The sequence below is a fragment of the Prorops nasuta genome, unplaced genomic scaffold, assembly GCF_024137725.1.
Source record: "Prorops nasuta isolate Cenicafe-Biocafe unplaced genomic scaffold, Cenicafe_Pnas_1.2 PNAS00001, whole genome shotgun sequence".
NCBI classification, from domain to species: domain Eukaryota; kingdom Metazoa; phylum Arthropoda; class Insecta; order Hymenoptera; family Bethylidae; genus Prorops; species Prorops nasuta.
The window spans coordinates 13,776,294-13,848,382 of record NW_027116798.1 but is presented as its reverse complement, the minus strand read 5'-3'; the positions used below and the strand labels follow the sequence as shown (position 1 = coordinate 13,848,382).

Here is a 72,089-nt window from a genome sequence, read left to right as displayed (position 1 = left end):
TTAATAGTAGCGTAAGAAATTTGTACGCGAACGAAGAAATTCTATCACGCACGGTGAATAGTGTGCTTACGCAGCAAGCGGAAAAAGAAACCTTGTACAATGTAGATTTTGCCGCGGAACAGTTAATGATAGATACCGATCATCTCCTAAATTTTGCAATACAGGCAACAGATGGAATAATCAATCCAAAGGTTATCCCACATTCAAAAATTTTACAATATTTAAAAGATGCGGTACAACACATTCCATCGGGTACGCAATTCCCAATAACATTAGACAATTTAAACATACACTTAATAGCAAAATTAATGAAACCGACAATTTGGTCTAAAACCAATAAACTAATAGTAATATTAAGTATACCATTAGTTACACCAAAAGAGTATGAGCTTATACACTTATATCCTATTCCGATTCCAACAAACTTTTCAAAAACACTCTTTACAATAATAAACCTGAAAAGAGAATACCTAGCAATAGATAGTACAACAGAAAGATACACGGAATATGACCTAAAAGAATTAGAAAAGTGTAATATAATTAACGACCAATATTTTTGCCCGTTAGAAAAACCGATGATAAAGATAAAAAGCGTAAACCCGTGTGAAATTGCTTTATATTTAAAAGCGATAGAAACAGATACATGCGAACATAAAGCAATACACCTGGTTCAGCCAATGCTGATACCAATGAACAATCCATCATCATGGATATTTACGACTCCGCATAAAGAAATAATAGAGATAATTTGTAAAAATAAACCGAAATTTAGCGTAGATTTAATGGGCTCCGGGACAATTCACCTACACAATAATTGTTTGCTAACAACTACTGATTTTGTATTGGAAACCGTACAAACCTATAGAATAAGCAAGCGAAGGAATTACATTCCAAACTATAACTTTTCTTTAAATACAATTGATCCCAAAAACAGCATAAATACAGCGGACACCAACAAGATACCTCGACTTCACAATGTGTTAAGCAAAGTGAACGAACTTAACACCCTCAGCGTTCAACTAAAGGACCTTGAGAAGGATCTAGAAAAAAAGGGTCAAGGGACGGGTCACTACCTGTTTCACCATACAGTATCTTCTTACTCAGCCTTGGTTTTACTTCTACTTGGAATAGGACTCTACGCATTATGGCGCCATTGTCAACGTAGGCCCACACCCAAGCCAAGGACCAGAGTAATAAAAAAAGATGCTATGGAGATGCAAGAGGATGCTAACTCTCAAAACTCCGATCATATGTCCGTGCTGTAAACAATTAAGAGTCCCTTGTGGTACTCTTCCCCCAGGGGGGGGGGGGGAGGGGTGTTATATTCACATAACTACTTCTATTACTTTCTCTATTAACCTAGAACCTAGCCAATAACTAGCCTATAACTAGTATTAAAATATTTAATTAATTAAAATTAGTTAAATTCAAAAAGGCTCCGGTTGCATTCTTCCAAGCGCCGTGTGGCGTCATTCGTATGCAACCTGAACCTCTTTCTTAGGCAACAGCACTTCTTTGTTGCCAGGGCCTCAGAGCGCGCGTGGCCAAAAGTCTTAGTCAGCTATTAGAACAATCGACTTATTGACGTACGACTTAGTAACCGTTGACGCACGATCGATTCCCTATAACCATACCATATATGGTCATGAGAATCGATGCATTTTTGAGGCAACGACTTGACTGCTCGGTTCCTGACCGATCAGTCCAGGCCCAGCAGTAACTAGAACAAGTCATCCGACTTTATCCGAGCATTAGCTCTCTAGTTACCCTAAATTCATTCTAACTTCAATTAGATAACCATTTAATCAAAAACCTCTAAAAACTTGTATAACTATTAATTTATTTTATAAACGAACATTGTAAAATAATTCTACAAGGACTGAATAAATTTAGTTGTACCAAAAGTACTTGAATTAGTTTGTCGCGGTGTGAACCCATAACAATATATATATATATCCCAGGGTTCCTCAGCAGTTCCTTCGGGGGTCGTTTGGCAGTATCGTCTTTTAAGGGTTCGAGTTGATTGTTCCAGTTAGACTAACCGTGGAATAAAGGGAGGTTGAATAATCTCTAGAATAATTGCTAGCGAACAGTGATCATTTCTATGGGTCGCTCAGTAAATGCTAATAATGCTGCAGGAGTCGTTCTATAAAGAGAAAGTCGTACATGTATTAGATTTCGTGGTTAGTAGAGGTGGGTGTAGAGGAAGGTTTTAATTTGTCCAAATGTTTAGTGATGGGAATTCCAGAGTCAGTGATGAGAATAGCGTTGTGCTTATCGTTGATCGACTCTATGGTACATGGCCCGATATACTGGGAGTCTAGTTTATGTTTTCTAGGTTCTCGTAGGACATAGGCTAAATCTCCAGGGGAATAGGAAACAAAGGCTGCGTTCCGATCGTAATATTCCTTAGATTTTTCTTTAGCTTGGATTTCGCGTTCTCGGGCTAAAGCGTGAAGCCGGGTTAACTGCTGAGCCAGCTCCTGTGCGTATGAGTCGTAGGTTAATAACTCCTCGATCGCATAGGCGGAGACGGGGGACTGAGCCTTGCGCCCATAAACTAATTCATAGGGCGTAAACCCTGTAGCTTCGTGCACAGAAGTATTATAGGAGAACATGGCGAAGGGGATGAATAAATCCCAGTCCGAATACTGTTTGATATTATGTTTTAGGTATTCGGTGAGCACTAGATGACTTCTCTCTAGAGATCCATTGGTCTGGGGTCGATAACCGGAGGTGGTCAAGTGCTTGATTTTAAAAAGAGAGTTTACGCTTTTGAGTAATTTCCCTAAAAAGCTGGTGCCTCGATCCGTGAGAATGTCACGCGGAAGTCCGAATTGCGCAACGAAATGCCTCGCAAATGCGTCAGCGATGGTAGCGGCGCGAATGTTAGGTATTGCGACAGCAATGCAAAATTTAGTCAAATTACACTGCATGGTTAGGACATGTAAATTTCCGGAGGGAGTAATAGGAAAAGGGCCTACAGTATCTAGTGCTACCTTATCAAAGGGGGCACAGGGGGTGTCGGTTATGAGCATAGGCAGTTTAGGTTTTACGCGAACCAGTTTCTGCCGTTGGCAACTATCGCAGGAACGTATAATGCTCTGGACGTCCTTATGGAGACCGGGCCAATTATAATGTTCCCTAATCCTATGATAGGTCTTGGTCACTCCCTTATGACCTCCAACTAAGCCTGCATGATACTCCAGGATGATGTGTCTTCTCATCTGAACTGGGGGAGTCACTACTTCTCCAGTGCAGATAGTGATTTCGACATCGTCATCGTGGAATGCACGGGAAAAGACGGAGCTCAAATAACGCGACGTCAGCCGGGTGGTTCCGAGTTTATACGGACCGATGCTGAACTTGGTAACGTTATTCTCATGGACAAATTCCTTTAACTTTTTTAGAGAATTAAGAATTTCTTCGTCGCTGGCGGCGATTAATTCGCTAGGATGAGTAATGACTAGGATGATCTTGGTGGTTTCGTAGGAAAAGTCCTGGATGGACCCATGAGGAAAATGATGATGCTTTATGGTTTTCAGGTCGAGCTTTCCAGTTTCTATGAGCATTTGGCTAATGGGATCTTGAAAGGAACAGTCAGATGCGATCAGATGGACAATGTTGTTAGGACGATGGCATAGAACATAATCAGAGGTTTCTATGTTACATCGCATAGGGTTAGGGGGAGAGCTAGACGGGAATTTTTCTGAGATAGGATTGGGTTCGATACGGATGAGACCAGGATCTAGGGATGGATCGTATTGAGTAGGTGGCATGGTTTGGTTTGGGTGGTATCCACTACAGTGATATCTAATTCGGCGTCGGAGCCAGAAAGGTCATCTTCAGGTTTTTCGAAATAACTAGGTATCCACGTGGATCGGCCTATGGGTTTTATTTTATCAGGAGATGGGAGAGTAAAGTTTAGAGGTTCGGATGTTGCGGTGGGTGTGATGCACGAGTCGGAGTCGGTATCATCGTCCGATGATTGTTTGTTGTGGAGGGACGTCAAGAGGTTATGAATTTCTTCTTGGCTAGAGCTCAAGTTGCTAATAATAGAACATTGTTCGGTGGTCAGAGGGGTACATTCGGCCTCGAACGAATCTCCGAGCACACTGGGTTCCTCAGAGACGTCTTCTATAGAGTTTTCCGGGTTGATGTCGTCAGGGAGAGTCGTTTCTTCCACCAGGGTTGGTAGCATGCTTGTATAGGGCCTGGAGTTGATATTGCCTGAGGGGTGAACTTCCGAGGAGGTCTCGAGCTCGGCAGAAGAGTCTAATTCGGCATAATTAATAGGAGGAGCGGCTTCCTCGCGGCGACGACTTCTCAGACGGGCACCAATCGACTGTGGGTCCACCGGAAGTTGTTTTTGATGGGGAAGGTAACTGGTGTCATCACGGAACACAGGCAGAGCAATCGGCACCGGATTCCGTGATAGAGCGCCAGCATTGCAGTTAGTTGCTCCTTTCTTATAAATGATTTCATAGTCGAACTCCTCTAAACAGAGTTTCCATCTTTGGATACGATTAGTAGGGTCGGTTGCCTTGCTGAGCCACACAAGAGGTTGGTGGTCGGTGACGAGAGTGAATTTTCTTCCATATACGTAATGACGGAACTGTTTGATAGCATAGACAGCAGCCAGTCCTTCTTTCTCGGAAGTAGAATATCGAGTTTTAGGGTCGGTAAGCGTACGAGATGCGTATGCTATGGGTCGATCGTGTCCAAGCTTTCCTTGACTAAGGATTGCTCCTATGGCAAATTCCGAGGCGTCGCAGGTGATGATAAAAGGAATTTGGAAATCTGGATAGGCCAGAACTGGAGCTTCGCACAGGCAGGCTCGTAAGTCTTCAAAGCTAGCTTGGGCTTCCTCGTTCCAAGTAAAGGCAATACCTTTCTTGAGCAGTTGCGTCAGGGGTTTGGCTCTTTGAGCAAAATTTGGAATAAAACGTCGGTAATAACCGGCTAATCCTAAAAACTGTTTGATGTTTTTGGGGTTGGTAGGTACGGGAAATTTTCGTACAGCCTCCACCTTAGAGGGAAGGGGCTGGACACCATTCGGGTTGATAAGGTGGCCTAAATAAGTGATTTGTTGTCTTAGGAAGGCACATTTTTCCGATTGTAGCTTGAGACCGTATTGTCGAATTCTGCTGAATAAGCGCTTGCATTTTTCGATGTGTTCAGGGAGTGTGACAGAAAATACAATAATATCATCGAGATATACAAAAAGTTCCTGTCCTTGGAGTCCTTGTAAGACTCGATCCATGAGGCGCTGGAAGGTGGCGGGCGCATTTTTGAGTCCAAAGGGCATCCGGGTATACTCGTAATGTCCGAAGGGAGTAGAGAATGCCGTTTTATGCCTATCCTTTGGATGGAGGTGAATTTGGTGGAATCCACTGGCCAGATCGAAAATAGAAAACTACTTAGATCCTCCTAGTTTGTCCAGGATGTCCACGATGATAGGCAGAGGGTAGGAATCTCCTACGGTTTGTTCGTTCAGTCGACGGAAATCGGTAACTAGGCGCCACCGTTTCTTTCCTTGAGAGTCGGGCGCCTTTGGTACAATCCACAGCGGAGAATTGTAGGGCGACGAGGAAGGGACCACTATGCCATTCTCTAAAAGTACATTGACCTGGCTCTGTACCTCGGAATGTAATGTTTCTTCAATTCGGTATTGTCGGATCTTGAAGGCGGCTCCTCCGGGGGTATCGATTTCGTGGTAAAGATCAGCCTTGTTCTCAGTGTCGGGTCGATCTCCCGTCAAATAGAATATGTCAGAATACACATGAATTAATGACTTAATCACGGTTTGAGCTTCCGGATCTTTCGGAGGTGGTTCGAGGAATAGGGCTTCCAAGGCTGTAATTCTTTCCCGAGATTTTAAAGGTTCGATTCCGGGTCCAGTGTCTTCGTAGGGCAACTCTCGTCTAGGGTCTTCGCCTAGGTAGGGAAGAGTAATTGGAGAGTCTTCCTCCGGAGGTGAGGTTGCCGGAAGGCTTATGGTAACATTAAGGGACTGAGGAGGGTGATGAGAGGCGTTGGCCTTAGTACACCCTTCTCTAATACTTAGGAGTTCGTCACTATTTTTGAAGGGTAGAGGCCTCACTGGTTTACTGGAGGTAACTAAGGTCCGATGTAACAGGGAGATCTGTGCTTCGGTTTGGTTGAGGAAGGGCATCCCCAAAACTCCGGTGTAAGGGAGGTCAAAGTCCTCTATGACTTGGAATCTATGAGGTTCCTCATCGATGGTAAAGATGACAGATCCTATTACGTCCAGTTGTCCTCTGAGACCTCGTAGGGCCGGGAAATCGGGGTATTCGAGGCCAATATCCTCTCCAAGGTCATTATACAATATGATGTTAATGTGTGAGCCTGTATCCACCAAAAATTCTCCGTCCAAGTAGCTCAGTTGGGGAACCTTTTTGAGAACCAAAGTCGCGTGAGGCGAATAGCTCAAAATGGCGGGTACAGGTGGCGGGTTTTTTCTCTTTTCCTGGGGTGGAGTTAAAGTTTGAACGGACGCGGTCTCTATGATGGGTTCGTCGACGCGTCGTTCGGGCGAACCTGATCGTAGTTTAAATCACCGGTCTCGTCGACAGCCTCCATTACTGCAGTAGTGGGAACATGGGTATTGGAAGGATAGGCAGGTGAAGCTCTACAGCTGGATGCTCTATGCCCAATCCTTCGACACCGTCCACAGGTGAGCTCTGGATCGTAGGGTTCTGACTGTGGAGGTCTAGGGGGTCGAGATCGATAGTGTTGATCAGAAGGAGGTGGATAACCATTAGGTCCGGGTGCAGGAGGAGGTTGAGGATAGCGAGGGAACGGATGGTATTGGGAATGATTTGGAGCAGGATAGGAGGAATGGTACGGGGAATGTTGACTAGCACTTGGTGTCTGGGAATAAGGAGGATAATTGGAGTGATCGAAGGCTTCTCTTCTCTCTATACCGAACTCCCGTAAGCGCGCGTAGTCGCAAGCCTCTTGTAGATTTCGGGGGTTACTAGAATACGCAGGAGTGTAATATTCTGGAGCCAATCCGTCCATGAATACTTCCAGAAACTCCCGATCATTGGGCTCCTGTATCAGGACGAGCGATTCTGACCCGTCTTTGTTTTCATAAGCGGCGTCAAGGTCGGCTTTCAGGCGTTCAACTCGGTCTATATACGAACCTAAGGCTTCATTAGGACGCATGGCTAATTTTCCACATTGGGTGACCAAATCTATAAAAGTCCGGGGAGGTTGAAATTTTCGTCGTAAGTGAGCGATCAAATCCTTGACAGTAGGGAATCGTTTACCAGTAACGCTCACACGAGCAGAACCGACTAATTTGGCCAATACCAAAGGATCGAATTCCTGACGAGCGGCGTCCGACAAGGTAGAATAAATATTCTCTATATTTTCTATAAAAGGTCCCAGATCGTCGCGGGATCCATTATAGGATGGTACTGTTTGGAGTTGGATTAATACCTCTCCTCCGGGAGAGCAAATTCCGTTGGAAACATTTAAATAACCGGACGCATTTCCGCGGTGGCTACCGTTAGCGGGTGGAAGAGGTGGAGGTCCGGGTGGTGATCGTGTAGGGGTAAAAGGCATTTCATATCGGAAGTTAGTAGAGAATTTTGAATAAAACTGTGTCAAAAAAGCTGTTCACACCCTGAGGAAATTCTATGGAACGGAATTTCCTGCGAAATCCCACCGCTGTCACCAGGTTTGTTACGTACTGGGTAGTCGTGGCCGCCTTTCGGTCGAGTTTCGCGCTGACTCGACACTCTAGTCTGGGTCAGTAGAAACGTCGATTGAGCTTTTCGACTATCAGTACAGTGAACTATAGTATTACACTCCGAGCGGTAAGAATGTAATGAATTGGCAAGATTCGGGGTGAATGATAGTATGTATAAACATACGTTGGAACAGCAGTTTTGACACAAGACTATGTATTTTCAGGTATTACAATTATACTTACTGTAATCGCTAATAATGCTGGATCAGCATTCGCATGATTATTTACTAATTGTCACAACTATTGGAGAGACTAGACTCTCCGATGGTTGTGGATTTCTCGCACTTAATTAATTATGATCAGTTCGTAGTAGTTGTGCTTGTCTTCCAGAACGGTATGTGTTAGGCACGACTGAAAGATGTACACTCGCGACAATTTCCACACGACGTATTTCGGATTGAATTATACTAGACTTAACTACCAGTACACGGCGACTGGGCAAGAGATTTGTTAGAATACGGTGGAGTACTCTACTCCCGTGGAACGAACACTAGAATTACGACCTTGGAACGCGGATGATGCGGCAGCGGCTAAGCTTGCACAGAATAAGACTCGACTTGAGGGTCGCGGAACTCGCATATATGTAGGAGGCTTAATAGGTCATGTGTCGTCAGTAACGCCATGATCTTTCGACACATAACGACCAAAAAGTCTCCACATCCACGGCCGATGCCCAAGGTTTGACGCATTTCCGGAAAAGAATTCCGGGTGTCAGCAATGTGCAATACCACCGGTATTGCACACGGACGTGTGCGATCTACTTTGGTCCGGCGAGGTGGCTGACCCCTACGTTACATATGACAATTGGGGTCATTATAGTGACGCGATCGTTCGATAAGACTAAGATTACGCATGGGTACGATAGTCCCCAGCTTCTCGCTCGCGATGCGCGCAATCACCTCGAGCTCGCGTACGAACCATTCGATGCAGTCGACACCCCGATGAGCATCGTATCTCGAGAGTGACGCATCGCGAGCACTTTTTAAATAATAGCCTACACTTAAAGGTTCATGTTTCTGATAAATATTACTACTACTACTGTTCGATTGTTCAACTTTTGATAATATGCACTCGAGATCCGCGTATACGACGAATGGCACTCGCTCCCCATTTTTGATGTTCTTGAAGGAAACCCAGCGATCCTCGGACCCTCTCGGTAGCATCAATCGGAGATTATCGTTGAGCCGGGCGCAATCCTGCTCATGCGACTCCAGCTTCTCCACTGTGCAAAAGTAGTGGAGACATCTACAAAAAAAAAAAATAGAAAACATATGCAGTTATACCTGTATCATTATTAATACATACCGATCGCATATATAATGCGCATTTTTTTTCTTGGTGAATTGACTTCGTACCAATCTCGAGAGATTCCTTATGCACATAAAATGTGCTGCTCCCTGTTCATCGTTAACGAGAAGAAGATTAGCATGCCTCGATCTCTTCTTCTTCGTCACCTGAAGAGGTACGATTTTTGCGTCGATATCTTGCTCTTCATTCTCCAAGGTAAAGATGTTAACCGACACGTCATTATCCGTCTCGAATTTCGGGATCTGTTTTAGCGTATTCGGAAAGGTTATGCTACCGACGTCTAAAACCGTCCGAAAATGTGGATAAGAGGACGTACGATTTGGATGAGCCGTAGATTTTGCCGGATAGAGTGGCGCCGTCACGGACCACGCGAAACATGCATTATCGCTGGTTTCTAAATTTATCAGAGCTTTCCTACTTGTGATAGCAGATGGCAGATTAATTCTATAACCCGCGTGCAACGGGTTAAAACGATTAATGTTAACCAGTAAATAATGGATTTTTTGTAAAGGCCATTCACTATCTCTCTCTTGAAATTCACTTAATTTTTTCATAACAACGTCTAAAATATTTTTCCTATACCAATCACCAAAATTATCAGTTTTATACAATATTGCGTTAGTCGTACTAATGTTTTTTTTATCACTATTGTCCTTGGAGACGAATTGTCCGTTGAATACACAACCTTAACACTATTTGCACTAACAAATACCTTATCTGTACGCACACGCACTAATACTTCCGCGTCTACTAAAAAATCCTTCGGCTCTATATAATTACTATTAACTACCATACCACTGCATATTCGACTTCGAAATGCCGAATCAAGCTCCTCCCAGACAAGTCCTTGTACGTCATTGCTACAACCAGCACCTGATTTAGTATGATTCAGTTCTCTCTGCGCTCGTAGCAATAGACACTTTATAGATGCGATTTCGGCGAAATTCTATTGACGCGTTCCAACGAGCAAAGCTCGATCTGCGTTGCTCGATCGTCGAATATGCTCGCGACATTCTCGTACCCATGCATCGTATTTGTTCGCGCTATTAATTGTAAAAAATATTCTTCGCAATTCAGTAGACATTTTGTGTTTCTTAAAGAAAATTTTATGACTCTGTCATACGGTAGACAACAATAAATTAATAATTATGAATGCGTCTTTCGCGAAGAGTAACGCTTATATATATATATATATATATCAAACAAATCATCTGGAAGTCATATATTTAAATTTAAGAAGGATATTGTAATAATAATGTAGGGTATATGTATAATAATTTTATTAATTTCGTTGGTTAACAAATTAATGCTATTTTCGTGTATCTTTCTACGCTAAAATAAAAATATTTTCTTAAATTATAAAATTATCTAATGTAGATCTGTTTTACCCTATTCGAAGCTCTGCCATGTTGCTTCACATCAGTTTCGATAGATGGCGCGAGGGCATAATCATCTGGAAGCTAAGCGATGGGATCGAAGCGCCGCCTACCGGCAAGGATTGTTTCGGGACACGGCATGAGCAATCTCCCGTTTCATCTCTGTCAGTATCCATATATAAAATTTTAGCGCAATCATTAAAGCTCGTTTTCATATAATTATAGTGAAAATCATATAAACAAATTTTTAAAATATCTAATATTGACATACCAACGTAAATGGGTTTATTAATCGTTACACATAATCTATTCATTTTAATCGCCATTAAGTTTTCATTAAAAATAACTCTACTATGAAAATTAGGTTTTGAAATATATGAATCCCACAAAAAACAGACTTCGCCTGTAAAAAAAGGCGGCAAGTACATAAACAATCTAGCATAAATAATATAGTAAAATTATCCAATTAAAAAAAGTAGTGAAATCCAAATATTAGGCAAGTGTAATTTTTCACCTTAGCAAAAGTTAAATTTTTGAAAAAAAAAAAGGAACAAAAAGTTACTTGCCGGGCCCGTGATGTCCATGCATAGTGGGAAATTGAATCGTGTGTGAGATTCAGCTATAATGTAGTACAGCAAATTTCATGTTAAATACAGAGTGAAGTTAGCCGAACCACAGACGATTCTATTTCTCACTGTGCATGGATATTTCGGGCCCGGCAAGTAACTTTTTGTTCCTTTTTTTTTTCAAAAATTTAACTTTTGCTAAGGTGAAAAAATACACTTGCCTAATATTTGGATTTCACTACTTTTTTTAATTGGATAATTTTACTATATTATTTATGCTAGATGGTTTATGTACTTGCCGCCTTTTTTTACAGGCGAAGTCTATTTTTTGTGGGATTTCATAACGTTTTGTAAGAGTATAATATTTAAAAAATTAAATAATTCTTTTAATTTTTCTACAGAATCTAAAGAAAATTTCCACACTTCTCATTCTTTGAAAAAGCAGCGCTTAACTAATAAAATAATATATATTAATGTTGAAAAAATATCACAGTCAACACATTGAATTTATTGACATTTGTAATGCATTCTGCATAACTGAACTTCATAATTAATGCCCCGGCTACTTGTTTAATGTTTTCAGTTTCACTATAATAAAGGTTTGATTAAATTTTTCATAATCAATAAACATACTTTCAACATAAAAATAATTAAGTAAAATGTATGTCTTAATTAATTTACATTTTCTGTTTATCAACATTTGACTTTTTACCACCATCTGACCTTGCCAGACTTCACTAGTTTCATCAACTACTTGAGTTGATACTGGGGCAAGACTGGACAAGCAATTCGCAAAGCTTTGAATAAGCTACGATCAATCATATATTCAAAGCTGACATTGTCGTTTTGCAACCACGTTTCTTTTTAGCACCAATTACTCTCACATTTATGCTGCTAATTCTTGACAAAGGTGACATAGGGGATACATTGGTGAGTCGTCCTTATAACATTTCATGTGCCAGAGTCCTCAAATGTTCGTTTCGCTAATTTCTATACACTGTTCAAACTGGTAGGGTTTCTGGTGCTGCAAAATGGAGTGGAAACCATTAATTTTTGGACTGAGTTTCAATTGAGAATAAACGTGCATTTTTTCATCCATACCAATGACCAGTATACTGCTTTTGGCCTAGAGTACTAGCATAGGTAACGGAGGAAAACAATCAGCAGTTACTAACTCAATTTTACAGAATTTCATCTAATGAATTTCATCCTTAAATTATGGCTGAGCAATGGGCGACGTTTTTCTAGAAATTGACTTATTCTTACTTTGCCAATCTTTCAATGCTTTCATCTTTGCCTGTTTCAAGTACCAGAATGCAGGAGTGAAAAGCCCAATGTTTGAGTCAACTCCAATAGTCAGTTTGTGAGCGAACCTTCTTCCTTGGTTTTCTAATTCAATTGTACCAAATGTATTTAAGTCAAAGCACAAGTATTACTATTTGCTATCATACACTTGCACAGTGACTGTACAATACTAAATGATAACACTATGAGTAAGTCTGAAATCAAAATTTTACCATATGATAATGTACATAATTAATAAATTCAATAATATCATTGAGTATACTAGTTTTCCTTAATCTTTTCAGATATTCAATTATTTACCATCTTCTCTTAATAATGTAGCCGTTAGACATAAATTACATTAGGGTTAGACAATTGTTAATACTCGATGGAACATTTTTACAGGAAATTATATGCACTTCAACCAAAACCATAATACCCCAATGCTGTTCCTGCAACCATTCCACTGTTTCTTCAGCCTCCCAAGAAAGTTTTTGTGTATGTGTCATCATGGAATATGTTGTATCTAAAAAACTATAGCCCATTGGCTTCCCTTTTCCTTTACTAGTAAACAGATATAACATCCAGTCATCAGCAGTTGACCACATTTGAAATTGCTGCTTCCATTGCTCAACCAAAACTCTATAATTGAATAAAACCAAAACTCTGTTTTCCAGCACTACTTGGTAACACTTTCTTCTTTACCTATCTTATTATAAAAAGTAGTAATATTTTCTGGAACTGTAACTGATTCCTCTGTAACTTCAGTAGAACCTTTTGGTGCTTACATTTTTCCAAGAATTGTTATAGCATTTGGCACTGGTATGACTTCAAATCAGAGCTGCATACAAGGAATATATTTTTTTATAACCTGAAATAAAATCCCACAAAGTACCACTGAACATTAAAGCTTAATATATTTTTCATTACAGTGTTACGTACTGGGTAGTCGTGGCCGCCTATCGGTCGTGTTTCACGCTGACTCGACACTACAGTCTGGGTCAGTAGAAACGCCGATTGGGCTTAGCGACACACAGTACAATGAACTAAAGTATTACACTCCGAGCGGTAAGAATGTAATGAATTGGCAGGATTCGGGGTGAATGATAGTGTGTATAAACACACGTTGGAACAGCAGATTTGACACAATGCTATGTATTTTCAGATATTACAAATGTACTTACAGTAAACACTAAATATGCTGTATCAGCATTCGCAGGATTATTTACTAGTCGTCACAACTATTGGAGAGACTAGACTCTCCTATGGTTGTGGATTACTCGCACTTAATTAATTATGATCAGTTCGTAGTAGTTGTTGGTATCTTTCAGAACGGTACGTGTTAGGCACGACTGAAAGATGAACACTCGCGACAATTTCTACACGACTTGTTTCGGATTGAATTATACTAAACTTAACTACCAGTACACGGCGACTGGGCAAGAGATTTTGTTAAAATACGGTGGAGTACTCTGCTCCCGTGGAACGAACACTAGAGTTACGACCTTGGAACGCGGATGATGCGGCAGCGGCTAAGCTTGCACAGAATAAGACTCCACTTGGGGGTCGCGGAACTCGCATATATGTAGGAGGCTTAATAGGTCATGTGTCGTCAGTAGCGCCATGATCTTTCGATACATGACGACCAAAAAGTCTCCACATCCACGGCCGACGCCTAAGGATTTACGCATTTCCGGAAAGGAATTCCGGGCGTCAGCAATGTGCAATACTACCGGTATTGCACACGGACGCGTGCGATCTACTTTGGTTCGGCGAGGTGGCTGACCCCTACGTTACAACAGTATTAATTATCTGATAATCTTGCTTACTCCTTCATGTTTCTCCCTTAAATTATCAGTAGTTCTGATTATATTACACTATCATCACAACCGATTGATTGTTATAAAAATGTTACGGTTATGCCGGTAAACCTTACAATTCAATTGACAGTTAACAGAATCGCCATATTAGTTATAGATTATATCGATTATTTAGTCGTCGAGTTAGTAAAAATGACGTAATTTTCTTTAGCGGTGAACTTCAGCCCGAGACATACATTCTGGCTGGAGAAGATGACGAAGAAGAATCTTAATTTTTTATATATATTGTTATGTACATAGAATAAACATACATAACCCATTGCTACAATAAGCATTATATAATTAATATAATTGATATGATTAATATTATTTTCATTTGAAAACATAATTAATAAATCTAAATTTATCATAGTTATACTAAAATACCAATAGCCTCATTGTAAAGGAGAAATACTCCTAATAGCGACAAATTCCTGAGTGTAATACGAAGCGCCAGACGCAGCTCGTTCACACTGTCGCCAAGGCTAAGTCCCGACACGTGGCAAATGCACTTCGACGTCAGTCAAATGTTCTAGAACAATGACGCATTTGACCATTGGGACCCGCAAATGTTACCATATAAGGTAATGTTTGACGCTGCACTTTGAGGGTAAGAGCCCGAAACGTGCAGCCCCAAAAATCAGTTCGAGTCAAAAGCTAGAAGGAACAAGTCGAGGCTCCTAGGACCTTCAGTCCTCTTATCTCTTAATTTTATCCAGGCAATCCTTTGTCTCTTAAAACTATAATTATCTAGCTCATAGCTCTGGTTATCAACTTGTATAAAGAAGAGACATTGTAAATCAAAAATCAATAAACCTTATTATACAAAAGAATTTCAAGTTTGTCGTGAATCAGCGATTGAACCACAACAAACTGGTGGCAGCGGTGGGATCCGTTGACTGGTGAAGATCAAACCTACATAAATCTTCATCCCAAGGAAAATCAAGAAAATTTTATTTCTTCGATCGACCAACCTCTACAAGGACGAACCAACGTGGACAATCATCGATACTCAACGAGACATCCGCCAACTTCGCCTTTCTCAGCAACGGAGCGACAAACCCACAACTTCGAGGTTCACCCCGCAAACTACCTCACGACTACAAGAAATCAACGACTGGAAACCAGCAGAACTTGCAGCCAGCCAACCAGTGAAAATGAACTTTTGGTGAGTACGGTACCAAACATATCAGTAGCAATTTTATTTGTGAACATTGTAACCGCGAGCCCATAGCGTTCGTCGTACTAAATTTCTTCCATGTACCGTAATCCCGATAATTTAGACCGAACTCAATCTGAACCTAGTTTAACTCCCGCGTTACATAGTGTACCTCGACCAAATCGTGTTTCAATCACCCGAGAGATAGATAGTTGCATCTCTCATTTAGGGAATAGAACCTTAGGTACTCTTAGGGAAACAGACGAAGGAACCCCATTTCGAAACGTAAATACGCGAAGACGGAATAGACTAACTATGGCTCACCGTGGCAACGCGAACAACGACGCCCCAGATTTAGACCATAGTTACACCGCAGAACGTCTGCCTATCAGAATAGACGACGCACCAACCAACACGATTCCTCATGACGAAACCGTCCCTCCTAGCGCCATAGATGCTGAAATTAGAAGGTTACACAACAGCATAAGGCCCCGCGAAATTAGCGCAATTGAAGAAGAAAACGCGAGACTGAGAGACGAACTCTCCAGACTACGCCAAGATTTTAATAGGCTACCCGCGAGGACCTCCACGGCAAGACCGGCACAACGAACATCGTATGTGACTCCCTGCGAAAGACCTCGATACGTGCCAAATTTTGACGATGAGGAAAAAGAAGAACCTTGTCACGGATATGCTTCCCTACATGTAACTCTCGGAAGAATTACAAAGTATAAAGGAGACCCAGACGAGCTAGAACCATTTGTGAATTCTATAGTTATGGCAAACCAAAATCTACACCCGTTAGATAGAGACGAATTTCTACGGCAGGTTAGATTCACAATACTAAGAGGCAAAGCTTATACTGAAACTAAGCACAAAGTAATCGAAAATATCGAGCAACTAATACGAGAATTAGAAGAAGCATTCAAAGCCCGACGGTCTACCGCGACCCTTCAAAATAGTTTAAATCGATGCCGACAAGGAAAAGACGAATCGGTACGATCCTATGCTTCTCGACTAGAAGACATATTATCAGGTTTGAAAGAAAGATGCATCACGCCAGCAAATGACCCGGCTAAAAACGAAGCCATAGAAGAATTGTTAACGCAACAAGCGAAACATCAATTCATAAAAGGATTGAATTTTAAACTCCAAGTTATGGTAGCATCTTGCGAACGTGCAACTCTAAGAGAATCAATTGCTATCGCAATAGATCGTGAATCCTTGACTCGCTCCGACGAAGAGTACAGAACTCAACAGGGCTCGACCCATGGCAGACGCGATAACCAAGGACAACAACGACCCTCCGGACAACGGAATAATTCGCACCTCCATTGCAAACGCTGCGATAGGAAAGGACATGTAGTCGAAAAATGCTACGCGCGACTTAGCAACGCAAAACGGACTCAGAGTCACTCATCTTCCGTTAACAAAGTATCCACCTCTTGCAATTATTGCAAAAAACCAGGACACACCGTCCAAAAGTGCCGCAACCTAAAAGCAAAGCGAGAAAGAGAAGCCCAACAGAATGCAAATAACTCAGAACAACCAATTAACGAAAACTTGAATCGACCAACACCTGTAGGAAATCTAACCGCTAATATGGTATTATATACTCCTATAAAAAATTTGATCGAAGTACAAGCCGCTGAATTCATTCGACCGGCAACCTTACTCTTCGACACTGGAGCCGATGTCTCCATAATTAAAATAAGAGTCCTGCGCAAAGAAACAATAGCTGACAAAACTCCAATTACGCTAACAGGAATAAGTGGAACACCCGTGAAGACACTAGGGTCAGTTTACCTACACATAAAAGTCGGAAAATACACTATAACCCATAAATTTCAAATAGTACCAGACACCTTTTAGCTAATAGCCGACGGGCTAATCGGCATGGATTTCCGGAAAAGAAACAGCTTCCATTATGAAAAGGATGTGTCCTTGACGATGCTGGGACACACCTGGCCAATGAAACAAGTAGTATCACGTACGGTGTCACTAAAACCGAGATCACAAACATTAGTAGCCGCGTTAACTGATAGTAAACAAGACGGTATTGTATACGGACACCAAATACTACCTGGAGTGTATATAGGTAACTGTGCCACTAGGCCAACCAACTCTACCTGCTGCGTCAGCATTTTGAACATCACGGAGAAAGAACTCGAGGTACCCTTGCCTACAGTTGTGTTAGAAGATATTCCGAGTCCACCGACTCAGGGCGATGACCCTTCTGTACCCATAACCGTATACGCTGTAAATAATTGCGCCAGCGATCGACTCGCCCGGCTAAAGTCTCAATTAGAACTAAATCATTTAAATCAGGAAAAATTGCGCACTCTAACAGAACTCTGTGAGGAATACAATGATATATTTCACTTAGAAGGTGACAAACTCCTCACCACTGAAGCGGTAAAACATACCTTTACTTTGGTAGAAAATACCAAACCTATCTTTAAAAAACCCTTTAGGTTACCCGAAAAGCATAAACAGGAAATTGATAAACAAATTTCTCAGCTAGAAGCTGACGGAATAGTACGGCCGAGCCGAAGCCAGTGGAACGCGCCACTGCTCGTGGTACCCAAGAAACCCGATGCACAAGGGAATATAAAAATGCGCATCGTCGTAGATTTTCGCAAGCTAAATGAAGCTACTATAGGTGATGCCTATCCATTGCCAAACATCACCGAAATATTGGACCAACTAGGCCATTCAAAATATTTCACCACCCTTGACCTAGCCTCTGGATTTCACCAGATAGGCATGGCCGAAGAAGACAAGGAAAAAACAGCCTTCTCCACACCCCTAGGGCACTACGAATACAACCGCATGCCCTTTGGATTGAAAAACGCGCCAGCTACGTTTCAACGTTTAATGAACACCGTGTTATCCGGACTCCAAGGGATCCAATGTTTCGTTTACCTTGACGACATAGTAATTCACGCCCCTACTCTAATAGAACACAATAAAAGACTGAAACAAGTGTTAATTCGACTGCGTGAAAATACTCTAAAGCTGCAACCGGAAAAATGCCGTTTCCTTCGCAAGGAAACTTGCTACATGGGTCATATAATTACAGACAAAGGCATCTCTCCAGACCCAACTAAAATAGAAGCTGTAAAAAATTTTCCAGCACCCAAGAGCGTAAAGGACGTACAATCCTTTTTAGGCCTAGCAGGCTATTACCGAAGGTTCATTGACTATTTTGCTGACCTGTCGAAACCCATGACGAACCTATTAAAGAAAGGAGTGAAGTTCAACTGGACCTCCCTAGAACAATCATCATTTGAAAATCTAAAGGAAAGATTGACTACTGCACCACTTTTACAGTATCCAGACTTTCATCTTCCTTTCATTCTGACCACGGACGCCTCCAATAAAGCAATAGGAGCCGTGTTATCGCAAGGCGAGGTAGGCAAAGACCTCCCCGTTGCTTACGCCAGCAGAACGCTTAACAAGGCCGAAGTAAATTACAGCACCACGGAAAAAGAATTAGCAGCTATAGTTTGGGCTGTACAAAATTTTCGACCTTACTTATATGGTACTAGATTTACCATCATCACCGATCATCAACCACTCACTTGGCTTTTCCATGTAGAAAACACAGGCTCCAGATTGATGCGTTGGAGATTAAAGTTAGCCGAGTACAATTACGAAATTAGATACAAACCAGGTACTCAGAATACAAACGCAGATGCGCTAAGTCGTATATACGTGACCACGCGCTCAAGAGCACGGCAAGCCGCCCCAAGGCCAACCGACTCAAACGAAGATGCAACCTCAGCTAACTCCGACGCCGAGGAAGAAACAGCTGATGAGAAATCATCGACCTAAACTCCCACAATGATAAATCAAATCCTTTACGAGTATCACGATACTCCCTTCGGAGGACATGAAGGCGTAAACAGAACTCTGCAAAGAATTAAAATGAAACACGTTTGACCAAATATGAAAAAGGACATTGAAGAATACATAAAAAAATGTGACAAGTGCCAGCGCAATAAAACAGGCAACGTGAAACGTGCACCAATGCAGATAACAGACACGCCAGTAGAACCCTTCGAAAAGGTCGCCCTAGATATAATAGGACCATACCCTGCGACCAAACAAGGAAACAAGTATGCCTTAACCTTCCAAGACCTTTTTACAAGATACAGCATAGCCTTACCAATTCAAGACCAGTCAGCCTCTACGGTGGCACGACTATTCGTTGAAAGGATCATTTTTTCTTACGGGTTACCCCAAAAGGTTTTAACTGACCAGGGTACTAACTTGCTAAGTAACCTCTTTAAGGACGTCTGTAAGCTATTAAAAATTGACAAAATACAGACCACGGCATACCACCCACAGTCGAATGGTGCGCTAGAAAGGTCGCACCGAACATTGGCGTCGTACTTAAAAAACTTTGTCAACGAAGATTTAGATAACTGGGACGAATGGTTACCCTACGCCATGTTCACCTATAACACTTCGCCACACACAGTTACAGGCCGAACGCCTTTTTCATTGCTATTCGGACGCGAGGTTGAATTACCGACCACGCTCAAATATCCGCCGCAACCTACATATACATTCGAAGATTACTATAACGAACTTCGCGAAAGAATTCGCTCAACAGGTAACATAATGAAAGATCAATTAATATGGGAAAAGGAAAAATCGAAGATCTATTACGATCACAATACACAAGAATCAAATTACGAAGTAGGAGACCAAGTATTGTTAAAGCGAGAAATGATTCGCGCTGGAAGACCGAAGAAATTGGAACCCCTATACGACGGTCCCTATACCATAACCGCAAAACTAAGCGAATTAAATTACGAATTAGCAGTGGGTAAAAAGAAAATTGTAACCCACGTCAATAGGCTAAAGCCTTATCACGTGTAGTTACCGACTCGACCACACACACATACCATCCTCTCTCATACACTTTCTCGATCCCCCTAATTTACTTCCTACTATAATTCTATCTTATAATTACCAATTGCTATATACCACTACCACTAGAACTATCTAACTATATTAATAATTCTTATAAAAAAAAAAAAAAAAAATTTTTTATTTATATATATATAATTCTCATTTCTACGGTATTTTTATAATTTTTCCCCTTTCATATTATTACTATTATTAATTTTTTCTACTCTCCTTCCTTTTCACTTTACCTATCTTTAAACCTAACTAACGAGAAAAGGTACTAGAACTAAAAATTAAACGAACACATTTAAAATAAATGGGAATTTATTCAAAACCAAAAAGAATCACCACGCCTCCACTCACAATTGTTACAACAATTTTTTAAAAAATATATAAACATTTGTTTTATTTTGAATACAAATTTTTTTTTTAAACTAAATTAAACCGTGGTAACGGAGGACGTCCTTCTCCTCCAACGGCGGGCCAGTCCACCCTTCAACCTGCTGGTTGGGATACCCCCAACCATGGTAGGGCTCCACCCCGGTGTATTGGAGCCACCTTATCCCGAACAGGTCGAAGACGACCCAGAAGCTATCCTCCAGGCAGTCATAATCCCACTCATGGTACCTCTGGATGCGGTCCAACTTTCGGCACATCCTCCGGAACTGCACCGCACCCACGTTGAAGATTATGACTAAATAAACAAAAGAAAAGGGATAGAAACAACGAAATTAAAATTAAATAGAAACAAAAACTAAAACAAAAAAAAAGAGAGAGAGACACTCACCATTATTTAGCCTTAGGAAAAGGCGACGACCCTGGCCGTCAATCTCCCCTCGGTCGTACATATCTTTCCGCTTGTATATTTGAACAGGCATTTCGCTATAGGTTTCCAGAACTTTGAGAATCGAAATGATATTCCCCGTACGGAAACCACTAATATATAGTCCATTCCCCACCTCGCGCAAATTCACGCAAAAACGCTGACCCAATGTCTACAAACTAGACGCACCTTCGCAACTGACTAAAATAACTCCCAGTAAAAATAAAACTTGTTAAAATTTTTCACATTAAAACTCCACTATTAACCACACTTACCCTTTATTATAGGTGCATGCTGACCCTTATGGTCATAACGATCCACGGAAGCTCCCAGCAAGTCCAAAACATTCCCATCAAAGGTCAACCGGGACTATTTTATGAAAAATTCGGCACGGTCAATTTTTATAAAGAAAAATGGAAATTAGTGATAATCACCGACATAGTAGAATATCGCCAAAGACTCGCGCAACTAGACAAATTCCTATATGATCAAACCCTTTGCTACAAACAAGAAGGAAGAAAAATCTGTAAACACCCCGTCCTTGATACCGTCTACAAGCTAGAGACAGCCGAAAAGAACCTAGATGAAATAGATGAAATAACATTACACCAAGAGAGAAACAAACGAGGACTAGCAAACGGAGTAGGATCAATCGGAAAAATTTTATTCGGAATAATGGACAGTAACGACGAAGAAGAAATAAATAAACATCTACAAAGCATAGATCAAACAGTAGAGACCAACAAAATAGCATTCCTGAAACAAATACAAATTATCGACCAAACTATAGAAACTTATAATAACACGATACAAAAAATAGATGCGAACGAAAAAATGCTGATGAAAACAGTACGTGATCTAGAAGCCCAAACGGACGAGCGAGAAGCTCTATATAACATTAATCTTACATCCGAAGAATTAATGATAGACACGGAACACTTACTAAATTTCGTAATACAGGCGAGCCAAGGAGTAATAAATCCGAAAATTATACGATATACAAAAATTCTCGAATACCTTAAGGATGCGATCCCTCACATCCCTCCTGGCACGCAATTCCCTTTTCCATTAGAAACACTAAATATACATTTAATTTCAAAACTAATGAAACCCACAATTTATTCCAAAACCAACAAACTAATTGTAGTATTTCATATACCTCTAATAACGCCCAAAGAATTCGATCTTTTGCAAATATATCCAATTCCAATCCCTATTCAGAATTCTACAACACTACACTCCATAATAGATTTAAAACAGGAATACATAGCAATAGACAGCATTGCTGAACATTATACAGAGTATACCGAAGACGAACTAAAAAAATGTTATACGATAAAAGATAATTATTTTTGCCCGACGGATAAACCATCCAACAAAATAAAAGCAGTTAATCCACGCGAAATTGCATTATACTTAAAATACATAGATATAAATACGTGCGAGCATAAACTTATACATTTAGTGCAACCGATGCTAATTCCCATGAAAAACCAAGCCTCGTGGATATACTCCACACCGTGATTAGAAATTGTAGAAGTAATCTGCAAACAAAAACCTACCTATAATATAGAATTAATGGGCTCCGGAGTAATTAATTTATATAAAAATTGTATCCTAACAGCTACTGATTTTGTTTTGGAACCCGTACAAACCTCCAAGCCCAACAAACATAAACACTATATTCCGCACTATAATTTCTCTTTGAGAGCCATAGATCCTGAAAACTACGTAGCAGCAATCAACACAACCAAAATTCCCAGGCTGCATAACATCCTAAACAAGGTCAACGACCTCAACACGCTCAGCATCCAGCAAAAACAGCTGAAAAAGGATGTACAAAACGAAGACCTAGGACAACACCACACCTATCAACATATGGCCATCTCATATTCTACTACGACGTTAATCATCATAGGATTAACCATCTACATAATCTGGCGACATCTTCACAGAAGACCAAAACCTAAGCCAAGACTCAGGTCAATACAGGCATTGCCATCCAATGCCATCGTAACAGACGACGCCGCCGCCCCAGCAACGGATGACGCTGCCCCGACGCACATGATTATCGTCACACCTGAGCAAGCAGCAAATTTTCAATACGATCCCGATTATTAGCCACCCACCCTCTTTTTCCAGGGGGGAAGGGGTGTTATGTACATAGAATAAACATACATAACTCATTGCTACAATAAGCATTATATAATTAATATAATTGATATAATTAATATTATTTTCATTTGAAGACATAATTAATAAATCTAAATTTATCATAGTTATACTAAAATACCAATAGCCTCATTGTAAAGGAGAAATACTCCTAATAGCGACAAATTCCTGAGTGTAATACGAAGCGCCAGACGCAGCTCGTTCACACTGTCGCCAAGGCTAAGTCCCGACACGTGGCAAATGCACTTCGACGTCAGTCAAATGTTCTAGAACAATGACGCATTTGACCATTGGGACCCGCAAATGTTACCATATAAGGTAATGTTTGACGCTGCACTTTGAGGGTAAGAGCCCGAAACGTGCAGCCCCAAAAATCAGTTCGAGTCAAAAGCTAGAAGGAACAAGTCGAGGCTCCTAGGACCTTCAGTCCTCTTATCTCTTAATTTTATCCAGGCAATCCTTTGTCTCTTAAAACTATAATTATCTAGCTCATAGCTCTGGTTATCAACTTGTATAAAGAAGAGACATTGTAAATCAAAAATCAATAAACCTTATTATACAAAAGAATTTCAAGTTTGTCGTGAATCAGCGATTGAACCACAACAATATATAGCTAACAGAGTATGAGATCTCTGGATTGCGTGAACCGATTTTGATGTTCATGGGCTCAAATAAAAGCTTGTTCCAAACCATTTCAAGAAAAGCTTTACTGAAATCATGACAGTGTATCATTCATGGAGAAAAATCGATTTAAAAATTGAGACGGCCAAACTTGCTGTGTAAGATACAGTAGTGCTTCGACGGCGGTATAGATACGTCTATACCTACTTTTATGTACTTGCCGTCGAGACACTACCGTGTCTCTTGATCCGGCGACTACTGTTAACCGTCAATTGTAATGTGAGGTTATTTATATTTAATACAGTGAGGTTAATCATTGCTTTATTAGTAAATGTGTTAAATTTTCACAATGAAAAATTAATTCAGATTATAATGACATAAGGAGTCGTGATTATTACATAAGTATAACATTATATTTTACAATACAGGATGTTAATATACTTTGTGGTACTTTGTGAAATTTCTTTTTCAGATAAATTGAGATAGAATATTTCTATCCCACAAAAAACAAGCTTTGCTTATAAGGAAAGGACGGCAAGTACATAAGTCGTATCTAGCATAATTAATATAGTAATATAAAATATTTTAATTAAAAAAAATAATGAAATCCAAATGCTAGGCAAGTATAAATTATTGTTACCATGATGAAAGTTAAAATTTGGAAAATGGAAAATAGTAACACAAAAATTACTTGCCGGTGGCCCATTGTATGCAATCTTATTAAATAGCCACATTTTTAACTTATGAGAAGCAACACTTAAATTGCAAGATAGCGACTAACACATGAATATTTGGGCCCGGCAAGTAATTTTTGTGTTACTATTTTCTTTTTTCCAAATTTAAGCTTTCATCATGGTAACAATAATTTATACTTGCTTAGCATTTGGATTTCACTATTTGTTTAATTAAAAAATTTTATATTACTATATTAATTATGCTAGATACGACTTATGTACTGTGACGAGACGCCTGCTTTGTCGCTGCCCCATGCACGATACCGCGTGGTGGGGAGAGCTGTGGCGTACGTGCCGATACCGCGGCCTATACTATAGCGTGCGCAAAGTATAGTGTTCTCGTCATGCCCCTCCCTAACTACCCAGAACGGCCGCTCCGCAGCGCCGATACCGTTTTCGGCGGCTCAACTGGGTATATAAGACCGAGCTCCGACCCAGTTGAGCATTCCGTACCCAGGAGCTCTCCGGGTATATTCCCTAACCTTCCTACGCAGGAGTTCTCCGCGTATACCTATCCTTTGCTCAGGAGTTCTCCGAGCACTTCCTGGCGCAGGAGTTCTCCGCGTCATCCGCACCGTTCCTTACCCGATGCCAATACTAACGGCCGAGTCCAGGAGTTCTCCGGACCAACGGCCATTTTCTTTACAGGGATTAATGCCGTTTTCCTTACAGCTTCCCCGTTGACCGCCATATTGGCTTCCGCCATATTGGCTTCCGCCATATTGGCTCCCCGGGTCCTACCGTGAGGCCACCTACCGTCGCGCCACCTACCGGTCCGTTCCGTAAGCCCCTCCGAGTGGCTACCGACCGTCGCGCCCCCTATCCGAGCCCTTCCGTGTGGCTACCGAGCGCAGCGCCGCCAGCGGGCGAAATTCTGTACTAGCGACATAACGACCAACACACATACGAACACACCTGCAGCGGCAGTACACAAACAACACAGACACAGATAGGTTAAGATCATGGTGTATAAAAAAACATTGTAAATACTAGTTTGTTTTGTTTATTCCCTGAATAAATTATTTTTTTACCTACATTAAACTTGTCCATATTCATTTTGATCCTTCTCGGTCAATCGAACCGAGCGGTTTTGCGACGACTAAACTCGTCAACAAAGCGTGTTACAGTACTTGCCGTCCTTTCTTTACAAGCGAAGCTTGTTTTTTGTGGGATCTTATAACATTTTGTAAGAATATAGAAGTTCAAACTAATCAATTATTTTAACTAATTCAATCTAACAAAACATTTTCCAATGTTCTCATCGTTCCATAATGTAAAGTTTCAATTCAAAATATTGATTTATTATTCTATTAAATAAAATGCAAAATATTACAATGATGAATTCTTATCATAGTTACACCTTTAAAGGCTTAATTTTAACATAGTATTCACAATAACTGTTTGAATTATATTTCCAGCATTTTATACCCAAAATCACCTTAAAGCCTTTCGCTTTCAAGAATATGCTTCTAAATTTACCTCTAAATTTACCTCTAAATCCACCTTTTTCTTAGGTGTTACTCAAACTATCAACTTTGCATTATGGTTCTTTCTCTGGTAAACTAGTGCCATTTATTTATTCTTTTGATTAATATAAACTGTAAAATATATACCAGTTAATACAATGGAAGCCTATGTTTTTTAAGTGTACTGCTTTCAGTTTCCTCAAGTTACACACTGTATGCCCCATCACATGTAAAATATTGCAATCATGAATTCTTTTCATATTCACAGTGTAACGTTATTCCCATCAGTGTGAGGGGCCACTTACACTATGGGTTTTCCCATTACCTTCGCCCGTCCTTATTTATCGGTATCACGGTGCCAGTTAGTCAGTTGGATGGCCAACAACCCTACGTTATCATTTGAGTCTTTCGACTCCATTTTCTATGCACCTTATACGGCCCTGCGGCCATGCATTTGGACGGTAGCGGTAGCCAGGGTCGCTCAGTATGCTAGGTCGTAGAGAGAGGGAAGGGTTCCTTGCGGAAGTTCGAGCCTCACAGACCTTTCTGCTGAAGGGCATACGTTTATCCCTCACCACCCACACACAGGTGGTGGTGAGGAGTGCGGGAACATGCGGTATCATTGCCAAGCATAGAGTTTGCCAAGAGCGAACCACCACGGAGGCAATGCTCGCGGCCCGTCCAGCCATAGCGCAAGCCTATGGAATTACGGAGGCGCCGGGACACATTCCAACGGACTAACTACGCCCCTGCACAACCCAGTATGCATTGGCCGGTATCTAATCATGAGGTACGTGCAGGCTGGCCTATAGCACACGCCTCACGTACGCGAATGGACCCATGGCTGTCTGAGTGCCGCGTCACGCGCTCACCAGCACGCACGGACACATCAGCACAGTCCCATGGTCGCGTTCCGACTGCCTGCTATGGCAGTCTGCGCACGATATTCGCGCAGCCTGCTTGAAGCGCGTAACCAGCGTTCAAGCCAGACTCGATGTTCTACATCCTCTCCTCGTGGGGACTTATAGACACGGTCATTCTTTTTAGAACTCTCCTAGGCCGCTTCTCTTTATCTCAGGTTGCGTGGGTTGTTTGGCATGGCCCTGCCTTACTTCTCAGGGTAACCTGGACATCGTTTACTGGAGCGCCGGTCTTTTCATCCGGGTCTCTGCCTGTCAACGGGGTCTATCCTTGACGTTAGCTATAATCCACTCGTGAGCCTATCTCACGAGTCTGTAACGTAGGGATTAATAATATCCACTGTACGGTAGCTTTTATACTTTTTATTCGGTATCTCGTATACGTAACGGGGAACTTCATTACAACAGATCCACATGATTTTGTTATAATTTTCATCAATATAAACTAGAAAATACACAAATTAATGCAATGGAAGCCTCTATTTTAGATATACTGCTTTCATTTTCCCAAGTTTATTCACTGTATTATCTATCGCATGGAAAATATTAAAATGATGACTTCATTTCATTGTTTCACTTCTAGACGATGTTTTCATTATACTCATTATTTAATTGACTTATATATTTCAAAAAGTTTATGTCCAAAATCACCTGCAAGCCTTTCACTATCAAGAATTGGCCTCCAAATTGTTAATTTCTGCACCTTTTCCTTAGATTTAACTCTCACAATTAACTTTGCATTATGGCTCTTACTATGGCAAAGTGATATTATTTCTGATTTCTTCTATTTAATATTATAACTCAAGCCTGCACAATGACACAATAAACACGTTATTATAATTCAATCTGAAATAAAATCTCACTAAGTTCCAAAAAATATATTACATATTATATTATAAAACTCAATGTTATACTTATAGAAATTAAAAAATTTTTTTGCAGATAATAATAATTTCTTTCTACTCTGATTAGGAAAGCGTAGATAAATATTTGGTTTTAACACTTTTTTTATATTATAATTGAAAATTAAGTAACGATTAGCAAATATTCACCTACTTTTCTTTAATCGTAGTAATAACAAAGTTTTAATGTCTCCTGGATAATTGTTTGTATATATAATATAACTTATCAGACAGTTAAATTCCACATCAATTTAAAGAAAAAACAGTTAAACATGCATTTTGATAATGATTTCAACACCTGGAAGTTTAGCATATGATTTTCAAATACCTTAACAATTTCTTGCAATTAATATGCTCCTGATAATCACTGATGCACATAAATGTTGAAAGTATACATCTTCTTCGCACAGTGTTGAAAATATGTAAATATTAATTTTACTTCATCCAGTCAGCTCTATCCTCAACAATTCAAATAGAAATATTCTATCTTAATTTATCTGAAAAAGAAATTTCACAAAGTACCACAGAATATACTAAAATTCTGTATTATAAAATATAATGTTATATTTATCTAATAACTGTCAACTCCTTATGACATTATTATTCGAATATATTTGTCATTTTAAAAATTAAACTCATTCACTAACATAATAATGAACATTCTCACTGCATTAAATATACATAACCTTACATTACTATTGACAGTTAACAAGTCGCCGGATTAGTTATATCGATTACATCGATTTATTTGCAAGTTCACAACTATAGTTTCGTCGTAAAGTATAGTTTGTTGGAAGCGATGTGAAAATGACGTCACTTTCCTTAGCGGCCAACTTCAGCCCGGGACATACAGAACTCGGGAAGAAAGAACGGAGAAGAATTTCAACTTCGGCATATATATAGCTAACAGAGTATGAGGTCTCTGGATTGCGTGAACCGATTTTAATGTTTATGGGCTCAAATGAAAGGTTTTTCAAAACCATTTTAAGTAAAGCTTTACTTAAATCATTATAATTGATCATTCATAGAAATAAATCGGTTTGAAAATTGGGACGGCTAAACTTGCTGTATAAGTTACACGGTAGTGCTCGGGGTATAGACATGTCATTATCTACTTTTATATATACTTGCCGTCGAGACACTACTGTGTCTCTTGATTTTCATTGCTGAGGATAGTAGAGCTGACTAGATGAAATAAGATTAATATTTACATATTTTCAACACTGAGCCAAGGAGGGGTATACTTTCAACATTCATGTGTATCGGTGATTATCAGGATCATATTAATTAAATGAAATTTTTAAGATATTTGATAAACATATGCTAAACATCCAGGTATGGAAATCATTAACAAAATTCATGTTTAACTTTTTATTTTACTTTAAACTCATATGGATTTCAACTGTCCGATAGGTTATATCATATATATGAACAATTTTCCAGGAGATAATTAAGTTTCTGTTTACTACGATTAGATAAAAATAAATTTTACAATATAATATGTCGTATATTGTTTGGTATTTGTGAAATTGATTTTTCAGATTAAATTGAGACAGAACATTTCCATTGCCAATTTCATTTCTGATGATAGAGCTGACTGAAGGATGTAAGATTAATATTTACATATTTTCAACACTGTACTAAGGAGAAGTATACTTTCAACATTTATGTGCATCGGTGATTATCAGAAGCATATTAATTAAAATAAATTGTTAAGATATTTAATAAACATATACTAAAATCTCAGGTATGGAAATTATTAATAAAATTCATGTTCAACTTTTTCTGTTCTTTAAAGTCATATGGATTTCAACTGCCCGATAGGTTATATCACATATAAGAATAATTTTCCATGAGACAATAACAGTTTCTGTTTCTTATATATACAAACAATTTTTCAGGAGACAATAAAACTTTCTTATTACTATGATTAAAGAAAAGTAGATGAATATTTTCTAATCGTTATTTAATATTCAAATATAATATAAAAAAGTATTAAAAACAAATATTTGTCTATCCTTCCCTAATCAGAATAGAAAGAAATTATTATTATCTCCAAAAAAATTATTCAAATTTAATTTTTTATAAGAATAACATTGAATTTTATAATATAATATGTAATATACTTTTTGGTACTTAGTGAGATGTTATTTCAGATTGAATTACAATAACGTGTTAATTGTGTCATTGTGCAGGGTTGAGCTGTAATATTTAATACAAGAAGTCAGAAATGATTCCAGTTTACCATAGAAAGAGCCATAATGCAAAGTTAATGTTGAGAGTTAAACCTAAGGAAAAGGTGGAGAAATTAAAAAATTTGGAAGCCAATTTTTAATGGTGAAAAGCTTGCAGGTGATTTTGGGCATAAACTCTTTGAAATATAAAAGTCAATTAAATAATAAATATAAAGATAACATCATCTAGAAGTGAAACAATGAAAAGAAATCACCATTTTAATATTTTCCATGCGATAGAACATACAGTGAATAAATTTAGGAAACTGAAAGCAATATATCTAAAAATAAGAGGCTTCCATTGCATTAATTTATGTATTTGCTAGATTATATTACTGAAAAGACAATACAAATGGCACTAGTTTGCTTGAAAATGAGCCCTGATTCATAGTTGATAATAGGAGTAACAGTTAAGAAAAAGGGACGAATTTCTAAGCGAATCCTTGAAAGTGAAAGGCTTGTAGGTGCTTTTGGGCATAATATTTTAGAAATATAAATCAAATAGTTAATGACAATTATAATAAAATCATGTAAAAATGTGTAAATATAAAAAGAATTCATGATTGCAATATTTTACATGTAATAGAGCATACGGTGTTTAACTTAAGGAAACTGAAAGCGGTATACCTAAAAAACATAGGATTCCATTGTATTAACTGGTATATATCTTACAGTTTATATTAAAGTGAAAAGAATTTATAAATGTCACTAGTTTACCAGGGAAACAGCCATAATGCAAAGATGATAGTGAGAGTAACACCTAAGAAAAAGGTGGATTTAAAAGTAAATTTAGAAACAAATTTTTGAAAGCGCGAAAGGCTTTAAGGTAACTTTTGGTATAAGATGTTGAAAATATAACTGAAACAATCATTGAATCCTATGTTATATCCCTCTAAAAGTGTAGTTATGATAAGAACTCATCATTGTAATATTTTGTACTTTATTTAATAGATTAATAAATTAATATCTCGAATATAAGCTTTACATTATAGAACGATGAGAATATTGGAAAATGTTTTGTTAGATTGAATTAGTGAAAACAATTTTTTAATTTTAATTCCTATATTCTTACAAAAATTTATAAGATCCCACAAAAAACAAGCTTCGGTTGTAAAAAAAGGACGCCAAGTACATAAGTTGTATCTAGCATGATTAAAATATAGTAATATAAAATATTTTAATTAAAAAAAATAGTGAAATGCACATGATAGGCAAGTATAAATTTTTACCATGGCGAAAATTGAAATTTGGAAAAAAGTAAATAGTAATACAAAAATTACTTGCCGTGCCTGTAATATTCATGTGTAAGTCACTACCTTGCTATTTAAGCGTTGCTTTTCGTATGTTAAAAATGTGGCTATTTAATACGATTGCATACAACGGGCCCGGCAAGTAATTTTTGTATTACTATCTACTTTTTTCCAAATTTCAATTTTCGCCATGGTACAAATTTATACTTGCCTAACATTTGGATTTCACTATTTTTTTTAATTAAAATATTTTATATTACTATATTTTAATCATGCTAGATACGACTTATGTACTTGCCGTCCTTTTTTTACAAGCGAAGCTTGTTTTTTGTGGGATACAAAGAAGACACCCGAAACAATCAGTTACTATAATAAAACCAAATTTGGTGTCGATATAATTGACCAAATGGCGCGAACGTATAGCGTCAAATCGAAGTGCAATAGGTGGCCTGTACAGGTATTTTTCAATATTTTGGATCTCGCTGGAATCAATTCGTGGATACTCTATCAGGAAACAATTGGGTTGAAGCTATCAAAGCAATCTTTCCTGTTACAATTAGCAGGCGAACTTGTTACAGAGTTCCTCTAATTTTGTGAAGAAGAAAAGGAAAATCAACGAGAAGGAGCTTCAATCAGCTCCAATAATAATTCTCAGTCCAGGAAAAAATGTCAAATAAGATTGTGCGCAGGCAATGAAACAACACAAACTTGTATAATTTGTAAAAAATTTGTTTGTGGGAAATGTATGAAGGAGGAATCCATCCTATGTAAAAAATGTAATTAGTCAATTGTTTTGTTTATAACGATAAATATATGTGTTTAATTTTATACGAAATCAGAAATGATGTTGCAAATTATTTCCTTTAATATATAAAGATTTTTTTACGAAAAATCTACGTTTATTTCATAAGGGGTCAAATGACCCCCGAGGGTAAGATTAGGTATAGAAAAATGCCGGTACGTTTAGTGTTAATAATATCTACTGTTCGGTAGTTAATACATTCTTTAGTCGGTATTTCGCATACGTAACGGAAAACTTCGTTACAATATATATATATTATAATAAATATTTCCTTAATAATGATATTATCAATGGTAAAGGTTATGTATGTTATAATCTTATTCTATTATCTTATATGTACACATAACATATTGTACTAGTCGAACATGTTTATAATATTAAATAAACAAAATTTTTCTTTATAAATCAATAAGTAATGCTAAAAACTCAAATCATAGTCAAAACATAACGTAAAAGAAAATATTGCTGTTTTATATTTCCTTCGGATTCATTTTATTACCCGTATTCTTTCACTTTCTTCTCTAATTTACATTTTCTTTCAAAAAAATTATTATTTTTTGCTCGATATTTTTTTTAGCTGCCATTATAATCGTGAAAATATACTCTACAAATTTATTCAATTATTTTATTACAATATTTTAAAATAACGATTAACGGGTGCATACAAATATATTTTCTTTAATAAAAAGAGAATTAAATAGATAAATAAAGTAATGTTATTTTTGTTACTATAGAAAAATTAAAAAACGATTAGGTAAATTTATAGAGTCTATTTTAATGATTAAAATGGCTCCTTAAAAATTAAACTTGAACTAAAAATATTTTTTTTAAACTGTGTACAAAAGTAGATTTTAAAATACTAATAATAAGGTTGCATCCGAAGCAAATATAAAAGTGAAATATTTTTTTTACTTTATATTTCAATTATTGCATAGAGTTTCAGCATTATTAATTCATTAATAAAGCAAAATTTTTTTATGATTTGATATTTAAAACACATCTGACTTGTACCGTAGAAAATGAAAAGCTGAAGCCACTTTAATTAATCAATTAGTTAGATGATTGTGTCCAACACTACAATAATAAGTTGATCCAAAATGTGGTATATTAATTATTAGAAAGGAAACAAAACTTTACTGTTTCCAAAAAAAACTGTTACACAACATGAATAATAATTAGGTTCACATTACCAGATTAGCGTAATTATAATATTTGAAATAAATATATTCTTAGTTAATATACTTTTCTATTAATTCAGATAACAAAATAAAACAAAATTTAATTTACTCAACGGTTATTTCCGTTCACTTAAAATCTTGATATTTACTTAATTTTTTAACTAAGTTGGTAGAAAATGTATCCATAAGGTTCTCCTAGATCCTTTGTATAAACCGTTGCACCATTCTGAATATGGCCTATGATCAGTTGGAAATATTTTCTTGTCTTATTGTTGAGTTACATGTTGTTCAAATTGTATACCCAGGAAACTTAGCTAATAGTGGTTGATGTAAATCAGACAAAAAGTAAATTATACCAGCTAAACCTAGAAAAAAATGAATATATTTAATGTACAATGTATGCAATACAATTCTAAGTGGATAACAAATAGTGCAGCCAATAGTATTAGTCAGACTTTTGAAACTTTTTAAAATGAGTTTTGGTTGATTGGTTCACTAGAGGCACTCTCTTCTAACATCATGTACGCCTTAGAGTAAAAGGGATAACCCGGTACCAAAGGTTTGAGCTAGAAATCTTGATAAAATTAAATAAAATCATAAAAAATAATACGAGTTTAATACTTAGTATTAAAAGCGCAAGTTGGACATTTTCAGTCTTGCGTGAGGGCTTATAAATCTTCCGCCCACAGATGCTTACAATGTAGCCGAGTGCACTGTGAGCTCAGCCCGTAGCATTATCGGTATAAAACAGGGCTTAGATATTTTCACACTTTCTAACTGTTTACTATAGTCAGTAATAGGAAATTTCTATTAGTGACTATAGTAAACAAATGAAAAATGCGAAAATTTCCGAGCCCTAATATACATAGAATAAGTTAGTTTAACCGATAAAATTTAGCTAACGCTCTTTTCCCATAAAAAGTGTCTAGAAATGTTCATGTAGGTAGTCAAGCGTAATAGCGGTGGATCCTCCGTTAACCCGAATTCACCAAATATGAACTTTTCAAGATCAAATTTGATAGGTCGACGTTCTAATCACTAGTGGGGTTAGCATCAAATTAAAAGATCAAATTTATTAAGATGCGATAGCGAATAATGAAAGTAAGTGAGAGAATAATCGGTTTGACCCTTCTTTAACATGATTTTGAGGAAGATGATTCCGTCAGTTCTCTCTGACATAATTACTAATAGAGCCATCTTTATTTAAGAATACCCGAGTAGATTCTACCTGCTTGTGTGTGTGGGTGTTGTGACACTATTATCTATCCCGTGGGATAGAGTAAAAAGAGAGGGAGGAGCGACCCCTCACCGATCGCGTTCGCGTCGCAATAGGCGACTTCCTGTAAGATCCGGGCACCTTCGGAAATTTACTCCCGAATATTTATTTTTACATAGGGGGTTCTAACCCTCGTACGTGAATTTAAGGGATGAGGTGCTAATAATTATACTCGCTAAATTCGGTTTAACTCTGTTTATTATAAATCTCGTATCACTTCCAAAAAATATTCGTTACAACGCAGCTTAACTGTTAGGCGGTCAGGATTTGAACATTAAAAATTGTAACAAAAAACTATTTAATATTACTTCTCAGATTTAAATGTAAAAACTAAAAAATATATATGTGCGTAGTCATGACGCTAGATGGCGTCATAGCAGCCGCCTAAGGATAGTAAGGGTTAAATGATACTAATGCGGTCCCTAATGTGGGTGCGGCCTAAGCTGTGCGGACGCGGCTGTAGTCCCGATGACGTAGTAGCTAGCCTCGCGCCAGAGCCACTAGTTGGCGTTCGCGACGGAATTCACTGAGTCGCGCGGTACTCCGCGCGCCACCGGTGGATTCCTAAGCTAACTACTACCCGACGTCATGCGGATGACTCCCTACTCTCGCGCGGACGCGTTGCTGGACTGTTATCCACACTAAGTTCCCGCGTATTCGATCGCAATAACCGACCCGGATTGTTTTGATGCGAGTACGTGAAGTTACGGTTCTTCACGAAAATCTACTAAGTCCGCGGCCTTGACTCGACTGAAGGGAATGATAACGTTAACTGTCAAACGGGCAACGAAATTATGTAATCGCGTAACACTTCTTTCTATTCGCGCCTATAACATAATCTACGACTTGCCCTAAAAGTCCGACGGAATCACCACTCCGCTATGATGCCCACTCACCCCTGACAGGTTAGCAGGGCCAGCGGTTCCCTATAAGATCGATTAGTGCTAAGAGCCCTAAAGCTCTAGCACACCACGGGACGTCACAGGATGTTTATACTGCACGAATATTTATCCTTCTTTCCGCTCAAGGGCTGTCTGTCTTCTCCTCTCCCTCTTCCCCTCCCTCTCGTCTTCTCTCGCTCTGGTTCTTGTTGTAGGCCCTTAGGGCTATGGTTTCCTCCTATCCGATATAGTTTCACGGCAGGGTGGCAGTCACTGCACTCAACACTAGTACTTTTTTCGGTGGCAGCGGCTGCTGCTCTGTTGCGGACAGTTTCGGCGGGGGAAGCTACTAGTGTCACTTCTGACATTCAAATTACGTGTGCCGAGGCAGCTCGCGGTAGCAGGTCAGGCCCAGCGTTGCCAACTCCGCCATTTTGATTATACTACGCTGTACAGTGTTGTAAGTGATGCAAGAATCAAGCTTTTAACAACGAAAATGAAGTTTGCCGCTAGCCAGCAGCAGTATAGAAAATTTGAAGGGAAGGGATATGTACCCCTTCCGTTCAAATTTTCTATACTGCTGCTGGCTAGCGGCAAACTTCATTTTCGTTGTTAAAAGCTTGATTCTTGCATCACTGACATCACTGTACTACAGCGTAGTATAGTCAAAATGGCGGAGTTGACAACGCTGCGCCGCTGCCCTACTGCACCCATCGCCTGACATTAGGGAGCCGACATGTTATCGATCCTAGATCAAAAACTTATCGGTTGATAACTCCCTAGTTTACTGTTACGTATTGGGGAGTCGTGGCCGCTTATCGGTTGAGTTTCGGCTGACTTAACGTAAAACGTCTAGGTAAATAGAACCGCTGGTTTGGCTTTGCGACTCACAGTACAATGAACTAAAATATTACACTCCGAGCAGTAAGAATGTAATGAATTGGCAGGATTCGGGGTGAATGATAGTATGTGTAAACATACGTTAGAACAGCAGATTTAACACATCTCGGTGTATTTTAGGAATTACCATAATACATACAATAAACACACTAGTTATGATGCGCCAACGTCCGCGAGTTATTATTATTCGATCCAGCTATTAGAGAGACTAGACTCTCTTGTCGCTGGTTACTATTTGCACTATCTACTAAGTTATACAGAGTCTTTTCCTAACAGCGGAGTATAGGAGATTCGTGTTAGTTGACTATAGCACTCGGAATTATCGAATCTGAGAGCGCTGATTGGTCAATATTACATAGTACCAATAGATAATAAGCCGTTACCAATAGTTGGATACAAAAAATGAGATTCATCCGCCATATTGGTGTGGAGAAATGTTTACATGCTAATCCTAGCAGAAAGAGGTGTAAAATGGAGAAATGTCAAATGTTAAGGTTACTAAAGTAAAAATTGAAAATAATGAATGGAAAGTACGAATATTCTTCATTTTCATTCAAAGTATTCAATTATTACTTTAGTAACGACAACATTTGACATTTTTCCATTTTACACCTCTTTCTGCTACGATCAGCATGTAAACATTTCTCCACACCAAAATGGCGGATGAATCTCATTTTTCGTATCCAATTATTGGTAACGACCTATTATATGTTGGTACTACGCAATTTGACCAATCAGCGCTCTCAGATTCCATCATTCCGAGTGCCATAGTTAACTACACGAATCTCCTATGCTCCGCTGTTAGGAAAAGACCCTGTATGTAATCAGTTCGTAGCAGTTATTGTTATTTTGCAGAACGATATGTGTTAGGCACGACTGAAAGATGCGCACTCGCGACAATTACTCAACGACCTTGATTCAGATTGATTATTACTATACTTATTTACCAGTACATGGCAACTGGGCAAGAGATGTATTAAAATAGGATGGAGTACTCTGCTCCCGTGGATCGAACACTAGAGTTACGACCTTGGAACGCGGATAATGCGGCAGCGGTTAAGCTCAAACAGAATAAGACTCGACTTGAGGGTCGCAGAACTCGCATATATGTAGGAGGCTTAATAGGTAATGTCGCCAATAGCGCCATGATTTTTCGACACATGACAACCAAAAGTTTCCACATCTACGGTCAACGCCCAAGGTTTGACGTATTTCTGGAAAAGAAGTCCGGGTGTCAGCAATGTGCAATACTACCGGTATTGCACATAGACGCGTGCGGCCTACTTGGTTTCGGTAAGGTGGCTAACCCCTACGTTACATCATCGCACACGACCCGCCTATCTAGCGTTTGAGATTAGCAAAGCGCTAAATGGTAGTTATTGTAATGCTGCGGGAATGAAACGTTACAGTGTATGTGTATTTATGTACCTCTTTGCCTTTCGGTTGCTGAATCTGCGATGCCACTCTTTGGTAAGCGAATGTTCCGAAGAACTCCTTCATCATTCTAATTTTAACTGTAGCATCCAAGTAGGTAAAAATCCACCCAGTCATCAGGAGGAGAGAAACTAGTTAGCATTTTTTACCGTATACCCCATAATTAATGCAGTGAAAGAGAATAAAAAGATTAGATATAATCGTAAGAACAAGAGCCCAAATTAACATGTTCGAATTATGCGTGTAAGTAGAGTAATATCGGAGATCGTAGACTACTATTTATGGTTTTTAGATAACTGAATGTTCGGGAAAGAGAATAGATAAATTATAGAATCATACTAGGAACTCTCGATACTGCTATCCGTGTATACAGGATGTAACAAAACGACCACCTTTTCTCGTAACTGGAGGTTCGAAGTGACCACCCGGCGTACATCTCAAATTTCGCTCGAATTAATCGAAGGGTTTAAAAATTATTCCTATTTAAAAATTATCTTTTTCGAACATTTCTGAACGACATTGACAACAAATTGCAAAGCGGAGAAAGTGAAGAAATAAGTGATGAGTATCACGCGAGAAAGGAAACATTGTCCATCGCGTAATTATACATTTGCTAATTATTTATTGAACTTTACAATTCAATTAATTTCAAGGTTATATTAACCCTTTTCATTACAATTCCAAATTAGTTCAGTACAAGAATGAAATTACTATCATTGAGTGAATTGATGGAAAAATAGAGTTGACGTAATGAAAAGAAAATATCGAAAGCTATGATGCCAAGAGTGTACTAATAAGTTAGTAAGCAATGCATGCAAGAGCATTCTCTTTTTACTGATGAAGCTGAAGAGAATAGTTTAAAATCAATGCAATAATAACAGAGAAAATGAAATTCATAGATTCAATGGTCACTCAGCTCTTTTAATTCGGGATTGTGGAAAAAGCTTTAGATATACTCCCCGATGACTTTCAAAAAGTACAATCACTTATATTGCCTTTAAACATTCGTGAAATGAAAAAAATGCCAATGAACCTAAATTTTGTAACACCATTGGTTAATTTGGCAGACTTGAAGTAGGCTGAATGGAGAAAGAGTAATCAAAACAGTAAAGCCAGTCTGGGTCTAAAACGCTCTCCCACTATGCCTCCACAGACTCACCAACGAGTAGAGCTACTGAAGCATCCTTGGGAGCACCCTACTGCTGCCTCTCTAAGTGTTCATGCATACCCTTACTTCCGTACGTGCATGTTTCGATCTCCTTCGTTTAGCTTCTGTATATTTCGAGTAGGAAAGAGTGAGGTATAGTTTTCTCGGACCTCTCTTTCTCGCGCTCGATCTTCGTTCGTTTAAAAAACGAGCCAAGCCCCGAGATAGTCGAAACAAAAATCTTTTCGGCCAGCTCTCATAAAAGCTGGCCAAATTAAGTGTATCGTGATGAAATATTTATAGGCAGCTTTTTTGACTTATTACAATTTATAATAAATAAGGAAATGGATCATAATACGTAACATTCATCAATTTTGTTATGACTCATATGTTACATATTATTGTTAAAAAGATTTCATTTTGTTAATTTTTTATTGAATGTAGCAGGTTAATTACAATAAAAAAATCCTAATAACTAAAAAAAATTGGAAAGGTTTGCATGAGTTCGTGGGAATCGAACCTGAGCCCGCGGAGATATTAGGCAAGCGCCTTATCATCTGCGCTACGGCACTTATTCGGATGCTTAGAAACAATGTCGGATGTTAAAGCTATGGAAACTTTCTCTCTTTGGTTCAGTTTACAGAAGAAAATATCAATTATAATCATGTACATATTTATTTCGTATGTCTTTTCATAAAGAAAAAAAAAAATTTTTTTGTATATTTGTAAACATTAGTGATTTTAACAGCTCTAGCTTCAAAAAGTGACTTCAATATTACAGAGAATTCTTTGAAAGCGGTAGATTTAAAAATAAGTAGCCCAAGACTTGTATTTGGGATTTAATTAATTATTTCTATTGCAATCCGTTTATTTTCAATTAGCTCATATATAGAAAAACAATTAATTGTTCTTAACAAGTAAACACACATGGTTGACAGAAATGAGACAATGTAACGCTTATTCTACTCACTCTAAATATAAGCTTCATATTTTGATAGTCTTTTAATACAGTATATATGCCATATAAATAATTTGTTTGGGTACATCGCACACTGGTTCCGATGACACATTTAGAACGTTTAAATTAGGATTGATCAAAATCCTAGTAGGTTTACGTTTAATTCATTATCTTAGATTGTTTTGAGATATTCTCACCTATCACCGTCTGCCGGATTTTGTATTTTTTCATTTTCTTTGATTTATTAGTGCAACTTGCAGCTATCATCAATCGACCACTAGCACTAGGAACACTTGTTTTTCTAACAGGCAGACTTTCTCGTTACTTATTACTCTAAGGCTTTTGGAACCATTGATTATGAATCTGATATTCGATTTGGAAATTTCAAAATGTCGGGGCAACATGGCAGATGGAATATGACGGATAACATTTCTAAAATTAATCAGATACGGTCAATACTTATGAAAGCACCGTTTAAACTTATGCGGGTAATCCTAAAGTGGCAAGTTTCGATCATATTTGATTAATTTTAGAAATGTTATCCGCCATATTCCATTCGCCATATTGCAGCCGCCATTCTGAAATTTCCAATTCGAATATCAGATACATATAATCAATGATTCTAAAAACCTAAGAGTAATCAGTAACGAGGAAATCAGCCTATTAGAAAAACAACTGTTCCTAGTGGTCCATTGATGACAACTGCAAGTTGCGCCAAAAAATCAAAGAAAATGAATTAAACGTAAACCTACTTGGATTTTGATCAATCTTAATTTATCCGTTCTAAATGTGTCATCGGAACCAGTGTGCGATGTAGCCAAACAAAGTATTTATATGGCATATATACTGTATTAAAAGACTATCAAAATATAAAGCTTATATTTAGAGTGAGTAGAATAAGAGTTACATTGTCTCATTTCTGTCAACCATGTGCGTTTACTTGTTAAGAACAATTAATTGTTTTTCTATATATGAGCTAATTGAAAATAAACGGATTGCAATAGAAATAATTAACTAAATCCCAAATACAAGTCTTGGGCTACTTATTTTTAAATCTACCGCTTTCAAAGAATTCTCTATAATATTGAAGTCACTTTTTGAAGCTAGAGCTGTTAAAATCATTAATGTTTACAAATATGTAAAAAAAATTTTTTTTCATTACGAAGAGACATACGAAATAAATATGTACATGATTATAATTCATATTTTCTTCTGTAAACTGACCCTAAGAGAGAAAGTTTCCATAGCTTTAACATCTGACTTTACTTCTGAGCATCCGAATAAGTGCCGTAGGGCAGATAATAAGGCGCTTGCCTAGTGTCTCCGCGGGCTTGGCTTCGATTCCTACGGACTCATGCAAACCTTTTCAATTTTTTTATTGTAATTAACCTAATACATTCAATAAAAAATTAACAAAATGAAATCTTTTTAACAACAATACGTAACATATGAGTCATAACAAAATTGACAAATGTTATGTATTATGATCCATTTCCTTATTTATCATAAATTGTAATAAGTCAAAAAAGCTGCCTATAAATATTTCATCACGATACATTTAGTTTGGCCACGCTTTATCAGAGCTGGCCGAAAAGATTTTTGTTTCGACTAGTTCGGCTTGGCTCATTTGTTAAATGAGCGAAGATCGAGTGCGAGAAAGAGAGGTCCGAGAAAACTATACCTCACTCTTTCCTGCTCGAAGTATACCGAAGCTAAACGAAGGAGACCGAAACATGCACGTACCGCAGTAATGGTATGCATGAACACTTAGAGTGGCAGCAGTAGGGTGCTCTCACGGATGCTTCAGTAGGTCTACGCGTTGGTGAGTCTGTGGAGGCATAGTGGGGGAGCATTATAGACCCAGACTGGCTTCACTGAATCAAAATAATTAGTTTTGATCACTGTTTATCAGCCTTCTTCGCTTTGATAACTGCTCTTTTTTTTCTCCTAACTCTACCGCTCCAACTGCTTCACCAGAGAAGCGTGTGCGTACATAGCAAAACAAATATTTGAAGTAAAATTTTCCCTTTTATCAAAATTTTGTTTTAGAAAATTTAGGAATGAAACATTTGAAAGCGCAAACCATCGTTTAGTTAGTAATAGTTTAAAAATTTGATGCTGTGTTGAATCAAACACTCAAGCACTCGAGTAGAGGAGGATCCATACATGAACAACAATTGCAAATCTACTCAGATACTAAAAGAATTTTTAATTTTAACGGTGCCAATTGCGGTATCACTATTGCCCAGTAACTAAATAATGTTAGGTGCATTAATGAGCTCAAAATAACATGGCACAGAAGGAAATGTAACGTTGCGTTCCCGCAGCGTTACAATAGCTGCCATCTAGCGCTTTGCTAATCTCAAGCGCTGGGTAGGTGGGTCGCGTGCGAACTAAGGAGTTATTGACCGATAAATTATTGATCTATGATCGATAAAACTTTTCGGTTCCCTAGTTTTGAAAGTTGAATGTAGCGGGGCAGTGGCGGGACAGGTGCATGGCTTCACCTGTTCCCGCGTGCTACCCTATGAATCGTAAATTGGATGTCTGTCAAGGGTGACATTTAGTGCCAGATAGTGGATTCCGCCACCAACCACTGCCGCTGCTACCGAAAATTTTTAATAAATGTAGCTACTGCAGCCCTGCCGTAAACCCATACCAGAAAGTTGGAACTTCAGCTCTACAGGGATTGAGAGGAAGGGCGAGAGAGAGAGAGATAGATAGATAGATTTATTATTATACTGGAGCAGAAACTTCTTATATAAAGTGGTACAAAAACATAAAGATAATAACAAACTTAACACCGCATACAATATTAGCGAAAGAAAACCCGGAGTGTGCGCAATACCCGCTCTCTCAAGCAAAAAGATATCAAATATAAAATGAATAAAAATAGAAAATGAAAAGACGACTAGAAAAAGCAAATGATCCGCTAAAAATCAGTCAAAGTGAGTCACTCATGAGAGATGCTCCCGCAGCGCACGCTTAAAAGCAGTCATTGAGCCCGATTCACGCACCGAACCAGGCAGCGAGTTCCAAAGATAAGCCCCCGATACAATAAAGGACTTCTGATACTTAGAAGTGCGACAACAAGGTGGCACAAGATCAAGCTTGTGTCTGCCACGGATGGGGGCAGTACGTAAGATATTCTGCTCAACAAATTTTATCTGCCGGGCAAGGTACTGTGGCTCACGCCCAATGACAGCCTTGTACATTAAAAGGCCGATAAAGTACTGGCGACGAACACCCATACGCATCCACCCAGCTTTCCTATAATAAGGGGTGATGTGCTCCGAACGCCGCGCCCCATATACATAACGAACGCAAGCATTAACGGCCCTATCCAGCCTACAATTCTCTTCATCCGTGATATCTATGAGTAAAGCTGAACAGTAGTCAACTAAGGGAAAAATAAGTGAAGAAACCAAGTGGTAACGAAGTTGCAGAGAGGGACCATCCCTGTTTGCACGCAATTGGTACAAGCTTTTATAAATTTTGGCACACGTAGCTGTGAGAGTATCACGCCAGTTCAGCGCCGGCGTAAGAACGACACCAAAACTTTTCACGGACTGAGAGGGTCTAACAGTAACACCATTCACAAGAACAGGCGGAAGCAGATCCAGTTTCAGAGAATTGATTTAGGTTCCTGATCCAAAGATTATGAGATGCGTCTTAGATGGGTTAAGCCTCAGCTCAATCGTCCCTGCCCAGGCAACAAACCTCTCAATATCCCCATTGATATTCTCCACACATTTAGTTACAGATGTAGGATCAGGAAGAGAGTGAGCATAGGCCTGAACATCATCAGCATACCGGACAAGAGAACAGTGTCGAAAAACTGAAGCAACATCAGCAGTATAGAGAAGAAAGAGGAGAGGGCCAAGAATGGAGCCCTGCGGCACCCCTGCAGGGACCTGCTACCAGCTCGAAAGAGAGTCACCTATACGAACCGCCTGCATACGACCATGGAGATAAGACCCAATCCATTGCAATGCGGGAGAAAAGAAACCAATAGCGGAGAGTTTCTTCATCATGATACAATGGTCAACCGTATCGAAGGCCTTTGAAAAATCAAAAAGAACCAAGAAAGTCACTTTGCGCTCATCAATACCACGCCGAACGTCATCGATGACTTTTATAAGTGCCGTTTGCGTAGACCCACCCACCGTAAAACCAAACTGAGTCTCATCCGTATACCCAATACGCCGGAGATAATTTAGAATATCTGCATGTACAATACGCTCAAGCACCTTAGAGAGCTCACAGAGGAGAGAGATAGGCCGATAATCAGCTGGAGTGACCAAAGCATTATTTTTCGGCACTGGGGTGACTATGACCCGCCTCTATGCAGCTGGAAAGTAGGAGCTGGTGAGAGACCAATTAAACAGCTCAATCGCCACCGAACTAATAGCCAAAGAGCAAAGACGAAGAAAGCGACCAGGCAGTTGATCGGCACCCGAGACGCAAGTGTCCTGAAATTTGAAACACTTTAAGAATTGCTGTGTATCCACGTAACGAAAGTAAAAGAGGTCCTCCAGGGGTCGCGAGTCGTCAATGAGTTCCGCATAAATAAAATTGACAGGCAATAATCCATTGTTAGCAGATTCAGCAGGCATAGGATAGAGAAAAGCCAGCTGGAATGAAGAGTTAAGCACGTCGGGGGTGAATGGTGGCGGTGAGAAACATTTACGGGCAGGGACAATATTAAGTCTACGCAGAGTGGACCAGAGTAAGCGCGGATTATCAATTGAAGCAATAACCTCTAGACAGTATATGTCCCTGGACCGCAAGATCTCCCTTTTAACACGACTACGAAGTTCACGAAAATCCGTCCAAAGAGTAATTGAGGGGCAAGCAGAGCGGCGTATTTTAAGACGTATTTTGTTGCGAGTGGAGATCAGTTCTTTAATGGCAGGTCTAATCCAGGGGGCAGCTGGTCTGCGACACTGTACCATGGTTCGCGGGGCAAGAGTATCCAGGGTGGATAGTAGTTTGTCGAAAGTGAGTTGCACCGCGGCATCCAGATCAATATCACGCAAACAGTCCTGAAGGCGAAGACCAGCAATAAAATCATTCAATGCACCAGGATCAAGATTGGCCCATCTTCTGACTTTACATTCATTTTCAGGCTTCCGCGCCTGCACCGCAGTCGAGTAAGAAATGCCAAGAAGATCATGCATTGAGAGAAAAGAGACCGGTCGCTGGAACCAGAACCTTACAGAGTCGGACGAATTAGTTAGACATACATCGAGCCAAGATTGAGAGCTTGCTGTAAAATGAGTAGATTCATACGGCACATTAAAGAGAGAGCCAAGCTCAATGAGACGCCTATTATAAAGTGAATCGGGCGAAGAAGTAGCTAAATCCGCATTGAGATCACCCATTATAATTTTAGCGCTATAGTCCTGACACACTTCCGTTAGACACGACTCAATAACCGCCTTCCAGGCTACCTTAGGTGGGCGATAGATTACACCTAGGAAAATTTCGCCGAAACCCTGAAGGCGGAGCAGCGCATAAAGATAATCAATCCGGGAGTCGCTCACGCAGGAGTCAGAGGCAGAAATGAGCTCCACCATAAGGGAATGTCGGTAAAACATACAGACCCCACCCCCCTCTGTTTGAAGACGCGATCGCAGCGCAGCATCCGATAGCCGGGAAGCGAGACACAGTCACTGGGTATATCAGGCCTTAGCCAAGTCCCATAGACAATAATAATATCAGGAGAGAGCCGAAGGAAATAATCGCGAAACTCATCTATATGACCAACCAACGACTGGGCATTAACATGAGTGACTACCAAGCCACTAAACGAGCAGCCATGGGGAGAAGTAGAGGGAGCAGAGCGCATACGTGGGCGTCATGCAAGCCTAGTAAAGTCAGCATCAGATTCAATCCTGATAGGACGTGCGCCATCACCCTTACCCGCAAACACAGAGCCTCGCTTAGCCTAAACACAATACCCCCTTTCGCGACCCAGCGCTCTGGCACTGTTAAGCAGAGCATGTAACCGGGGAGGAAGAAATTCATTAATAAATATTCGGCGCACATTTATGTCCGGACTCAAGGCCCCACCAGCAATGCCAGATAATGAACGTTTCGCCGCAATAATACTATCCCGTAATTGTTCAGTCGCCAAGGTGACGATGAGTAGTCGAGGTGCAGTTGAGTCCTGTCGAGTATAGACCGCATTCTTCTAATGCCTGTCATGTCCGAGAGCGCCACTGTGAGACCCATAAGCGCAAAAAGTCTCCGCAAAAAGTCACCAACGTCCGACTCCACTGATTCCGGTATACCCGACACAGTCAAATCACAGGAGTGCTGCTTCACTTCAATGTTGTTAATAGCACTGGTCAATGCCTGTATTTGAGAAGCATCAGCATTAGTATTTTGAGATCCAGGTGGGCGACTGTCCAGGCACTCTACCCTAGCCGCTAATTGAGCATGCTGCTCCTCAAGCAGGCAAATTCGTCCAGACAAGGCATCCTGTTCTCTCTTGAGTTCATTGACCCTGTCGATGCAATCCTCCATACGCTGAGGCAGCTCAAGAAGGGTGTTGACCTTGAGAGTCAACCCCTTCTGACTGTCACCAACCTCCCGGACGGCCATAAGAATGTCATCCAGCGAAGTCTTCCCCTTAGCGAGGCACATGGCAGCATCATGCGAAGTAGATGAATCCAAGATCTCCCCAGACTGCGTAGCCTCCCGATGTATATTCGGCCGTTGAGAGCTGGAGCCGCGAACAATCGATAACCCCGTGGAGGAATCAGAGGTCATGCCTTTAGTCAACGGCAAGTATTCCACCTTTCCACTGCATGGCCGGCAGAAACCTGCAGTCCTCCCGTCTGCAGGGAGCACCCCATAAACGAACCCCTTAGCATAGCCTGGGTGGTATCGAGCCCACAGTGATGGAAGGTGACAAAGTTTTTAATAGGCTCCTTGCTGCAGCCTGGGCATTTCTCACAGGCAGACTTACTTGTAGGAGACATGTTCCAAGAAGACAATACTGGCCGGTAAGGTAGATCGCTGCGCAGTGTGGCTTGCAAGGCAATAGGCGGCGCCAGTGAGAGCAATTAGTCCGCACAGGTGTGATAATTGCCGAACACACTTCCCGCCAAAACTGACACCTCAGCCGACACAGAGCGTAGAGGTTAGGCCAAAAACCAAAATTTAGAATGTCATGCAGCAAGCAGAAAGAATCAATAGATGCGACGACTATAGTCTCATTTAAAAGCGCATGAGAAGTAGCAGCAGCCTCTGTAAAACACACCCCTCAAGGTCAGGACAGCAGCAGAAAAATAGTAAAAGAAAGCAGAGCATGCAGTAAAGGCAGTAAGTATACTTACAGAGAGAGAGAGAGAGAGAGAGAGAAATGTTATTATACAAAGGGCATGCCCCACACGTACAAAATATCAAAAAGTGTATAGTAAGCATCTTAAGATAATAATAATACTTAGGGCTGTAACCAAGCAAACACAAAATGGTCTTCTTGGTACATACCCCAATAAGTGAATGCTCTCAACAGAAAAAATAACAGGAAAGTAGTAGTAATTAACGCAAACAACTAAACTCTGCTTAAACAAAAATAATACAATAAATCTAAAAAGTAAAGTTTCACAATAACATAAAAATTACATAGCATGTATAAGAGCTAAACATAACAAGCGCACTATGTGTAGGTTACGCCAAGAATATGGCGGTACAGTGATAACTTGAAACTAGCAAGAGTGGTAGCCTGCCGAATAGGTAGAGGCAAGGAATTCCAGAAACGGACACCATAGAAGCAATAAAGGAATGCTGATACGAGGCAGTTCGATAACTTGGTATTTTAAGATCTAACACCGGACGCATGGTGTAAGATAGCGTGTCGGCAGGATAGGTCAACTGTTGGACTAGTTTAGCAAAAACCGAGACTTCTGGCATAAAGTAAGCTTTGTAAATGGCAATGCCTAAGAAATACAGGCGCCTTTCCTCAACTTTCAGGAGGCTAGCACCCTTGTGATACGGTGTAATATGGTCCGAACTCTTAACATTATACACAAAACGCACGCACGCATTAAGGGCTCGTTGGAGCCTAATATTTTCCATAACGCTATAATCTGTCAGCACAAGAGAGCAATAATCCAGTAAGAGGGATAAATAAGCGATTTATATATATATATATATATATATATATATAACTAGTTTTAACCTAATTCTGGAAGTAAGACACCCTTCGTTTGAGCGCAACTGGTACAACGTGCGATAGGCTTTGGAGCAGACGGCAATAACAGTATCTCTCCAGCATAAGGTAGGGGTTATGGTAACTCCAAGGCTACACACAGATGTAGTGAACCGTATTGCAGAATTATCAACGATAATAGGAGCAGTGCAGTCAAAATCAATGGAATTGATAAACCTGGAGGAACCAAGAACCATCGCAGAGGTTTTATTCGAATTCAGAACCAGGCAATTGTCCCTAGCCCAGCTGCAAAAACTGACTATAGTAGCAATAAATTTGGCAATGCACTGGTTGAGGTCACACAAGGGTAGCATTGAGCACAACCATGAATGTCATCTGCGTAGCGTATTAAAAAGAAGTCCGCAAAAAGGGAAGTAACATCAGCCGTATATAAAAGAAAGAGGAGCGGGCCGAGGATAGAACCCTGAGGTACCCCCAGGCGTAACTGCATGCCACGCAGAAACCGTATCATGCACTCGAACGGCGCATTTGCGACCAGATAGATAGGACCAGAACCAACGGAGTACAGGAACTGAAAAAAAAAGTGCTGCAAGCTTATGCAGTAAAACATTATGATTAACTGTATCAAAGGCTTTGGAAAAGTCAAAAGAAATAAGTAAGGTTATTTTCCTTTTATCAATGCCTAACCGTACATGATCAGTTAGTTTGGTGAGGGCGTCTTGGGTAAAAAGACCTAGATAGAAACGATATTGAGTATCATCGACATAGTCAGAGTTCTGATGATATTGCAGAATATCTTTGTACACCAAACGCTCGAGGACCTTCGATAATTCTGGGATGATCGAAATTGGCCTAAAGTGATCGAGCTCCGAAGGGTTTTTAACTTTTGGTACCGCTGTGATGAATGTACATTTCCAGCACGTGGGGAAGAAAGAGTATGCCAGCGAGAGGTTGCAGATCTCAAAACAAGCAGGCAAAATCGAGGAAGAACAAACATTCAAAAGCCTAGAAGGGAGCAAGTCACTGCCCGAAAGTAGAGAATCAGTGAATTTGAAGACACTGAGGAAAGTGGAAAGGTCAATCGGAAAGAAATATAAGTTAGAATCATTGTAAGGTGGTAATGGCACCGAATGCATTGGAAAATAAGACTGCTCAGCTGCAGTTGAAGCTGGTTCAAACACACCGCAAAAATGGCTATATGACTGGTCAGGATTAAAATTGCATGCAGAGATCTGTTGACCCCTCGGTACAATATGCAAGTTATGCAGACAACCCCATAATGCTCTTTGATTAGAGCACCTGTTTATAGAATCCAGGCAGAACTTTTCCCAAACAACTCTAATGGTGCCACGGACCTTGTTTCGGGCAATGCAATAATCACGTTGGAGCGACTCAAAGTTAGGCGAGGCAGGAGTAAGACGTCGTAATCTGCTACGCAGCTTATTCCTATTCATTGTTGCCTCTCTAATGTTATTGGTCATCCACGGTGTTAAAGGCTGCGTCAATGTATAACTCGGAGCGTACTTATTCAAGTGGGATGTTAATAGTTGGTTTAACGCAGAAACAGCCCCATCAATGGAGCCAGAAAGAAATAAGATATCAAGGCGACAATTGGCAAGAGAGATGGCAGCCTCAGGTGTGGCCAGATTTTCCCAATGTCTGCAATTAATGGTGGAAGTAGAGTTAGAAGCAGTCTGGACAATTTTATATTCAATGCTAATAAGGTCATGGCCAGAAAGAAAAGGCATAGTTTCTTGAAACGATTTAAGAACACTGTCAGCACTATCAACAATAGTAAGATCAAGCTATGTATGCGAAGTGGAGGTATGATGCGTTGGTAAATAAGGTACAAAATGTAGAGCGGAGAGCTCAATTGTACGGCGCAGATATATAGAGTCAGGCGAACTCGAATAGATATCAGCATTAAAATCACCCATGATGACCTTAGAGGAATAATTCTGAGAAAACTCCATAAAAAAATTTTCTAAATCTTGATTAAAAGCTATGCGCGGGGGTCGGTATGAAATACCAAGGAAAAGTTTGGTGGTACTTACAATTAATTCAACATATAAATATTCGACCCGCGGCAAGTAAGTATCCGAGTAAGACGAGCCAATCAGTTTAGCATTATAAATAGTACGGTAATATACACAAACCCCTCCACCTCTCCTATGAGTTCTGTCACACCGCAAAATAGAATAACCCGGCAAATCTACAACGTCATCAGAGATCAATGGAGTTAACCATGTCTCAGAGACCATAATGACATCATAGGTATTATGTAGAAAGTAGTTTCTAAACTCAGTAAGATGTGCCGTTAACGATTGTGCATTAATATGGCAAATATTCATAGAGTCATGCTTCAGCAGTGAGGAAGCAGGCAATGGAGGGGGGGGGGGGTGGCAAGAGGAGCATCATAAATTGAATTGGGCAAAATCAGATGGCGAATTGATTTGTATGACTGGTGACGATTTCGTTTTCCTAACCTTAATAATGCCCCGATCATTCACCCACACAAATTCGTGAGCAGCTTTCTTGGCTGCAACCCTAGTGTCACACAGTAACTTATATAATGTCGTCGGTAAATACCTATTAATATAAATGTTGGTTCTGCTGAAAGAAGCATCAATCATATTAGCGGTCAGTAGACCCAGCGAACACTTTGCTGATATTACGGAGTCAGCAGTAGATGCGGTATTAAATTGGACAGAAAGGGTTCCCGGTTTATCTGTAACGGTAGTACGAAGGCGACGCGAGTTGGTAATGACCTCCACCCCGAAGCTTAAACGAAGGGCCTTAAGAGTCTTCTCAATAAGATTTATATCAGGGACATCCTTACAAATCGGTATGCCCGAGAACAATAGTTGGGCCCTATTACTACTAAACTCTAGCTGATTGACGCGAGACTGCAGGTCATCGGCCACTTCGAACATCAACACATTATCGCGGGAGGATGATTCCAGCAGATTGACCCTGGAACTCAGCTTCGCACAGGTCTCCTGAAGTTCACCAACCGAACCTTCCACTACATTGATACGAGTCGCTATGGCATCAAGCTTGGAGATACAAGAATCAACTTTATCCGAAAGAAGGTCGACTTTGGATAGCTTAGTGTTGATGGCATCCAAACGCTCATTTAAGCCCGCGAAAAACACCGATAGAGACGGCTCAGTAGTCGGTGATAAACTAGCGTTAGCAAGATTAATTGAGCCTGTTGAGAAATTGCCAGGCTTATTTGATATGGAAGGCTGAGTCACAGGGCTGACAATCGGCAATCTGGCACAATTAGTGCATTTTTGTGAGGGAATATCCTCTTTAGCTGCGAGCTTAAGTTCACGACGCACGCAAGTCGTGTGACATCTATGTTCAGGTATAAAGCAGAACTTCGTTAGATCTGCTTTACCGACGAAGCCATCGCATATGCCACAATTAACAGTTGGCATTTTAGTATTTACAATAAATAAAAACTAATTAACTAAATTATGTGTAAAATTTAAATAGTCGTATGTTAATGTAGGCACATACACATGCCGCACCGGCAGTAGTGAGATGGTGAGAAGATAAATAAGCGTATGCTGAGGTGTTGTTGTATAAGGCTAGATTAGGCTAGATGTGAGCAGTCCTTGACAGTACAGTGGGAGGTCACATGACATCAATAAGCAGAGCGTAGAGGTATAATGTAGAACACACTGTAATAGAGACATGCGCAGATGATTGAAGGTCCCAATTAGGCGGCATACAAACTTTGAGGTTAGATTCGCCAAGTCAACCAAGTTTAGAAATATCCAATGAGCACAGATGGCAATAACGTTTGTTAATATCTCCAAAATTAGCGTGAGATTAGAAGAATAGATAGCTGCAACAAAACCCGCACGGGGAAATTACCGCAGCAAGATACTCAAGTTCACAGTAGGACCAAATAAAGAAGAGCAAAGACTACTTACAAGAGAGAGAGAGAGAGAGAGAGAGAGAGAGAGAGACACGAGGGCAGAAAAGTAAGGTGAATATTCGTTGCGTAAATAGCCCTGTGACGTCCCGTGGAGTGCTAGGGCCTTTGGCTGCGTAGTACAGACCGGTTGTAAAAGGTATAACAGCAATAATGTTTTTAATTTTATCTAAATATTATTGGGGCTAAACTAAGTAGGAAAGTCCTATACTATGACACCCGTAAAAGCATCATTGCTGAGATAAATCAAGCCTTCGATTCAATGGAAAAATTACTTTACTTTCACTTTCGTTAACAGCTCCCCTTCAAAAAACAAAAGAAATTTGTATTTCTCCGCTGATCCTTATTGTTGTATACGGACATACACACACGTAGGCAACTACGCCGATTATTAATATTACTTCCTAATATTTTACATTCGTGATCCTTGTGCTGATGAAATTCATTTTCTGCTTATTTTTAAAAGGATCCTCGATAGCACGCATTTAGTTGGATGGTATGGAAAATAATAAGACGTTATTCGTAGATTAATTTTAAAGTCGTTTTATCTTTTCGGTGACGCGACATATGAACTGCATTAAGGTAGTCAAGAAATAAGTATTATATTAAGAAAGCTATTACAGAAAATCGTATTTTTTTCTGTTTTTGAAAATCTCACTGTTTTATCAAATAGAGCAGTTTGCTCCATCATTAGTAGAGCAAAATGACTCGAAAATACATTCTCAAATCAGGCCAAAGTCTTCTCTAGAAATTTAAACCTAAGTGGAGAGCTTGAAGGATCCCTTTAGAATAAATAAGTCTTTTTTCATTTTATGAAAGGACAATCCACAAAATTAAGAATTATTTTTTCTTTATGCTGTAGATTGTACATAGTTTTTGCCTTTTCCATAGTGTCTGCCTAAATGGACTTGCCAGTTAAACTAGCCATTTGCTAGACCACATTCTAGTTTATAGTGACTAGAAGTTGTTATGGTCACCACAATTAAATAGTCTACAATTCACCAAGCAATCGTAATAAACTGAAAAAGAGAAAAGCATAAGTATTTCCTAACTGAACTGAAATCCTCTCGTACCCAAGAGCGTGCAAAGACTATGAATAATAAGAATCTACAGTATTAACAAAAAATAATTCTTAATTTCATAGCTTGTCCTGTCATAAAATGAAAAAGGCTCATTTATTCTTAAAGGGAGCCTTCAGGCTCTCCACTTATTTGGCCAAAATTTCGAGACGAGACTATGGCATTAGACTATGGCTTTACTTGAATACCAATTTGCGAATCATTTTGCTCTTCTAATGATGCAGCAAACTGCTTCATTGAGAAAACAGTAAGATTTTCAAAAACAGAAAAAAATACGATTTCGTATAACAGTTTTTTTAATATAATCCTTATTTTTTGACTACCTTAGAGCAGTTCATATGTCGCGTCACCGAAAAGATAAAACGACTTGAAAATTAATCTACGAATAACGCCGTATTGTTACTCAGGTTTTTTCAACTAAATGGGTGCTTTCCAGGATTCTTTTAAAAATAGGCAGAAAATAAATTTCATTAGTACCAGGATCAGGAATGTAATACATTAGGAGGTAATATTAATAACTAGCGTAGTTGTGTGCGTGTGTGTATGTGCGTGTACAACAATATGGATCAGCAGAGAAGTACAAACTTCTTTTTTTTTTAAGGGGAACTTTTAACGAAAGTAAAAGTAATGCAATTCTTCCGTTGAATCGAAGCCCTGATTTATCGGTTTAAAACTGATTTATCTTAGCAATGATGCTGTTACGGATTTCATAGTATAGGACTTTTCTATTAGTTTAGCCTTAAGAATATGCGGTTAAAATTAAAAACATCATTGCTGTTACACCCTATATATATTTAAAATATTAGCTTAAATCAATTAAATATGCACAGCATAAAGTAATTAATTTTATATTTTAATGTACGAGTTATAGTAAAGCTTAAAAAATCTTTAATAAAATAAGTAGCCTGTGATACAATAGGAAAGATATCTTAGGTACTGCCTCTAGCTAGGCGAACCTCTAAGAACCAAGTTGAACGTTTTCAAATATTGATACCACACTATTGGCTGCACTATTTTTATTATGTAGATATGTTATTCAGGCGCTACATTTAAATCTCTATTTACTTCTAATTAAGATAGGCAATCGAAATATAGTTTCAACAAAAAAAATGAAATTTGTTTAAATCAACGGGGACTATAATAAAAGAATAAGATGGCTATATTTCTGGTAATATAAATGTTAATAAAAAACCTAACAAATAATCAGGTCAATATAAATATAATAGAATTATTTGTATATGAATAACGTACGCAATTTAACGTGAATCCTTAACTAATTGTCTAAGAGCTGGCTACATGTCGAGCAAAATGCCTCGGTCCATGGAATATTTTACATGGAAAAGGTTCGATCGACATCCAAAAAGCAAAAGCCCGACCGTCAGAAGTCGCGCAGGTTGATGTATGCGTGGGCGGGCGTTCAATCATGTAAATTTTCCGACAGAAAGAACTGACGATTGGCAAGACTGAAAATTTACAGAAATATTGAGGAACACATGGAAAAGCAAGGAAAAAATTATCAGAAAGCTAAGTGGAAGATAAAGAGTTGTCAGATGCTGCAAAAGTTGCGAAAAATGTAGGAAAATTTACATTTTAAGTGGCACTTCTGACAATTTGTATTTTTATTGTTTACATATTTAATAAACTGTGTGCAAATTGTCAGAAGGCAAAGTGAAAGAGACAGTGAGAAAGTCGGACTCCAAGTACGAGACCGTATTTCGGCGTGCGGCGCAGCGCCCAGCAGACCGATAGCTTTTCTTATGATTTTCACGCTGTACATTTTTTCCGGCACTTCTGAAAATTTGGATTTTTATTGTGTACATGTTAAAAAAATGGTGGGCAAATTGTCAGAAGACAAACTGGAAGAGATTTATAAAAATTAAAGTGTAAAGTGTGATAGCATATTTCGACGCGCGGGGCTGCGTTTAGTAAGATGATCGCTTTTCTCTTGATTTTTGCGCCGTATAATTTTTATTGCAATTATAATTTCTTTAAATGTTTATGAGAAATGTATATAAGCGTTTTGCGAAGCATTTATACATTTTTAGAAGAAAAGTAAACTTTGTTTTTTACAAAATGAAATTTATGAGCAATAATAATTAATACTAATCCGTCTCATAATCAACGTCTTCAATATTTTCTTCGAATTCTGGGTCTTTGTCGCTGTTGTAGTCCGATTCTTCATCATCAACTGCAAATAATAAATGATTTTTTATACGTGACTCTTATTTGTCTTATCATTTATTTAATTTAAAAACATTTATTATTTGCAGTTGATGATGAAGAATCGGACTACAACAGCGACAAAGACCCAGAATTCGAAGAAAATATTGAAGACGTTGATTATGAGACGGATTAGTATTAATTATTATTGCTCATAAATTTCATTTTGTAAAAAACAAAGTTTACTTTTCTTCTAAAAATGTATAAATGCTTCGCAAAACGCTTATATACATTTCTCATAAACATTTAAAGAAATTATAATTGCAATAAAAATTATACGGCGCAAAAATCAAGAGAAAAGCGATCATCTTACTAAACGCGGCCCCGCGCGTCGAAATATGCTATCACACTTTACACTTTAATTTTTATAAATCTCTTCCAGTTTGTCTTCTGACAATTTGCCCACCATTTTTTTAACATGTACACAATAAAAATCCAAATTTTCAGAAGTGCCGGAAAAAATGTACAGCGTGAAAATCATAAGAAAAGCTATCGGTCTGCTGGGCGCTGCGCCGCACGCCGAAATACGGTCTCGTACTTGGAGTCCGACTTTCTCACTGTCTCTTTCACTTTGCCTTCTGACAATTTGCACACAGTTTATTAAATATGTAAACAATAAAAATACAAATTGTCAGAAGTGCCACTTAAAATGTAAATTTTCCTACATTTTTCGCAACTTTTGCAGCATCTGACAACTCTTTATCTTCCACTTAGCTTTCTGATAATTTTTTCCTTGCTTTTCCATGTGTTCCTCAATATTTCTGTAAATTTTCAGTCTTGCCAATCGTCAGTTCTTTCTGTCGGAAAATTTACATGATTGAACGCCCGCCCACGCATACATCAACCTGCGCGACTTCTGACGGTCGGGCTTTTGCTTTTTGGATGTCGATCGAACCTTTTCCATGTAAAATATTCCATGGACCGAGGCATTTTGCTCGACATGTAGCCAGCTCTCCATCTATAATTTAATGGGAAGTATTTTTTTATTTTATAATTCCTCTATTATATTCTTAAACAGTTCAGTATTGTGATAACTTCAAGATTCAGAATCATAAGTGCGCAAAGAATTCATGATTTGACGAAAAATTAAAATAAACAATATAGGTGCTTTATGAATACTTAAGAAATTACAGAGTGTTTCCCTAACGGAGGAACATGGGAGAATACTGTTAGCTGACTATAGCACTAGGAATGATCGAATCCGAGATCGCTAATTGGCTAATATCATGTAGTGCTAACAAAATAGTCCGTTACCAATAGTTGGACACGAAAAATGAGCTCCATCCGCCATTTTGGTGCGTAGAAGTATTTACATGCTAATCGTATCAGTAAAGGTATAAAATGTAGAAATGTCAAAAAAATGAGGTTACTAAAGAAAAAATAGAAAATAATAAATGAAAAGTAAGAATATTCGTACTTTTCATTCATTATTTTCAATTTTTACTTTAGTAACCTCACTTTTTTGACATTTTTTCCATTTTATACCTTTTTCTGATACGATTAGCATGTAAATACTTGGCACATCAAAATGGCAAATAGGTCTCATTTTTCGTAGACATGGTAATGGCCTATTTTAAGTTGTCACTACACAATACTAACCAATCAGCCTCCTCGAATTTCATCATTCCGAGTGCTACAATCAACTAACACGAATCTTTCATATGCCGCTGTTAGAAAATTACCTTGTATACAAGGTGTATCAGTAATGGTGTTTTTAACTTTAAACATATTCTTGTGGCTAAACTAAGTCGAAAAGTCCTATACTATGACATCCGTAATAGCATCATTGCTGAAATAAATCATTTTTAAACTGATAAATAAGGGCTTTGATTCAACGGAAAAATTACTTTATTTTCAATTTCGTTGACAGTTCCCTTTCGAAAAAGAAACGAAGTTAGTACTTCATTGTTCCGTGTTGCCACACGCATATATGTGCAACTATACCAATTACAAACATCAAACATTACCTTTTAATGTTTTACATTCCTGATCTAGTGCTAATGAAATTTATTTTCTGCCTATTTTTAAAAGAATCCTCGAAAGCACATATTAAGGAGGCTTTCGCGAGAGCGAATCCGAATCCAGATTTAAGTAGAGTAATTAGGGCCTATTCAGGTGTGGAAATTTTAGCTGTCATTAGTGGCATTATTCTAACCAACAAAAGGTAAATTTTAAATTTCCAATAAGTTTTACTAAAGATAAAGAAAGAAGTATAATAATCATTAATAATTTTCAATTTTATACAATATATTCATTTTTTTACATAATTTCTCTTAATAACATATTATTTACAGATTAAATAATGGATTATATGAATTTATGGAATATTTTATTTGAAAATGATGAGGAGGAAGATGATGTATTATTATCTTCCTCCTCGTCATTTTCAAATAAAATATTCCATAAATTCATATAATCAATTGTGTAATCTGTAAATAATATGTTATTAAGAGAAATTATGTAAGAAAATGAATATATTGTATAAAATTGAAAATTATTAATGATTATTATACTTCTTTCTTTATCTTTAGTAAAACATATTGGAAATTTAAAATTTACCTTTTGTTGGTTAGAATAATGACACTAATGACAGCTAAAATTTCCACACCTGAATAGGCCTTAATTACTCTACTTAAATCTGGATCCGGATTCGCTCTCGTGAAAGCCTCCTCACTAGATCCGGATTAGTCTAAGGTGATCTAGTATTTTTTTTTCGTAAGTTGCGACACTGCGGTAAGTCTGATCCGAGATCTGGATCTAATCCCTGAAAATAAACGTCCTAAGTTGAAAATTCTGGGTAACGGTATGGTATTATTTGCAGATTAATTTTGAAGTGTTTCATCTTTCGGGTGATGCGCCGTATGAAATATTCTATTTGACAAGGTAGTCACACAAAAAAAGTATTATATTAAAGAAATGCTATAATAAAAAATTTTTTTTTTGGCTGTTGATACTCTTACTGTTTTATCAGGTAGAGCAGTTTGCTATATCATTGGGAGAGCAAAATAACTCGAAAATAGATTCTCAACTAACACCATAATCTTCTCTGGCAATTTTGACCTCATTGAAGAACTTGTGAGAGATTCCTTCAAGAATAAATAAGCCTAATTCTCTTCGAAAGGACAAGCCAAAAAATTAAGAACGTTTTCTGTATGCTGCAGATAATCCATAGTTTTTGCCTAGTACTTTTTGCATAGTGCCTGCCTGAATAGACTCGCCAGTAAAATTAGTCAATTACTAGGTGAGATTCTAGTTTATAGTGAATAGAGGATGGCATGATCCTAAATGAAATATTCACCAAGGTAATTGTAATAAAAGGAAGAGGAAAGCACATAAGTATTTATCAACTTATCTGGAATCTTCTTGTACCTCAGAGCGTGCAAAATCTATAAATAATAATCTACGGCATTAACAAAGAATTATTCTTAATTTTGTGTCTTGTCCTTTCATAAAATGAAAAAAGGCCTATTTATTCCTAAAGAGATCCTTCTGGTTCTCGGCTTAGACCGAAATTTCGAGACCAGACTATGGCATTATATGTGTGATAACCGATTTTCAAGTTAAATTAATTTTCTAATAACGTAGTAATCTGCTCTGTGTAATAGAACAGTAAGATTCTGAAAAAGCGAACAAAGATTTCTTTCAAATCGCATTTTTAATATATTTATTTTTTGACTACCTTATTAGATAGAGCATTTCATACGGCGCTTTACCAAAAAGAAGAAACGGCTTCAAAATTAATTTACAAATAACGCCCTATCACTATTTAGAATTTTGAACTTAATAGGTTATTTTAAGAATCTCTTTAAAATAGACAGAAAATAAATTTTACATAGCACTAGGATCAGGAATATTAGACATTAGGAGGTAATCTTAAAAATCTACGTAGTTGCGTGCGTGTATGTATGTCCGTGTACAACAATATGGATCGGTGGAGAAATATAAACTTCTTTTGTTTTTTGAAGGGGAACTGTCAACGAAAGTAAGAATAAAGTAATTTTTCCATTGAATCAAAGCTCTGATTTATCGGTTTAAAATTGATTTACCTCAGCAATGATGCTTTTACTGAGGTAATAGTATAGAACTTTTCTATGTAGTTTATCCTCAAAAATATGTGGTTAATATTAAAAGCATCATTACTGATACACCCTTATAGAGACCGTGCACACCAACACAATGATAACGAAGTGTCAATGTATAACTGTATACGTATAAATAAATTACACTGAAAAACTGCGAAAATTGACCGATAGTTTGCGCTGATAGTATGCATATACACCAATATACATTCTTATCTCACTGTCATTGTGTTGGTGTGCACGGTCTCTATAGTATTTAGAATCATGGAATCCGACAGCGTTAATTGATTAATATCGTTTAGCACCTATTGAACGCTTAGCTACCACACTTCTCCAGAGTAACATAGCTACCACGCTGGGGCATTTCTGACTTCATCGTATAAAAATAATATTACTAAGCTGCTATAGGCTTCATTAACTTGAAACCAGTTTTCTGATTATCGTGAGGTGTTCTTTTAACAGACAGCATTGGCATATACACAAAAAGTTTATGCAGTATTTAGAGAAAAAATTGTTAAAGTGAAAACAAGCAATAATTAAAAATATTAACGTAAAAAGTCATAACTCTTCCATTCTAAAATATTGGAAGCTAAAAATTGGAATTGAATACTCATAAAATTTATATTATTAAGACAAAACTCCGTTTAGTAGTCAATGCTGAAAAGAAAAATATTTTTAACCTTAAAATGATATATTTTTAGCAATAAATACTTTGATATTTTAATGTGTATTCATCATAAGTTTTAAACTTGTAAGGTCCTTATTTCTTCAGCTAAAAGTGTTTAAATTAAATCTGATGACGGCTGGGGTCAAGTTTACCCTACAGTGGCAGCTAACGGTTAAAATAGGCCATTACGAATATAATGATAAGAAAAAACAGACCCATCCGCCATTTTGGTGTATAAGTTTTTACATAGTAATTGAAAACAGAAACAGGTATAAAATAGAGAAATGTCAAGGAAGGTGTAGTTACCGAAGTAAAAATTAAAATTAACAATGGAGAAGTAATAACAATATTGAGTGACAGTGAAAACAAATATTAGGAACAGCTATTAAAGTACTGAATATACTAAACATTACTTGTTAGGTGATTTTTATAATAATCAGTTATGTATTTGTTATGTTTACATAGAAAGTAAATATGAATAATTGCAAATATAGATCACCATAAGGAGATATGCAGGTACATCATGATATATATTATGATGTTATAATTTAAAAAGTAACCTGAAAAATGCAAAATATTGTTGGCAAAAGTTTAATCGATAATAGTTGTAATAAAATATTACTATTAAAAAACTGCCAGTAATCTTCTGGGTTTCTTGTTGCAGGTTTTATTTAACTTTAGCATGTAAGGTTTATCAACAGAAATGCAAAATAACCTGTTATCAGGATTCCTCTTGATGTTACATGCTTAATTGCTGAAACAAAAGATAAAAGGATTAACAAATAATTTTTATTAAAGCAGTCATAAGGAGAAATATGCTGAGTTGTATTAACGGGAATTCGTATACCGACAGTACAGAGAAAAAACTGTTTCGCATGCAGCGTCGTCATTTGTTGACGCATTGTAAAGTTATTACAGGTTTTTTGAAATGCCAGAAGCCTTTCTACTATATTAAGTTAGGAAAATTAACAAATAATGAAAAAAATGATTTTGTTTAAATAAATATATTAAAATTATTGAGAAACAACAAATAAATCGCAAAATCCCTCAACGTACTTAACTAGATAATATTGTTACGTTTCTCCAAAAAGTCCACAAAAATGCAAATCTGTCAAGAAATGACGATGCTGCATTTAAAATAAATAATGGAAGAATGTCGTGTTGGCGAATTCCTGAACAAGAAATTCTTCTATTATTTATTTCAAATGCAACAGCGTCATTTCTTTAAAGATTTGCATTTTTGTGAACTTTTTGGAAACGTAAGAACATTATCTAGTAAAGTACGTTGGGGAATTTTGCGATTTATTTGTTGTTTCTCATTAATGTTAATATATTTATTTAAACAAAAATTTTTTTTTCATTTTTTGTTAATTTCCCCAACGTAATTTAGTAGATAAGCTTCTTAGTCGGGGAGTCAGGGCACAAAAATATACTTAGCACTTCTTCCACTTCGTGCAATAGAGAATTTTAATTTTTTTATGTATAGTTTAGAACATCCTTAAAGAGCTCCTAAAGTCTCTAATACGAAAGAGGTCGAAAAGGTTATTATTATTTGAAAAAAATGTTGAAAAATGCGTTTCCTTCTGGTTTAACTTAAATAACTCGCTTATTATTAATCGTATCAAAAAATGTGGCAAATAAAACTTGTTCGTAATTAAATTTTCAATAAGATAGGAAGGGTTTAAAAAATCAGTTCGTTATGTTTATTTGCAAAATCATTAATGAAGTACAGGAAGCGGAGAAAAGTTTCAATAGTGAAAAACCATATAACAAGTGCTTGATTGCTATTAAAAGTTCACTAGACGGTGTCTTTTAGTTAGTATAATTTGCTATAAAAGCCATTTTTGATATCTAAAAATGGTGGCCTATTGCAAAATTATTTATGTCAAAACTTTAAGTAGCTGCCAATTTTTTCCTAGCGGTCATAAATTAATGAAACTAATTGCAAAAAATTGGTATTAACATTATTAACAATTGGTATAAAGAGCATATTTTTCATAAATAAACAAAGCATTTTTTAATTGAAAAAACTCGTTGCTATCGTCCGTATTTCAGCAAGTATTGGATTTTAACAATTGCAATAAAATGCATTGTAATGTTTATAAAAAACCATGAATTTAAAAAAAAAACATGGCGATTGGAGCAGTAGAAGCTGAGATCATCAAGTTTTACTTCATGGTGCACTACGTCGAAAGTATTTGACCTTTCGACCTGAAATTTGGCACAGTAGTAGTGCACATATCATCCTATCACCTAACTTTTTTTCTGAATCTTTCGTTCAATTTTTCTTGTTTGCAACAAAGAAGAATCTGTTAGAAATACGCGCTCGGTGGTAGCGATCTCCTCGCTACGTGGCGCGGTGGTGAGGGTAGCGCCTGAAAAGTGGAGAGAGGCGCGCTGGAGATATTGAACAACTTAATTGAAAAATTTATTTCTACATAACCAAAGGCCGTAGATGGATGATTTTTTTTTTATTGTATATCATTTTTTCCGTACTTTCCAGCAATATTTATAAAAATTTTATAAGAGTACGGCAAGAGTCAGAAAACTATACTTTTTAACTTATTTTTAATTTTCCAGGATTTCGAAATAAAGTACAGACATGTTTCTAAATTGCATAGTTAAATAATCATATGTTTATTTCACTATGCAATTTAGAAACATGACTGTACTTTATTTCGAAATCCTGGAAAATTAAAAATAAGTTAAAAAGTATAGTTTTCTGACTCTTGCCGTACTCTTATAAAATTTTTATAAATATTGCTGGAAACTACGGAAAAAATGATATACAATTAAAAAAAAAAAATCATCCATCTACGGCCTTTGGTTATGTAGAAATAAATTTTTCAATTAAGTTGTTCAATATCTCCAGCGCGCCTCTCTCCACTTTTCAGGCGCTACCCCCACCACCGCGCCACGTAGCGAGGAGATCGCTACTACCGAGCGCGTAATTTCTAACAGATTCTTCTTTGTTGCAAACAAGAAAAATTGAACGAAAGATTCAGAAAAAAAGTTAGGTGATAGGGTGATATGTGCACTACTACTGTGCCAAATTTCAGGTCGAAAGGTCAAATACTTTCGACGTAGTGCACCATGAAGTAAAACTTGATGATCTCAGCTTCTACTGCTCCAATCGCCATGATTTTTTTTAAATTCATGGTTTTTTATAAACATTACAATGCATTTTATCGCTATTGTTAAAATCCAATACTTGCTGAAATACGGACGATGGCAACGAGTTTTTTCAATTAAAAAATGCTTTGTTTATTTATGAAAAATATGCTCTTTATACCAATTGTTAATAATGTTAATACCAATTTTTTGCAATTAGTTTCATTAATTTATGACCGCTAGGAAAAAATTGGCAGCTACTTAAAGTTTTGACATAAATAATTTTGCAATAGGCCACCATTTTTAGATATCAAAAATGGCTTTTATAGCAAATTATACTAACTAAAAGACACCGTCTAGTGAACTTTTAATAGCAATCAAGCACTTGTTATATGGTTTTTCACTATTGAAACTTTTCTCCGCTTCCTGTACTTCATTAATGATTTTGCAAATAAACATAACAAACTGATTTTTTAAACCTCACCTATCTTATTGAAAATTTAATTACGAACAAGTTTTATTTGCCACATTTTTTGATACGATTAATAATAAGCGAGTTATTTAAGTTAAACCAGAAGGAAACGCATTTTTCAACATTTTTTTCAAATAATAATAACCTTTCCGACCTCTTTCGTATTAGAGACTTTAGGAGCTCTTTAAGGACGTTCTAAACTATACATAAAAAAATTAAAATTCTCTATGGCACGAAGTGGAAATTCAAATGCTATTTCTCCCCATCTGGCATTTCCAAATACCTGCAATAATTTTACAATCCGTCAACAAATGACGAGGCTGCATGCGAAATAGTCTTTGTTTTGTAATGTCGGTATACGGATTCCCGTTAAACTATAAGGGCAGTGTGGTAGTAATTCATCAGTTTTTTGACAATTTAATACTACTCAGTATATTTCTCTTTAACGGGATCCCTCACGCGTGCTTTACCGACAGTACAAGTCAATAAACAATTCGTTTAATAAAAGTAAAATGCGAAGCAAATTGCAAAAACGGGCTTCTTTATGACAAGGTGCCAATTCTAACGAGTCAATCGAGCTTAAAAAAACAAATCGGATGAAGAATGACGCTGTACCACTGTCCCGCGTTCTTGAAGTGGAAATAACCAAAAGTAACCTCTCTTCAAGAACGCGGCACAATGGTACAGCGTTATTTTTCAACTAATTTGAGTGTTTTTAAGTTCGTTTGACTCGTTAGGACTGGCACATTGTCCAACAAACGCCCGATTGTTCAATTTGCTTCGCATTTGACTTTTATTAAACTAATTGTTTATTGACGTGAACTGTCGATAAAGTAGGCGTGAGGGATCCCGTTAAGGCTGTTCCAATAAACATTAGTTATTAAACATTCTATCTTTTCTATCAGCAGTTAAATGTGTAACATCAGAATGAATCATGTTTACAGGCAATTTTTTCTTTCTATTAGAAAACCTTGTACGGTGCAGACAAATGAAACGCGAAATAAAAAATCTAGTTGATTACTAGCAATTTTGTTACAAATAATATATATATATATTAGGGTGGCCATAAAAAAAGAAATTTTTTTCCGGTAATTTTATTTTGTTAAGAATGATGAAAAAAGAGGAATCAAATTTTTTTAGATTTTTTTTGAAGCCGTTAAATGGTGCCGATATCGTCTTTAAAATTAAAAATTTAGATTTATTGAAAACGATTTAACAAAATTATAAATTAATATTGTGCTGGATTAATGTTATTTTTTATTACATTTTCTTGTAATTTAACTAAAGGACTTTTCAAAGCACAATATTAATTTATAATTTCGTTAAATCGTTTTCAATAAATCTAAATTTTTAATTTTAAAATCGATATTAGCACAATTTAACGGCTTCAAAAAATTCTATAAATTCGAGGATCTCTTTATTTAATAATTTTTGACAAATTAAAAGCTTATTGGAATTTTGGTTTACATCTAACCTCGAAAAAGTGGAAGAAGATCGGATTTTTAACTTTAAAAATGATATCGGCACCATTTAACGGCTTCAATAAAATCTAAAAAAATTTGGTTCCTATTTTTTCATCATTCTTAACTAAATAAAAGCACCGGAAAAAATTTTATTTTTTTATGGCCACCCTAATATATATTATTATCAATACACTAATGATTAGAACTTATACCAATAATATTTTAATATCTGCAAGTTACTTTTTCAATTATAATATCCAAATGTAAATTATCCTGTAGCTGCAAACCTCCTTTTGGTGAACTAATGCTGCAATTATCCATTTTTGCTCCCTATGTAAATATAACAAATAAATAAGTGATCATTAAAAAAATCACCCAACAAGTAATATCTAGTACTTTCACACTTTCATTAGCTGTACCTAATATTTGTTTTCGCTGTTACCCAATATTCTTATTACTTTCCCTTCATTAAGTTTAATTTTTCCTTGAAAAACTACATCTTTATTGATATTTCTCTATTTTATACTTATTTCTGTTTGCAATTACCATGTAAAAGCTTTTACACACCAAAATGGCGGACGGGTCTGCTTTCTCTTTCCGTTCTATTGGTAATGACTTAATTTAAATATGTGATAAATGATATTGATCAATTACCGTTTTCGCATTTCATCATTCTGAGTACTATAGACAACTAACATGAATTGCTTGTTTCAATGCTAGGAAAAAAACCCTGTATGTAAAAAGAATGTGGTTTCTTATTTAAAGAATGAAACTAACCCGAACGACCTTCGAGTGACGATTGATAGATAAACGATAATATAGTGTTACGGTTCTGTTCAAGCAGGACCATTTCTTTAAAAATATCTTTCGATTGCTCTTTGCTTTAAATATTTTTTGATAGCACATTTTACATGCAGCATCATATAATTAGTATATATTAAAAATTGTAAACATGCCTTCGAACAAAGAAAAAGTTCTATCAGGTTCTTGATTTTGATGCATTTTATACTCAAAACACCATTCTGCAAACTTGCAAGCTCTGTATAAATATTTAGTTTCCTGTAATAATAAATATAAATATTAATTTTATCTAAGCAATAAAAGTAATTGAAATAGATTGATAATAATCCTTACTTTAGTTATTTGGTAAAGTTGCAGAAAAGAATAAGCATTTCCACTAGTTCCATGGCACAGTCCACAGCCCTTTCTTAATATGCCCCTAGACCATACAATTTCTCCACATTGTAAAGCAGTTTGCAAAAACTCATGTTCATTAAATATCTAGTAATAATATTGAATAGTGATAAAATAATTGAATGATATGCTATAAATTATTACTATTGTATCTTATATATTTTCAACCTCATAAGCAAGAGCAAATAACGCTGTCATTCCAGGGGCACCATGACACCATTGTACCAGTTTGTCAGAATTGCTGTTTATTGAAGAAGGAAAATTACCAGAAGAAAATTTCAATGTTTGAAGAAAGTATAATGCTGGCTTTAAATCATCTCTTAGTTGAGCTTCAGTTAAATATTTATGACCCTATTGCATGTAAAATACTTTTGTCAATACATTGTATATGTTACCTAATATGATTTTGTCCCTAATAAATTGGGGTTATATATTTTAACTAACCTGTAAAAGAACATAGAGAATTCCCCCTAATCCATGCGCACCTCCAATGTAATCAGAACCATGCCATGTAAACATTATTGGAGATTTATATTTTTTTAATGATGCATATTCATTTCCAGATTTTAATATACAGCATATTACCTTAAAGCATATTTTTCTAATTTATATAAATGCTACTATAATCATTTACTTAATATGATTTTTATGAAAAACATTAAACTTTAAAGCTTTATCTGACTCAACAAAATTGATAATAACAGATTATTTAATACTATATTGCCAGAAGTAATTTTGACTGCTTTTTAATTTCAGTTAGAAAAAAAAAGTGTTTATAATAATAGTTTCTTAGGATTTCATTATTATAAATATACTTTTTTTTTCTAGCTGAAATTAAAAAGCAGTCAAAATTACTTCTCGCAATCTAGTGTTAAAAGCAAATAATATAAAATTTCAACACAGCAATAACATGACATTTCAATGTAATAGTTTATACCAAATGTGTAATACCTGTAATTATTAAAATAACATAATTACAGAAACATTAAGGGTTCAACTTTTATTATTTATAAAGTATATAGTGTTAGTTTTAGAAACATTAATATTCAGTATAAGCAACTGATTTTTTATAAAATATTACAAAAAAAAGAATATATTAAATAATATTTAAGATATCTCAATATTATGTTCTATTTTACAGTGTAGTTTATAAAATACAGATTCTGCAAAGTTACTTCTAAAAGGCCACATAACAAAATTATGCGCCTATTATATCTTTACTTTTAATTTCAATATGATGAATTCTTTTTTTAAACTATTTGGAAAATAACAATAAAGGTTAAAATATAAAATTCATCATAGATCTGCCTAAATGATAAAAAAAGAATCAGTGTCAAAATATTATTAACAGAAATAATATTATAAAAAAATATTCAAAGAATTAATTTAAACAATAATTATATAATTTCAAATTCTTCTGGAATGTTGTGGTATTATTTGTATATAATTAAGACACTTTTTAAAAAATAAAATTCTTACCTCTGAAATTAAAGTGTTCTTAATAGGAGACGGTGATATATGTGTATTTACATAAATAAGAGAAAACAAATAACCAGCTCTTCCGTATAACAACTCATCAGGTACATTATACTGTTTTTTCAATGCTTTATTAGAAATGGATATTAACCTAAATTGGTATAACAATAATTAAAAAGATATACAGTACTTTATTTTCATAAATGTTTTAAAAATGAATACCAACATAGAAATAAATCTTTCAGATTCTTGGATTTTTCCTTCATTATTTAAAATAACTGCTCCTAAAGATAATGGACCAGCCATGCCCATCAGAAAAGTAAAATGTCGTTTGTCTTGAATATTAATTAAATGTTTTTCTATAATGCTTACAGCTCTCTACAAAATATTATCAATATAAGTTTTAAGCTTGTAAATAATTAACATTATAAATTAAAAATTGAGGATTATACATATAAATAATATCAGAAAATTTAACTTATGTATATACATTGATATAAGAAGATTTGTTAAAACATCTTCCATAATGATAAAATGTGTACATAATACCAGTAAACCCAGTATAAACAGAGTAGTCATCATTTAACCAATATTGTTCTTTTCTTTCCAACTCTTCTATAAATTCTTTAGCCTTCTTTTCTATTTGTAATTTAAAAGTTTCATTTATCTACGAAAATCATAATGATAAGCTATGTATTACAAAAACCATTAATTTCTAACAACGATATTTCTACTCACGTTATCATCCGTATCAATTATTTTATTATCAACCTTTTTCGAATAATCGTGAAAAGTATTTATATAAAACCGGCTTTGTTCTACGGATGTCAATTTTGCCATTTTCAATTAAACCAGTGTCTTTTATTTAAGTTACGCTTCTAATTACTCAATTTTGCCTATTCAACAAGGTTGCCAAGTCCGCCATCTTGAATAGTACTACGCTCTATAGTAAGTGAATTTTGATATAAGGAATGCAGACTGCACAAAGTATACTGCCAACGGAAATACGTCAGTCGCCATCTTAAATGCAGAACGTAATATATAAAAAATTATATATATTATATTCACAGCCTGTCACCGTGAACGGCGTGAACGAAGACAAATGTTAGTATACGGAAAATGAAGTGTAATAATGAAATAAAGAGTAGTGACAGCTTTAATCTATCTGACAGCTGATGTACTTATGGTATAAGTGAATAAATAAAAAAAAAATGCTTTTCCTAAATTGATTTTTAATTTTTATAAAATGGTCAAATGTAGCCATTAATTAATTAGATTTGGTAATAAATACAAAAAATGCGTTTTATTATAACAATTGAGTTGAGGTAAAATAAACTCAATGATTTTATATTAATCTGTTAACAAATGCATTTTTTTATTTATTATTAAGTCCAATAAGTTAATGGTTATTAAAAAAAAAATTCCTTGTAATGAAAAAAAAAAATGAAAAAATTTTAAACTTCACCAAGACTCGAATACGAGCCCAGCGCATGACAAACGGCAACCTTACCGCCTGCGCTACAAGGCTCACTTGATAGACCAAGAGCAAAACAGCGTTTTAAAGACTAACTACAATTCTTTCATTAATTCGTCATAAATGATCAAGAGATAGCTGTAATAATAAATACATTTATCTACACAGAATTATTGTACTAAATTTATTCTTTTTAATTTGAAGCATACATTTTGCATGAAGATATGATAATTTAAGGGTAACCATTCAGTACTCTAAATACATTAAACTATTCATATGCCCATCTATCATAAATTATACCATTACACGTGTAACATATATTATAATATTATTTAATTAATTTATGACAATGGAGCATATGAACAGCTTAATGTATTTAGAGTACTGAATGGTTACCCTTAAACTATCGTATCTGCATGCAAAATGCATGCTTCAAATTAAAAACAATAAATTTAGTGCAATAATGCCGTGTATATAAATGTATTGATTATTACAGTCAATTCTTGATCGTTTATGACGAGTTAATGAAAGAAATGTAGTCAGTCTTTAAAACGCTGTTTTGCTCTTGGTACATCAAGTGAGCGCTGTAGCGCAGGCGGGTAAGGTTGCCGTTTATCATGCGGTGGGCTCGGGTTCGAATCTTGGTGAAGTTTAAAATTTTTTCATTTTTTTTTCATTACAAGGAACTTTTTTTTAATAACCATTAACTTATTGGACTCAATAATAAATAAAAAAAGTGCATTTGTTAACAGATTAATATAAAAACATTGAGTTTATTTTACATCAACTCATTTGTTATAATAAAACGCATTTTTTGTATTTATTACCAAATCTAATTAATTAATGGCTACATTTGACCATTTTATAAAATTTAAAAATCAATTTAGGAAAAGCATTTTTATTTTATTCATTCACTTATACCATAAGTACTTCAGCTGTCAGACAGATCAAAGCTGTCACTACTCCTTATTTCTTTATTACACTTTATTTTTCCGTATACTAACATTACTAACATTTGTCTTCGTTCACGCCGTTCACGGTGACATGCTGTGAATATACTATATATAATTTTTGATATATTACGTTCTGCATTTAAGATGGCTACTGATGTATTTCCGCTGGCAGTATACTTTGTGCAGTCTGCATTCCTTATATCAAAATTCACTTACTATAGAGCGTAGTACTATTCAAGATGGCGGACTTGGCAACCTTGCGACTCAGGCAAAAATATATAGTATATACCCACACAGCATTCAGACATCTCGCTCAAAGTCGTCCATATGACGTCTTGGTCTCTAATTGGACGTCTTCTGTTTGGACGAAAAGAAGCATAGGCGACGTCCACAAGACTTCTTATGTCTCGGTTCTCTCTGTCTTGTGGATGTCTCTATAAAGACATGATTGATGTCAGAAAAAAGACGTCCGTAGGACGACCATTTTATGCTCTAATTAAGAATGGAAAAAATTGAAATTTATGTCTTCAATAAGACTTTAGTAAGACGTCAATGTTTATATCAGAAACATGATCAGATATAAGACGTCTTGGAGACTTGAATAATTGTCTGCGATAAGACTATTTGAGGACGTTCTTTATTTTCTTATTTAAGACATCTGTAAGACGTCAGGCGCAAGATTTTTATTTCTTTTTTTTTCTAGCGCGGGAAATTTGAAATTAGTACGTTTCGATTTTGTTCATACTGAGCACTATTAAACTTTGAATCAAAATGCAATATATGGTATTTGTTTACACAATTGTTACATATATGTTCTCTATATCCGCCATAAGTCCAGTTAGAACGAGATTTATATTGTAACATTGTGTAAACTTGCATGCACTGCATTTTGATGAAAAGAGTTGTGAAGTACTTCTGCAAGAACAAAATCCATTTCCTTAAAAGATAAAATAACACAGTAAACAAGATCAGTTTGATTTTCAATATAAATATAATTAACACAAATAATATATTTAACCGTTTAACAATTTAACAAAAATAAATATAAAAATTTAATATAAAAAGGTAACAATTATTGTGCGATTCTATTCCGCTTTTTTAGTGCGTATCGCACTCTATCGCCCGCGTGCCGCAACCATTGCTTGACGACTTCTTGCACGTCAGACTCCGTGCAGCTTCCGGCTTCCATTACACACTCTGGAACAAATATTAATATTCTTTATAGAGCAATTGTTCCTCTCATAAACGAACATGTATAGCATTCAATTCGAAAAGACGTCCAAAAAAATTCAAGGCCATATTTTCGAACTGAATACAGTGAGAGCTATAATGCTACAAATGCCTAAACTATCCATTTTTTATTTCAAATGTATTATAGAGTAGTATAAATATATGTCGAAGAAGAGCGAGCAGGAGGAAGTATGTCGAATTGAATGTTTACGCGGAGGCTGGGTGTTTATTCTTTTCAAGAGGCAGTGATAGTTCAAATTCTAATGTCTTCTATTTAACTACTTTTAGGTCATAGTTGCTAGTACCAATTGCAAAGCTAGATGGCGCATCTCTTTCTCGCTAGCAACATTCGCAAGATGTGTTCCAATATATAGTCGAATATGGGACCATTTGTATGATACCTTTGTTCGAGGCAGTAACAAAGGATCAACAAGACGGAGCAGTTATAGAGTGCGTTCGGTTGACACTCAGCGGTCTCAGTTGCTAAATAAAATATGCATTTGATTGACCCACTTCAATTGATCAGCCAATCGTCTATACTTCCTCTTTAAGTATATGTAGTATAATAAATATTATTCAGAAAAGAATGTATA

At 37.0% G+C, this 72,089-nt stretch overlaps 2 protein-coding genes across 2 annotated transcripts; both read right to left on the bottom strand.

Moving 5' to 3' along the window:
• Positions 1–32,180: 32,180 nt before the first annotated feature.
• On the bottom strand, positions 32,181–68,756 carry LOC136774010 (lanC-like protein 2). Its single transcript, XM_066728075.1, has 9 exons — positions 68,578–68,756; positions 68,330–68,506; positions 68,066–68,217; positions 67,843–67,990; positions 66,808–66,948; positions 66,532–66,714; positions 66,304–66,450; positions 66,126–66,228; positions 32,181–33,719 (listed from the first exon to the last, which is right to left on the bottom strand). Exons 1-9 carry the CDS (start codon positions 68,677–68,679, stop codon positions 33,643–33,645), a joined length of 1,230 nt encoding a protein of 409 aa, XP_066584172.1. The 5' UTR covers positions 68,680–68,756; the 3' UTR covers positions 32,181–33,642.
• On the bottom strand, positions 45,726–46,954 carry LOC136774078 (uncharacterized). The gene is made up of 2 exons (XM_066728200.1): positions 46,927–46,954; positions 45,726–46,834 (listed from the first exon to the last, which is right to left on the bottom strand). Exons 1-2 carry the CDS (start codon positions 46,937–46,939, stop codon positions 46,014–46,016), a joined length of 834 nt encoding a protein of 277 aa, XP_066584297.1. The 5' UTR covers positions 46,940–46,954; the 3' UTR covers positions 45,726–46,013.
• Positions 68,757–72,089: the final 3,333 nt, after the last annotated feature.

Bases quoted from the DNA above. Each gene is read 5' to 3' on its own strand.
- LOC136774010 (XM_066728075.1), bottom strand. From the start codon at position 68,679: ATGGCAAAATTGACATCCGTAGAACAAAGCCGGTTTTATATAAATACT. The intron at 66,949-67,842 runs GTAAGAATTTTA...ATATGCTTTAAG, and splicing joins AGAACACTTTAATTTCAGAG to GTAATATGCTGTATATTAAA. The intron at 66,451-66,531 runs GTTGAAAATATA...TATTATTACTAG, and splicing joins TATTTGCTCTTGCTTATGAG to ATATTTAATGAACATGAGTT.